At 39.8% G+C, this 72,089-nt stretch overlaps 1 protein-coding gene across 2 annotated transcripts; it reads right to left on the bottom strand.

Moving 5' to 3' along the window:
* Window positions 1-23,667: 23,667 nt before the first annotated feature.
* Window positions 23,668-56,825, bottom strand: tsc22d3 (TSC22 domain family, member 3). Of its 2 annotated transcripts, none has more exons than XM_054597185.1 (3): window positions 56,025-56,825; window positions 25,913-25,964; window positions 23,668-25,459 (listed from the first exon to the last, which is right to left on the bottom strand). In XM_054597185.1, exons 1-3 carry the CDS (start codon window positions 56,345-56,347, stop codon window positions 25,160-25,162), a joined length of 675 nt encoding a protein of 224 aa, XP_054453160.1. In that variant the 5' UTR covers window positions 56,348-56,825; the 3' UTR covers window positions 23,668-25,159. The 2 variants fall into 2 exon arrangements, with proteins under 2 accessions (XP_054453160.1, XP_054453161.1); XM_054597186.1 differs by lacking the exon at window positions 56,025-56,825 and adding an exon at window positions 26,574-27,283.
* Window positions 56,826-72,089: the final 15,264 nt, after the last annotated feature.

Below are 72,089 nucleotides of genomic sequence, written 5' to 3' on the forward strand. Positions count from 1 at the left end.
AACTTGTCACGCTGTGTTACTACTGCTGCAACGCTGCATCCGCAAGACTTCATCACATGCTGCTTAGCTCTGCTAGGACGTGTTTAGTTTTCCTCCTGGAGTCTGCTCTGACTGTGTTTACTGAAGAGTAGTTGGAGTTCCACCTTGCATCATGTACAGATTAAGGCCATATGGTCCCTAGTCACACCAATTACACTGGTACAAGCACAGCCTCACGGTGTACTACACTGTGTCCATGTTATCTGTTACAACGTGGAAGGTTTGTGGGCTGCAGTCTGCTCAGGTCGGCCACAATATAGGACAATGTGCTAGCTTACATAAACTGCTGTACAGTCAAAAAAAAGAACTCACGCTGTGTAGTAAACCACGACCGGAAAGAAATGTTTCATTTTGTCATGCATACTGCAGAATAACACATTTTCTATGATTTTCCTTCTGTAGTTATTTGCTAATTGTTATTGTTACACACCATTATATCTGCTGCATGCATGTTTGCATCTCAGAACTGTCTTTTTAACTTGAATATGTCTTGGCATGTTGGGTTTTGTCATACACCACATAACATTGTCTTAAATGTGTCAATCCTTACATCTGAATGGCAAAAGAATTACAGAAAGATGACGTTTTCTGTCAGTTTGATCTGCCTCAGCGGCTGCAGGCTATAAGGCTTGCCGCTACCCTTCTTGTGTGGTTGTCATTACATAATTACCCATCCATTCCTCCGAAACTAAAGGGAGTGAAACTGCGACCCTTTTTCATGAACCCTGTATTTTTCTCAAGCCAGCCACAGTAATCCTGTTGTGTGTTTAGTGCTAGACATCACCCGTGTGTGTTTACATTCCCATCTGTTTGCAGTCAGACACGCCACACACAGGCAAAGACCTGCTCAAGGCCATGCTCTTTGACAAGTGTGTCGGTTGCATAACTAATCGTATGCCAAACGGCAGTCATACATATTCATGCTCATCCTACTGGAGCAGGTGTATTTTGTTTGGTTGCGAAAATGCCTTTCCGCACTGTTTAATGTAGGTTGTCTGTTCACATTCTGCTAACAAAAGGTAATGTTTCTAGTCATAAAGGAGATACACAACTGGAGAAAGAACAGCACACTGCTGATCTGACTTATCCTTATCAGGAGCACACACATACACACGGACAGCATGAAGGTCAACTGATAAAAGGAGACATATGTCCTTAATTCATCTCAATATCTAGCTTACCCTTTGGTCTTGGAGGGTAGTGTTATATAAAATGTATTATTCTAATCCAGATGAATTTACGCATATAGTTTGACCACATACTTTGAAGTGTTGGCATTATTGTGAATGTTTGGGGGTCTGAGTATCTTTGGAGCCACAGTATTCTGTCAGCTGAGATATCTGAAGCTTCAAATTACTAATAACTTTAGCATGTGGGTCAATCCCATACATTGTTAAGGTGCTGACAGCAACTCTGTAAACCCACAAAAACACCTGCACCGAATGTGCCTCAGTATATAAAGTGAAATTCAGTCGTGAATATGATTACAGTAATTAATAATTTGCCTTATAACTGCCCTGCTTTGGTTGCTGATGAACCCACTTTGCATGCAGATAATATTACTAGAGCATGAATAAGTGAGTGAACTGGATAGCGATGCTTAGTAATTAAGTGGCGGTTTGTAAATTCAACCAGCGTATTAATGCGAGCAATTACACTGAATGCTCTCCGCATCACCAGCTGTGGCTTTGCTAGCTTGGAGCCAGCCTGTTATTGTGTGTGTGTTTGTGTGTGTGGGTGGGTGTGTGGGTGGGTGTGTGTGTGTGTGTGTGTGTTTGTGTGTTAGTGCAAACAAATACACATGCTTTGTCTTTATACAAGACGTTATACACGTTTGTCTTTATAGGTGTGTAGTTTTCTCCTTGTGTTTGCATACAAATGTCTCTCTGTGCGTGTCTGTATAATCTTTTAATTATTTAAGGCCATGCTATCGTTGAAATGTTAGAACTCATTGTATGTTTGTGAGTTACATCAGACACAAAATGTGCTCCATTAAATGCTGACTTCGGGCCAAAGCCTGACTAGTCCGGCAGTAAATGTATTCATGTTCATGTCTGTGTACAAATAATATTGGAAGAATCTTCAAGTCAATTCGATGTCATGCTTTAACGTCGTTCATGAAAGTGGTCTTTACTTGACAAATAGTTTCGTGTCAGACTATTTATGAAATGGCATTCAGTGCATTGTATAACGATATATGTGATGTTTTGAGCGGGTGTGCCTAGAAGCACCCACTAATCCAACACTAGATAGGACACAAGCTCCTGTTCTAAACTCAGAAATGAGCTCATTGCTCTTCCTGTTTGGTAATAGGCAGCCATGCGCCTATCTGTAGAGCAGATTGTCCCAGGAGAGCACTTGAAGAGGATCTGTGGTTTACTCCACTCTGTGCGTCTGCACTTACAAGGAGAAGGGGGGGAAGCCAAATAAAGCTCAGTTGTTGATGAAACACACCCAGTGAAAAGAGAAATTCTCCTGGGATGAACACATGTTTCAGTGTTCCTTTACTTCATCCGCACCTAGTTTCGGTGTGTGACAAGGGAACTCATTCCTGTGGTGGGCTATTTTAAGACTAATGACTCTTAACAGGCATCATCCTCATTTCCTTTCATTTCTCTCATCTCTCTGTTGCAAACTGTGTTTGTGTGTCTCAGCTTGCTTGTATCACCACGGTAACCGTGGTAGAGGGAAACCCATAATCAACGCACAGAATCTGACTCAGAAATCGTTCCACTGCTCTCGACAGCAAACCAGCAGTATCCCATAATAGAAGCTATTGAGCCTCGTGGTCTGAAGGGAATAGTGGGAAGGGAGCAAGTGGAGGTGTTGAGCTCTTGTATTTAACAGTACTGTAATTCAATCAAACACTTTTTTCCCAGGCCTTGAACAGAGGGAGAAATAAAAAGAGAGGGAAGTGGGTCAAGCCCTGGTCAGCTGTGAAAATCCAACTCAGCACAGATGTGTGTCACCAGGAGTCCTGGCACGGCTTCTTTCAGTAGAAAAGCTGGACAAAGTTGATAAACACCCAGTGCCTGGTGGCTATTGTCCAAAGTGTGTCGGTAAGGGCCTGTGCTGGTGAGTAATTCCACTTTGGCTCATTGAAACAAGCAGATGGATTATCTCAATTAATGCAAGGAACCTATGATGAATAAACTCTGGAGTGTTTTGCAATTAGTTATGCAAATGCAGTGGATTTAGTTCATCTGCTTTAACCCTGGAGTAAGACCAGGCTGATGTGTGCAGCTGTCTAAATAGCCAGTGAAGCCTTGAAGCAGTCATTGAGGGCGATTTCCCTCTGAGTGCCACTGCAGGGGAATCTACAAAGCTGCGTTTTGCACGGGAAAAAAGAGATGTAACACTACACGGTACATAAATGTAGCACCCTTTTTGCTTGTATAAGCTTAAATGGAATCTCTTACGTAGTAACCATAAAATCCCCAATTAACGATTCACAGACAAGGTGACTTCTTATGGCTGTAACGCTGCTGCTATTCCACCACCTGATGGGTATGTCTACTGAAATGGAACAAAAACATGCAAAGGGTACATTAGTAAGCTTTTCTTTTGTTTTACACAAACCTTTTTTTTGAAGACCTATTACTGTATGATTCAACAGTAAACAATAATTACAGTGCAGATTTGCCACTAATGGACGCTTCACTCTGTGCAAAAAGTGAGATATTACAACTTGAGAAATAGCTACTGAGCTAAACTGGATCGTGCAGCGTTTCATCGCCGTGGTGTACTTCATAAAAAGATGAAAGACCGGCAGATTGTTAAACATGACTGTGCAGTTTGCAATTTACTGTAAGGGCGTCACAGTACATGATTTCGAGGTTTTAAAGCCCTTAAATTTTAAACAATTAACCCATCACTCTTGTTTTGGGCCACCAACATGCAAAACACAAGTGAGGTTTAAAATTAACCTATAGTTTTTTCTAAATTACAGTCATTGCCTTTCTTAATAGAACATTTATCCCCACTAGATCAACAAACCAAAACCCCTGTAGGAAGCGTTGGGCGCTCCCCTCCACAGAGAATTATGGGATTTCCCTCAGCACCAGGACAGCAGATGTTATGAGTATACATGTGTCGACTAAACTCTTTGCTGTTGGGAAAAATTGCACACAGCACATTATATTTTGTTTTTAAAAGATTTTGTTTTGGAAAATATGAACCAAAAATAACAAGATCTCCTGCTGCTGCCTACGTATGAAAAGATCAGCAGAGCCACAGAGACAATGTGACTTTTGTCTTTCTTAACTGTGTAGTTGTTGATTCATTTTCCCCACTCCAACTCCTGAAACCCCCCGAAGGGAGGAGAAGAAAGAGCCAACAAGACCTCTACATGTTCCATTGTTTTTATTTGGGTTTTAGTCGTATTATTTTAAGAGTCAGGAGATCTGAAGTTTGCAACCCTACCGTAATGAGAACTTCAAGCTAAAGTGTTACCTGAGGTCATTTACGACACTAGATGCAGATGTTTAAGCCTTGAAATGTGTCTGTTAAGGCGGTCTAATTACATTGTGAGATGTCTAAATGTCTGCTGATATGTCTGTTTTTTTAGTTTGATACTTTATTTTGAGACAATTAAAGCAAAATACCATACATTTGTGATTACAAAAGCAATGTAATCTCCATGCTTATCCAGACTTATCTGGATCTGGCAATCAGCTTTGTGCCATTCAGGTTAAACTTAGCCACAGCTGGTGGTGATGCAAGATGTTCCTTCAATGGCTGGACACCAAAGGGTGAACACTTAAACCCCAACACCACCAGTCTCTGATAAACATCCCACTAGTATGGGAACCAATTTAATTGTTCATTTGACTAATCCTTATACAGCCTCAGGGGTAGAAATAGAAGCTATTACATAATCAAACAACGTAATACTCTGTTATTGAATAGAGCCTGCAACTTTTACAGAACATTTTCACTGGATACCACTGATCAGTTATAACATTTAAAATGATGTATGGCTGAATTTATCTAATGATCACCACCATAACATTATCTTCCACCAGTTCAACCTTTACTGTCAATGAATATCAATGTAAAAATGTATATTATGTGGCACAACAGTGCTTCAATTTAGCATCAACTGTTCCCTCAACAGGCCGTCCAGGCTGCTGAGTACGGTTTGTTTTTCTCTCAGTTACTTTGACCTATTAACAAGCCCAAAGCTTTCCTGCAACAAAATCATATTTGTTGATAATGTTTCTTTCATGAAACCTATTTTCTCTACTCTCGATATATAATTTTCTTGAGTTGATTTTGGTATGTATGCTGAGAGAAAGGTGCACATTCCTCTCGCTCAGTTGTTCAACATTGATATGAGCCTTGAACTTGTGACGTTCAAGAAAAGCTTGTTCACTTATGTGCTCACGCTGGTTTTCTGAAGGTGGGCTAACATTTCCTGACATGCCTGACCCTTTACGAAGAATGAGTGCGCTTCCCCTTTAAAACATCTTTGTGGGTAATTCTTTCTGCTGTAATGTTATTAAGTTCCAAAGAACGGAATGTTACTTGTTTCTCAACTTCCCTAAAAATGTTTATGTTTTGCTTATGCCTTTGGAGGGGACATATTTGATTAACATCTTTTGACTACCAATTGGCTCTAAATGAAAGGAGATTGATGCCACTTGGATTCAATTGTCACATCTTCTAGCAATCCTCCCTGATTGGCCACAGACAGCAGGTGACAGGGTATAAGAAGTCATGGAAGACATCCAACTGGTTGGCCTGTGGCTAAATCCCAATGTCTACACTCACACTCTCACAGACTTTGAAGTGCATTCCACAAAGTCCTTGAGGGTGTGAAGGCTCTCTCACAAACAGTGTGTGCCCTTTATGCACGCTTCCTGTAAGTTTGTATTACTGCAGACTTAGCCTGAGGGAACTACCCACGAATCATGGAGTTGTGACAATCTTACACCGGGTAACCAGGGGAAGCCTGGAGGCGTAAAATAAAATAAAATAGGACGGCACATGAGTGTTTAGCCTGACATATTAAATATACACAGTAACATTAAGGATCAATGATGGTACATAAAAACACATGAAATCTGAATAATTTACAAACATTTATTATTTATTAACCATTTCTTTTAATATTGCTTATTGAAAGTGAATATTGATTATTTGACAGTTAGCCGACCTCTTTTCTTGTAAGGCCGGAGCCTGGAACACATTCAGATCAGACAGTTAAACATGTAAAAAAAAAAAACACAAATGTACACAACATGGTGTCATCAAGGTAATGTGATATGTCACAAAGTATTTATACCAGTTCAAGTCCTTGATGCCTCTCAAACTGAACCATGTGATGTCAGTTGAGTCCCTGAGGGTTCAGGGTTTAAGGCTTTAGGGGATGACATTGGGATTGGGCCTGTGTTTTTCACTCTCTAGGAAGATGGAGGAAGGCCAGTCTTTTGTGTACCGGAAGGTTTTTTTCTCATTACCTGTCTGCACAGGATCCTAAGTGCTAAACCTAATGAAATGGTCTGTTTCTCCTTTTTGTGGCCGGTCTGACTACATTTAACTTTTCTGGGAAACCAATGCCTGCACTCTGGTCCATTCTTCCCACTCACACAACCAACCATCCTCAAGCACAACAGCGTCTAAAGCAAAAGCTTCACTTGTTCAATTTGTTGCTTTTTTGTTTGTTTATTTATTTTGGACAAAGCTACACTTCACGCATAACCAGCCAGTGACTCATCCTGACTGACGCAATGGGACCTTATCAGACAGCACTCAGTGGCTCACAATGATGCAGTCGTAGCAACTATGAACAAGAGCCTCCACTGTTGTATAATGAAGGCAATCATACACGGGTAAAGGCCATTTTCAACAAGGATGACATTCTCTGTCTGTGAACACTGTGTACACATTTGGTCTGTAGCGTGACAACTTTGCAGCAAATCCCATCAACATCTTCGACGTAGGTCATGGGGAGGGGGTTTTCATTAAGATTGTTTTTCACCACAGCAGAGTTGGATTCTGCATCTCAATTTAGATTTGGCAATTAGTTATATGGTGGATAGTAAAATAACTGTAAAGTTGATGAGAAATAACACTTTCACCACTGCTCAGACGCACACAAACACTTTACTGTGCATGTGTTGTATTCAGGATCCATTAAAAATGCTTTCTGCCAGTTCAGCAGCTGTTTGCGTTGACTAGCTTTATAGGTATATAAATGGGATGCATTTCGGTGTGTTTAGGACTTTGAAACTTTGAGGTCTTTTCAGTTAAATCCAAAAGGCATGGCGTAATCTTTTAATGTCTGTTGTGTTTCTCTTCCCAACCAGTAAAATAATTTAAATGGAGATATAAAACGCCCCATGCATTCTATACCAAATTAAAACAGAATGTCTCCCCCTTTCAATGACATTCGTTATGCATATAAACAGAGTGAATTAACTGAAGAAGTCTTCAGGACATGCTTTTAAATGTCAAATTTAGACGACAGGTGTTTGTTTTAAAACTGAGTATCCTTCTTCAAATAAAACCAACAGAGTATAGATGAGTGTTGATCAAATGAATCATCAGAATTCATGGGTGTATTTATGCTGCATGTGTTTGTGTGTACATGCTTGTGAAGGTTAGATCAAGTGCTGCGCAGGACTCTTTAGCACCCTGGGAAAGTGTCAGTTATTTACAAATGTACTTATTTGCAGTGTTAAGCACATTTGAGCAATTTATGCAGGGTCTTAGAAAGAGCTAAACTTTGCTGTGATCCGCTTTCAAGTTTTGGATCAGATTATGCACAGAAGCACAGAATAGTGTGAATGAACTCACCCAACAGCAGTGAAACTCAAATCCACATCAGCTTCTTAACATCCAATGAAATAGTCCAAATGTTTGCTTATGGTTTGAACTTTATAGATACATTATTGTCTAAAAGTGTGATCTGTGTGACTGATCAACACACAACAAAATTTGTATATAATTTGTAGCAGCAATATACAGTATGAGTATCCATAACCCATATGTATGTATTTTGTTGACATAAGGGTGGATATAAAAAGGTGTATATATGGAATACTCAGTGGCTTTGATGATACTGACATGATATGTTAAGCATTCTGTCATCAGTCATGAGTCAAGACTGAGTGAACTGTCCAGACATGCTTCTGTTTTTCACACAGTAAGTGTGGCGGGACAAAAGAGAAACTGACCTCTGCTCTGTTAAATGGAATGGATTATTCAAGTCTGGGGGCCATGACTGTCCAAGCACCAACTACTGACAGCGTTTGACCAGAGACACAGGGCCAATAACTAATGCAGGGACACTGGAGGAAGACAAATAAGAGAAACATATGAAACCATGACCTTAATCTGTTTATTATATTTGTGCTACACAAAAAAACCACTCACCCAGTCCACCTTGCATCGGCGCCACTCAAACACGTTTAACCCAATGATGGTCAGCAGGAATGTTCTCTCATCTGTGATCCACATGACCTAAAACTAACCAATTGAGCCAGAGATTAGTGTGAAGTTAACATGTGAAGTTAGTTCATCCAACACCACAGCATGTCACATGCCACAACTTTAAGTGGAAGGGTAAAGTTTATACTGGGATCCTGTTTGGATTCACTGTTTCTAGAATGAACACATTTACAGCTGCGATGTGCAGCTCACATGTATCAAATTCCCAAAGTCCAAACTCCAGCATGTCACTGCTTCCAGACAAGAAACAGGCCAGGAAATTACCCCCCAAAAATGACTTGTTGTTTTCACACTGACTAAGATTTATTTGTCTTACCTTAAGGCTAGCAAGTTCCCCCTGCTTCCAGTCTTTATGCTAAGCTAACTGTCCCCCGGCTCTCGCGTCAAATGAAGTGTACATGTAAGTGTGGTATCACTCTTCTAATTTATGTCTCAGAAAGTAATTCAATAAGCTTGTTTCCAGTTATGATACTTCAGAATTTCAAAACTATTCAGTGGAGGGAGAAAAAAAGTGAAATAAATTTGCCAAAAAATACTACGTAGTTTTCTGTTCATGTGACTCATATTTAGCTAATCATTTGTCATTGCAGCTGATGAAATTATCCTCATCGGTTGTCCAATCCAAATCCAAGATAACATTAAATAGCCTTAAAGAACTGAAGACCAGAGAGCGGATAATATCTCGCGAGCAGTCTCTTGGTTCACTGATACCAGACTTGAAGGCATCCTCGCTAACTATCCCAACAACAATGAATCCCTCTGTGTTTGAAGTACTTCAATACTCTCATCTTTATTGGATTCAGACAATTCTGATAATTCAGGTTGCTAAGACATGCTGCAGTATTTCCTTACTCTCACATTGGTTTTTGGGGGTTTTTTCCCCTCGAAGCTAATCCAACTTGGTGATTGAAACATTCCTCAGCAATTTATGGTCCTTGCATGAGCAAGCAAGACTGAAGTTATTGCTATTTTTTCATGAATAATTTCCCAGATCTTGCCAAAGTATCGCCCTCGTGCCTGCTTGGCCTTTTGGGATGCGACGGTGCAGCCTACATATGTGAACTGATATTCCAATTTTTCATTTATTTGATAAGTAATGTATCACCAAGGATCCCAGTATCTCCTGAGAGGATATGGTATCACACTCAGAGGCAGAGGCTCTGTCCACAGCAGTTACAAACAGCTAGCCTTTGCATTAAAAGGGAGTTAACCCACTCTTCAGTGTGCGACCGGTGCTTCGACAGCCAAGAAAAAATGAATCTGAAGTAGTCTGGTGATCCTTCCTGTCCAACTTATATAAGTCCCTGTGGTCACAAGAGAAAAAGAGAGAGAGAGAGAGAGAGAGAGAGAGAGAGAGAGAGAGAGAGCATTTTTTGTTGTCAGTAGGCCAGAATAGTTTTCCCTCAGGAAACTCCTTGAAAACCCAGACCTGAATAGTGCTTTGTGAGTCACACACCACAGCCGAGGCAGCACCAGGAAAAGCCAGGAGGATTTCAAATCTTTCCTGAGTTTATTTTCATCTCAGTGATACTGTGAGAACCTTTTGTTAATAGATAGCCCAGATATTAGGGAATAACAATGGCATCGAGCAATTGAAACAAAACAATCTGGTACTGAGGTCTCAGTCAGGGCTTTATTTATACATTATACAATATTTTATTGATGCTACAACACCTATAGTTTCCTCTCACTGTAACAGAACTGATTTAGGACACATGTTGGCTATTCGATTTTCACCAAGCACATGTACTGTATCTCTGAAGTCAAATTATCAATTACATTCAAATGAAAATGTATGTTTGCTCCTGTTTGAGCCTGCTATGAACAATCCATCCATGTAGGGCCACCAGGACAAAGAGGCGGAACTATTAACATTTCCTTGACCCTATTTGACTGGAGCAGAACAGAAAAAAAAATCCTTAGGGAATATAAACAGCCATTGTAGTTTTCCATATGTTGTTTTTACCACACAGGGTCTGTTGCATTCATGACTTTCCTTCATTCTATTTCTGTATGAAGTCCTTGAATCAGACTCTTAGAGACTAGAAACAGCTGCAGTATTGGCCTCAGTTATATATGAGTTATATATGATGCTTTATAATGTAGTGCACCTCCAGTAAATTATAAAGAAAGATCCTACACATTAACTCATCCAATGAGCATGACGTCTCTAGTCACTGAATTCATGTAAATATTTATTTCCTTACCATTTAGGCACGAGGTGCAGGCATTGATCCACTGTGTATGGATTTTTTTTTAGCCAAATTAAAACAAATGGCTATTGCAAATGTGATTTCTTTATTTGCTTTTTTGTCCTCTGATCTTTTGGTGTTAGGCTTAATATTATCACTGGCATTTAAAATCTTTTCCTGTAGAACGTGATAACAGACAAATGTTGACATACTATAGATTAATGACAAAATAATCTTTGTAATGTTAGGTTTGAGCCATTTGTATTTTCCAGTGACCTATATAATGGTATCATAAAAAGTAGGCAGCTCAGTCAGGTAATAAAAGCAAACAAAGCAAAGCAGGCCAGACTTAAACACACACTTAAGCACACACATATAGGGTATGTGTACACTAACCCTCTACTTGGGGAGTGTTGCGTGTGAAGCTTGTTGAGTCTGCTGAGCTAGACAGTCTCTGCTCTGAGCTCTGTCTGCCCTAGAGGTTATGCAACACAGACTTCGCTGGACTGATTTGAATATCCTTCCCCAGAAAAGGGGAAAGGTTTTCTTTTTTGGCAAATGAACACAACAGTGATCTGACTGTTCTGGAAGGAAGTGGCCTGAAAGAAAGAAAGAAAGAAAGAAAGAAAGAAAGAAAGAAAGAAAGAAAGAAAGAAAGAAAGAAAGAAAGAAAGAAAGAAAGAAAGAAAGAAAGAAAGAAAGAAAGAGCTAGATCAACACATCTGACCTCTACTGTGTTCTGGTTTCAGTACTGTAATAAAATATAGAAGGGTACTGCACTTCCAAAGCGTGACAAGTCAAAAAGGGAAAAGCCGTCTTACATAAGAATCTGAATTCCACTTAGGCCTGCTGTGCATGCATGGGAAAGATATTCTCTTTCTGTTTGACCCATTCATCCATTACCAAATATAGATTGACCAAAACTGAGCCCTAAGCCTCAGCAAAGTCCTCAACTATGAAAAACACATAATCTGATTCTGGCTGCAGCGTACAAACAACATGGACCACCAGAGATGAAAAGATCTAAACTAGCTATTTCATGGTGCATTTCCTATGACAAGGCTGCAGGCAAGATGAACATTTTGTTTTGTGATGTAGACATGATGTCTCTCAGAATCCGTGCAATGTACCCGGGAGGCATATAATATTCTTTACAAAGTGCTGCTTTCATCTTCGCTCTGATTCAATTTTTATTTGTTAAGATTTCTTCACAGAAAATGAATATGGTTTCTATCCAAAATTGAGTCTGAGCCATGTTTCACCAATCCCATACACTATTTGTTGTGCATTGAGAAAAGTGTTGCTTATCATTATTATCATTATCATTATTATTTTTATTATTGTTGTTGTTGTTGTTGTTGTTGTTATTATTATTACCATTATTATTATTATTATTATTATTATCATTATTATTAGGATATTGCTGTTAAAGCATATAATTAGTTATTACCATTGCAACAATTCTAAATCTTTTGTCTTTCTGCCACACATCTAATAAACTACTAGGACGTATACCGTTGCCTCTTATACAAACATGCACACAAACACATACCCACACACACCCTACATAACCCAATCAAATTGTAATCTATACTCCTGGACTCTTATCATTTCATTAACTATGTCATTATAAGTGCATTTTGTTATCATCTGTCTGTCTTTATGTCTTTCTTCCATGTTTATGTCACTATATCTATTTTTTTTTGTCAAATTGCTTCACCAATAGAAAAAGAAAAAAGAAAGTGCTTCTACTCTGGCACCTGCACACACACGTCCATACCGCGTCGTGCAACATTCTTTTCTTCTCCTTCGACTCAATTACCAAAACCACAGACAACTGTGTCAGCAGATCACCTCACTGTGCGCTTCCTGATATGTTTTATCATTGTGTGATATTGCCACAGAAACATGCATCAGTTCTGCCGACAGGCCTAGGATGAAAAACATATGTGACCTAGTAGATGGTCAACGTGTCAGTATCAATCCACTGCGCTACACTGCCTGGCCTTGGCCTTCATGGGTAGCACAATGAATCTGATAAAAAACTGTCTGTGCCTCTCTGGTCCAGAGTCGAGTCAGCATAAAAAAAAATCTACATGATGCCAAATACATCTTAATCTCTGAGGGCAGTGAACTACCTGGCATCACCCCTGTTCAGGTTGTCTGTGCAGCAAGGCTCAATTCTTAGAAATGATTGAAAATTGCATCATAGTGATTTATGAGTTATGGGGCCTTCCAATGAATTCTGCTCTATGTATTTGTCTGTGTGAATCTCTATTTTGAAAACTTGAGGAGTCTGTGTTTTCAAAACCTTTTCAACCTCAAAATTGAAGTCATGTAGTTGTCTTTGTTAAAGTTTCATTAGCTGCAAATCTGTGACAATAATACCGGCATTATTTTTGATGCATATGCATGTTGAATTTTTACTTTAGTTTTGTTTATTGGCTGTATTATAATGGTAGGTTAAACCAAATTGAAATAATTAGTTAAAGGGACTGCAAGTAAAAATAACTATTTATACTTTTTCTATAGGTGGTCTGCCATTAAGTTTCTCTTGAAATGACGTCTGGAGTTTTTCATTTTAACAACTGTTTTCTTTTTTTTCAGCTGTTCAACCTGCTGAAGTGGCACGTTGGCCGACCTAAAGAGGTTAGATAAGAGTTATAGGTTAAAGGTCTGAGTTATTATGCACAGACAACTCCTCGTCACACGGAGGTGTCTATGCATATCCAGCTTGTACATACTGTATATATACATCTATACCATACATCCAGCATGTACTGTACAGTACAGCACGTTCTGAAGATCTCACTAACACTCTGGTATATATACTATATCACATATCATATTCTCATATTCAGACAGCTGTCACTTTTATGCCCTTGGCAAGAATGGTCCAATACATTTAAGAGGCCCAAGGCTATCTCTGTGGATTTATTTAGGAGGTGACAAGACAAATTCACTCCATGTCAGTAAACACTGTGTTACGTGTGGAGTGAGTTATTAGTGACCCAGTACGAGAGAGCTGATTCGAGGAGCAGGTGTGCGTAAGCATGTGCCTGTGTGTGCCGTTTTTGTTTCCTTGAATGCCTTAACTCTGCGTGCAGTGTATTTGTTGATTACAAGCCTGAAAGTGACTGTTTGTCTGTCTGTGTTCATTTTGAGTATTGTTTGCTCTGAGCGGCTCTGTTCTTTACCCTGTGAACACACAACCTAAATGTAGAGAAGTATAAGTTACTTTTTGTTAATTATTTTGCATCTGCATCATTGCATCATAATTATTATTATTATCATAAATAAACAATGCATCATTTATAATAAATGAGGACTTCTTAAAGGACAATTCCAGCAGGATTTAAGTTTAGTGTATTTACAAACATTTCATGCTCTTTTGTGCTATTGTTTGGAATCTATGCTCTAAGGAAAGAGATTGTAAAACCTAAAAGTCTTAAGAGAAACACAAAACCCATTATTTCAGACTTAACCTCACACCACCACTTGAAAGCACAATGACAAAAGGTTGTAGTTTTGAAGTGCCTATAGGTGCAAATGGTTATTCTGCGTTCACTGTGCGCAACAGCTACTTTGGACGCACCTGAGGTATGGAGCACCTTTTGTGATTTAATTGTGAAGAATTTGCTGAGGAGAATAAGCTCACATATTTATGTAACCGTATAGCCTAAAGCATCCATACAGTTGGTTTGTTTCAGTTTGTACAGTTCATGTGTTATTAACAGACAGACATTTATTTATTTATTTATTTTTTTGTTGTTTTTGTTGGACACTTTTCTGTCCTTGCAGTGGATCCTGTCCTGCATCTCAGAATTTTTTGCTGTCTTCTATTTTGACCTTTACAGGTTTTTCTCACCATCGCACCTTCTGATATCATAGGTTAAGGATGTGTTTGGAGGTTAATCAAAATTCATGGTCGGAGTTGACGGTCAACTCTTGAAACTTTAGAAAATCTGTTGCATGTCTGTGACCTCTCTGCTAAATAACCATTGCATAAGCCTCAGCTTGAGTGCACTGGAGAATATGCACCATGTGTTCGTTTGTGTGTTTGGCTGTGTTTGCTTGGTCGCATTTGTGTATGATTGGTTCGCATGTGGTGAGACATATGTGTTTGAGTTAATGTAGAAAAGCACTTGTAGTTTTTATTGTGTGCATGTGTGTATGTGTGTATCCCCCTTTTTCCATACCACGGCAATCTTGCCGCCTCCGAGACAGCGTTGAGGCTCTCCTTGAGTTCAGGCCAAGTAATGTTTATACTTTTAACCTTCTCGTCTGCAACTGTGGCTCAACGGAGGCCGAGAATTAGATCACAATGTTCAGCACACTTTCAAATGCAGTTTGGGAGGCAAAGCGGTGACAACAACATTACTTAAATAGGCAATACTTCTAAATGAGGCAAAGTGAAAGGTGTCATTAGATGACAAGCAATGACATTATGATAAAACAGAAATAGTGTTGCTGATTCTGCACATTCCTCCAACAAAACATGCATTCTTCATGTGGTTTTCTTTCTACAAGGAACATTTTGTACTAAAAATAATGCATTGCACATGGAGTATTACCTCTCTAGTTTTAACTCATCTGTGACCCAGTGACAGGTTTTTATTTTGCAATTCAGGTTATGCAAGGTGTATTATAATATTTGGAGTATGTACAATATGAACTTCTTGGGTGCCGATTACATTTTTGCTCCCTAGGAACCCCTTGAACTCTTCACACTGGTGCTATTAGCGCCTCACACGCCTACAGTTGCAGGTACAGTTTGTTATCCGTCGGCCGTCTTTTATCGGGCTGTCAGTCACCTGAACCCGAGCAGCTGGGAATGTCGTGTGCTGATGGGCCTCCTCTGCAAATCGACACCTCGTAGGTTCAAAGCTAAGCGACACCACTTGATGACAAATGATTTACAGATCAAAGAGGCTGTGGACATGCACATGTTTATCAGTGATACATTACACTGGCAGCATCGTACTTATTTTAATTAAAGCTCTGAAGCACTGAAATCACTTTCAGAAATATAAGGCACATTTACATGGTCTTTTCCATTCTTCATGAGTATAAAAAAACCCTGTATTTTTGATATGGTCACATTCTCTAACATTCAAAATGCAGAGGTTGTCGCCTTATTAACTGATATGAATACTGTTATTGTCACTTTTTCTATAAGCACTGAGGAGGGTTTGTGTTTGGCTGTACATTATAAGTGTAACTGCCCTGAGGTATCATGTGGAACAAAGAGTAAAAGAGTCTAGTGTGTGTTCACATGTTCGTTTACACTTGGGGTGGAGGTTCTGAATGTGTTCATTTGTGTTGCTGGCAATAAACCGTGTTATGTAATAAACACAATGTGTGAACGGCTCTGCTCAAACACATTGACTCCAGTCAACTCATTGTATATTCATCAAATCTGCATCAGGTTTCATTATTCAAATGTGTTTTAGTATGAATGCAACTGAAAGAGTATAAATATAACTTAATGAAAAGTAATAAATTATAATGTTAAGTAATCTAGCAGGGACAGTCATCTCAAATTATTATAATCACATTTCATATGCAGATTAAATGAGTAACACATACACAAATCATTCAATCAACCCATGTAAAATCACTCATCCAAGTTAAATTCAGACTTGGTTGATTTTTGCATGAACTGCCTCATGGGATTAAATGCTACAAAATTGCTGTCAGCAGTGAAAAGTACATTTCGTATTCAGGGTGGCAAAAGTAGTTTAAAGGCACAACAACAAAGGGGAGATGTAGACGGCTGTCAAAGTGTTCTGCTTCGATGATCAAGGGTAATTGAGTGTGAGTGTGAATGTGAATGTGAATGCATACAGTAGGATAGAAAAGAAGAGGAACAACTTAAGTAAGACAAAGGTCAGGTATATTCTCTGATACACAGCTGCAATTGCTTTTTTATTAAATTTATTTTAGATTTCATGTGCATTTATACATAATTTACACATGTTGATTGTAATGTATTTTTCATAACACAACCTGGTTCCTGAAAGTCAAGAAATCCTTTAATTTAGATCGTTTGTTACAACGTTACATAAATGCATCTGCGGGAAATAACCGTTGGAATGTAACAGCAGCACGAAGCACGCTATAAACGAACAGCACTGGTCTGACTCGTAATTTATAAAAAAACATAATCATGGAGCTGCCAATATAGGAATGGAGAGATTTGGCCCACTAGTAAACAATCCTCTCTGATCCACAATAGCTGCACGCAGCTGGGGACAGGTTAAACGGCTGTAAAGCAACCCTCATAAAGTTCACAACCCTGGAAAACCACAGGAAGGCAATAAAGCATCAGAGAACACGCTGTTCTGTCTTCCAAAAGGAGGCGGCCTCCCAATTTAGAAACAGGACAAGACAGGTGTGAACTTTGAAAATGCCTCAGACTGTCAATAACACAGTGTGTAATTATATGATTTAATTATATGTGTTCATATTATGGGATTCAATCATACGTGCCCAATTTTTGGATTCGTTGCCAGCATTGTAGCAGGGTGAAAACAAGTCATTATTTACTTTCTTATGGAATATTATATATTGAGATAGTATATGAGATAACTTTGGGAATATACATTAAATTAAATGTATATAGAATTCAAATGTAATATTAATCAAAAAAAAACAACAGTACAAATATTATTTATAATATAGTGATATTGCACTGTATTGTACTGTAATAATAGTGACGACAACAGGAATAACAATTGTAAGGATAATTATAATCATTAAAATGATAACTATACATGAAATTGAATTCTGTTTAAAGGATGTGTGTGCTGTGGTGAGCCTGTGTGTGGTGACCCTGTGTGTTTGTTCACGACTGCGACGCCAGGGTCCAGATTAAACTAGATTATGTAAAGTCTTCTCTCTGCTGTTTGTGCAAAGTTTTGTCATCGACTGTTTGACATGCAAGTTGCCTCCTTTTGACTTTTGGGACGTCAACACGTCAGACAGGCCCCAGAGAGAAGACTTGAAAGTGGAAAAATAAATATTTTTGTTCCACGCTGTCTGTTGTGCTCATGTAACAAATGACAGGTCACACATTTTAATTTTGTCATTTTTGAGACGTATTTGCGCAAGATGAGTTGAGAAATTGGAAAGCACTGGGAAAAGGGAACTTCTGCCGAGTCAGCATGCTCTTCTTTCCACAACATTTCCCTTGTGAATTTCCAAGAAATCAATATGGGAACTGTAAGTGTTCACAAGACTGCCATCTGAGAGGACTCTTTCAAGCTCACTTAAACCATGAGAACAACGCTATCTACAGAACACGTGGCCCACTGATCGCATATCTTAAAGCTGTGTTCTTATCAAACATAGGAAAATGTGTTTTCCTCGCACCATGTTTAACTAAATTCCACAGATGTTTTTTATAACCAGCAGGGACCATGTGTGACTGTGACAATACTTTCTCTCTCAAATTGCACAATGTTTGATTGTGTTTTTTTTAAAACACAGATCCAGACATCAAGTAAACATTCACAAGACAGCATGGAAATCTTATAAATAACTAAATTCTGTTCAGCCACTCCATATTCAGAAGTGCATGACTGCAGGAGTCTTGTAGCAAACACAAAGTTTGCAAATGTTTGGCTACTGTAGTCAGTGAACTGCTGCCATTTAAAAAAAATGTCAAACATCGTCCTCTGTTAAACTGCACGCCTTTTTCATGGCAGACATGTCATAGCAGGAAAAGCACAGGAGTAATAATTACATTTCTAACGACTTAATTCAATTTCATTGAGCCAGTTACACCGTCCTTGTATTGTGTAAGTTGTTGTTGATTGTATTAGTTACACCTGTACTTTTCCTGCTATGACAAGTCTAAATGTCAGGGTTAACTGCTTTGTTTTTGCCATTTCAGCCATTTCATTTGTTGGACTGCAACTGTTTCAAACGACTTTTTGACTTGTCACAGTCGCAAAAGCTCAGGTATAAACATTAAAATATATGATTTCCATTTCACTTTTGAACACTAATCTGCCATTAGCTTAGTTTTGGTGACATGAAGTCATAGTTTGTTTTTAGCCTAACGTTAGCTTTTTACTTCTGCCGATTGCCTTTGTGCTTAAAATATTATAACTAAAGATTTTGCACGCAAACCAAAATGACAGAAAACATTTTTTAATACCATTTGTAACGAAGAAGCACGTTACTTTTAGAACATACATTTGTAACCCAAAACTTTGGATTGATTAAATGTATAGTAGAGATTCATCACCAAAGTATGTTTGAACTACAACAGTGTTAAGAGAGTAAATGTTTAAATAGAGTACATTTGAGCAGTTTTTTCCTGCCTCACATGTCACAACAAAGGAAGGTGTTCCCCCCCTTCTAAACAGAAATAGGACAGTCCCAGTATGATTGCTACTATAGTCATCTGTTTTTCTATTTTGATATGCGTGCCATGTCCTCTCGTGACTTGCTTCTGTGGCAACCCAGCCGTCTCCGCCTAACAGCACATAATGAAAAGAGACTAAACCTGGATTTGGGAACATTATGTAGATGTCAAGAAGGTACAATGGCTCAATTGGTAAATGAGGGAAGAAAACCCTCTAAAGCCTGCACATTAAATTGTAGCAAATGTCTCTATTGATGCTGTCATATTTTATAATCGAAAAGTCTGTCTACCACAAGGACCATGACCAATGAACACTTTGTATGATCTTTCCACAGACGGTATTCAAAATGTTATTAATTCACTTTTTCTTTTTCTTTATCGTGTGTTTATGAACAACCCAAACGAACAACCCAAACTTTATAACACAACTCTATTCCCAAGGTTGTCTGGAGTTTATTTCCTGCCTTGTTTACGTCTTAAACTTCCTGAAAACAGCTCTCTTCACATGGGCCAAAACTAGTGCAGAGGACAAGGGATGTTTACCACACACAGTCACAGTAATAGACCACAATGGAGGAGGGAGAGTTGCATAATTCCCCCAAAACAAAAACAAATAATTGTTATGGTAGGTAGAAGTATGACCATAAACATGCTGCAGTAAACTTTTCCAAAAACTCACAACTGTCTTTGTACATTAATAGAGGTTTACTGAAGGCAGAGCCACCACCCTCATCTTTAAATATTGCCAAGAATAAAAACGTTAATATATTTAATTTGTTAAAATGTTCACTTGCATTCTTATTGCTTGTGTCACATATAACAGATTTTAATAATCAATAATTTTACAGAATTACAATTGTGCAGCACTGAACTGCAGTGTGCAACACACAATGTGGCCGTTCTGAGTGTTTTTAACTTGATTTCTAGCTATTACAAGTCTTGAAAAATCTGAATACACATCAACTTCCCATAAAATCTTATGCTAGAGTATATTGGTTGTCAGACTTTTTCATTTAATTTCCCAAATTTTTTTTTAGAAGTAGATAATCCTGGATCTTTTAATGTAATGTTTATTTTACAGAAATTGTATTAGTGTTTTATTATATCAAACAATAATAAAGACAATCTTATGATTGGTGACCACTGTTATGAACGAGCGTAGCTTGTGAAATGTACATTTTCAGTATTAAACAGGTTATTCAACCATCTCCCCTTTGACCCTGCATGTGTCACATGTTAGTGTGGAGGTCAGCGGGGCTCTACATTATGTGCAGGCTCTTGCTGTGCAGTGGTGCCATGAACCGGGATATCACATGAATCCCAAACCAGTGGCTCCTGACCTTTTGTCTTCATGAATAAGATGTCCTGAGCTGGCTGCATTCCAAAGCGGCTTTGATCAGTGGGGATACAAACACAGCAGACGGCATCGAGAGGAAAAACAAGTTTGTCAGGGAATCTCTCACTCAATAGCCCCAATAGACCCAAACAACTACAATTCTAGCTGTTCTAATTTATTCTAGCTGTCTTTTATGCTGAGTTTTTCTAAGAAAACTTACCTAAAGGGATTCAATATGTTTTATCTTATGATTTTGGTAAAACTACACCTCCTGATACATTTTGAGTTTAAATGTTTCAGTCCAAGATTTTAAAATACAACTTTCTTTTCATCACAAGTGAACTGTTTCGAACAAAAAAATGATAGATTTATTAGCTATGATAAATCAAACCGAAAGCTCGTATTTAGGTCAGACTATTCAACATCCTCGGCTGTAATAAACATCTTCCTCTCCCATTCACCTTTTTAGGAGCATGACAAACTCCAGACACTTGAACCACAGACTCCCTTGTGTGTTTTTAAGGGTCACATGGGTTCGACATATTTTTTCTCCGAATAGCATTAGTAATGCTACCGATGTAACGTCCAGGAAGGATGTCTCAAAATATTCATCACCTGTGACCTTTTAAATCCCAAACAATTTTATGTTAACAGTTATTTTTTCCCATAATCTAGGCTGAGCAAGCACTTTTCTTTTCCTAATCATCAGCCAAAAACCCACACATGTCAACCCTCTGGCCTCATTTCTAATGTTGACAACTTTGATGATTACTTCTTGGCCCATCAGGTCATATGTGGATAAAAATAGATGTGTAATAGGACACACAGCTACATCAGATATACAAATGGTTAGCCAAGGTTTTAAGTCGTTGTCTGGATGGCTGAACTTTGTACATTTGAGTAAAGAGCTGTGTCCACTCGGCATCATACGGATGAAGCCGTTACCGGCACACAGTCATGACCAGGCAGAAATAAATAGATTAATAAATCTGGCTCTGACAGGTTGTAACCGACCCCTGCTTGAACTTTTGTGTTGTCTTTTGTTCTTTGACCCTCTCTCCTACAGAGGTCAATGTTAACAGCTACCTTAAAGAGGTCACTTTGCCCTGTCAGCAGATAAAATAAGATGTGTTAAGGAAGATATTAATGAAGTCATGTTTTTTTTAGTTGTGTAAAGTGTTGTGTCCCTGAAGCAAGTAACCAGGTTTTCTTATGAGAGAGCAATAACAGCGCATTTTCCATATTATATAAGCGTCTGTCATCAACAATTTGCAGCTCTTTTGAACTGCTTTGGAAATAGCATGATACTGCATTACAGTATGGCAGTATTGACTTTAATGTTGACATGATGAATATTCTGACAATCAGAGGACACACAAGTTGTTTATGTCTCCATCAAATCAGTCGGACCAAATGATTCCCCTGCATGCGATCCCTACCACATTGAGGCAGAGCCCGCTCATCCCAGCACAAGCCCTGAATTTCCATCCAAAACAGATGTTCTTTTTTTTTTTCATTGCAAAAGCCATCCAACACAAACTCTTCTTCTCTGGCTGCCTGGTTTCAAGCAATCTAAAGTTTAACTCCACGCCTAAGGCTCCCACACTTATGATATTTATAAGAAATAATGTGTAATCACTAATGCTTCGACTCAGATCTGCTTCGTTTTGCCTTATTAGAAAGTCCGGCGGAAGCGAGAAATAAGTGCTATCCTTTAGTCATTTACCAATTATTGTGAACACGTCCTACACATCAGCTAGTGAGCTTTTAACCAGGGGTGCGATTAATGTTTGATTGATGATTCAACTTGAACACACTGTTCCTAAACGGCTCCCAAAATAGAATGACAGAACTAGTGTTAAAGCAAAAATCTAATCAAAGTCCAAATTGTCCTCAGACTTTTTGTGAGCCTCTAGAGCCTGTGGCATGTGCACGCTAGCTGTGCAGCCAGAGGAATTTTTCCACTGTATTTCAGGCTGCCTTAGCCATTAGGCACAAGTATGATTAAACTTCAGTACGACTTCCTGCTTTAGCCGACTCTGCAGCCTTCCTTCATTGAAATGCACAAGGAGTTTGGGTATCTGGATAAGAAGGAGAAAGACTGACTCCAATCATCTTGTCTACGCTGTCCCCCTTCTCTTTGCTACATTAAACAAATGTCCTCCTCAGTCAATGCGCTTCAAATCCTGCCTGCCACTAGTTCAACGCACAAAGTATTTCAGAGCAGCCACATTGATCACATAGATTCAGTTGTTTTGGGAGTGACCATAGTTTCATGGGTAAAATTGAGCAATGGGGAAGACACTGTGTTTTCTCTGGTGCTATTTGATATATATGGCGGTGAATCTGGGGCCGAGCCGAGACTCTCTGTTCTCAGCGCTAGATGGATTTGAGCCTGGTGAAAACACCAGGGAAGCCGCAGCATATCTAGTTACACACTGACTGGCTGCCAATCTGTCTGAAGGGAAATGCGACTAGGACAAACTGTTTTTTTCACTGGGGCAGATTCAAATCCTCTGGCAAGCAGCTATTATTACTTCAGTGTCATTAGTGGTCACACTGTTTTTGACTTTGCGGAGAAAAAAATAAAGTTTGTGTTCGTTGTTCTTCAAAGTCTCAACGAGAAGGACATTGAGACGAAGTCTTTCCTCATTCTCAGGAGCAACAAGCTAAATGAAAAGTAGCCTTGTGGTTCACTGCAACATTGTGTTGAATTTTACAAATCACATGCCGCTCATCACACTGACGTCAAATTCACAATGCTGAGCAGAAATTGGCATGAATATCATGTATTAAATCTCGCAATGGAGGTCAGTTTTTTCCAAACAGACAATGTGTTGTTTACCCTGGAATTCAGATGAGAAGGATTTCACAGTTTCTCTTATTTTAGCACCAGAAAATGAAATCATCGTGGGTATTTTTGCAGCTACCTTATCCGTCTTCCTTGACTGGATTTCCAGAGAATACATTTCTCGATTGCGTAGAATATGCAACCTCTATAAATACTACCATGAGGGAAAAAATCTGTTCTAGTGATGTTAGTGTTATTCCATTACTGCTCCTGCAAAAATGTTACCTAGCATTAACTACACCTGCTTAAAAACTATAGGCTGTTGAGGTAAAGAAATTAAATATATACTGTATTTTCAACATTATATCATGCATTTAACTTTGAGTCTGGGGTGGAGTCACATATATTCATTTTTTAGATCACATCAATAAAAGCTATGTGGGCGCAGTTGATGAACAAAAGACAGAGTGTGAACGTACTGTATTATGTAAACATAAGGTTTATTGCAAATGTGCAGTTGTATCCAAACACCATAGTGAACAACTCTTTCGAGGATACGTTACAGCAACAATACCGTTATCTTTACAAAACACATAAAAAACTCTAGCACTAGCTACAAACAAGTCTTCTCCCTGTGAAGTTTCACACATGGTCCTGGTTTGCTCAGCTTCAGTTGTTGTGAGGAAGAAAAAAAAAAAAAAAAAAATGGAAAAAAAAAAAAAGGGGGGAAAAAAAAAAGTCTTTGGTAGCTAAACAACAACAACAACAACAGAGCTCGGCGTGGAAATGTGTTCCTCTCTTACTAAAGGACAGGCACTGTTGTCATGCCATTGTTTTCCAGTCGGCATCTGAGCAAGTAACAGACCAGATACTGGACGACGCTGCTAAAATCAGGAGTGCATCTGCAGCAACAAATGGTGGCTTTGGGTTGTGTTCGCCATCTCCACTACGTTCATCTCAGGACGTTTCAGATTTTATGTACATTGTAGTTAACCCTTTACTGTGAGGAGCAAAAGAGGGCACATATGCCTGTCCTCCAAGATTACAATAATAGTCTTTAAGGACCAATGTACAAATGCTTTTTTTTTTTTTTTTTTTTTTTTTTTTTTTAAACAAACAACTGATTTTTGTTCAGAATCACAAACAAAAACAGAAGATATAGCAGGATTAATTTCCCCCATAAGCAGCAAGCCCCAACTGTTGGCAATGCAAGATTACATTTCATGAATCATTACAGTATACTGCACAGTCTACTGCAGCAGTCCATCAGCTCTAATCGGCTATACTGCGTTAACCTCCACCTCTGTTGCCTTATAGCTTATCCTGATGATTATTATCGTTTTGCTTAGATGTACATAAACACATGAGCAATACATTGTAGGAACAGGAAAAGTCCTCGTTATGTGGATGAACTGTGTGGCTGGGGGGGGAGGTCCTGGAAACCAAATCCACATGTAGGGCTCTTCTCGTTGAGACATGGAGGACCGCTTTAGACGGGTCTCCTCTGGGTGAGCGGGGGAAAGCAAAGCTCCACGACACTTTCCAAGTCAGCACCTGCAGGGCCAGCCCGATCAACACCTCCTCACCCCCCACTCTCTAGAGCAAAGGGTGTTTGTTGGACGGGGTTCAGCTCGGCGGGTATGCCGTCTGGAAGCAAGCCCTCGTCGGTGCCTAGTCAGCCCTCTCTCTATTTCTCAGCGCTTTTGTCTACACAGAGAGACTACGAGAAAGAGTCGGACGGTATCGGAGGCCGGGGCCTGACACCGCACCGGTCAGAGCGTCTTAAGTTCTGTTTTGTGCTTGTCAGTGTCAACAGGTCTTTTGTGTCCCATCGGTCATGTACAGCCCCGATGCTTCACCTTCACTGGTGCGAAGGGGTTCTCGGCGGCGGCGATTTTTGAAACGCTTACGTTCAAATGGAGGTCCATTACTGTAAAGAGACAGTGGCTCTGCCCGCCCCAAGGCAGAGCCACTTATACAGCAGAGCCAGCGCTGAGGCTGCAGGGCTGATGCTGCTGCTGCTGCTGCTGCTGCTGCTGCTGGTGTTGGTGTTGGTCTGGGGTCATCTGAGCGCTCAGATTGTCCAGGGGTAGCAGCGCGTCCGTCGGGATGCGGGACTGGAACTTCTCCAGCTGCTCCGGACTGGCCAGGTTCTTTAGCAGGTGGTTCTCCCGTTCCAGCTGGTTGTTCTTCTCCGCCAGCTCCTTGATCTGCTCTTTGAGGATCTCCACCTCCTCACGCACCGCGTACATCAGGTGGTTCTTGACAAGATCCTGTCATAATAAAGAAACAGAAAGGGATCAGTTTAGATATGAAAGCAGAGATATGCTTTCTGCTTGGCTGCACAGCTGATGGGGTTTGCTGTCAGAGGATATCTTGTACACCATTTTGTCTATGTGCTGGCATGGATCTATTGTGAGATGCAGTAAAGTGTGCATGTTACAACTCTGTCTCGAGGGTGTTTTCAATAATTCTGTGCTGCAAAAATGTTGTCAGTCTCATTTTTTTTTTTTTTTTTTGGGGACTTCCTGCACTTGTTGTCACATTAATAAAGCATACAGTAGACAGTGATGCCTTCACGTAACATGGACTTCCTTGGGCATTCCTAAAGAGCTGATTTTGTGCTAAATGTATTGGGGAAACAGCATTTTAAGGAGGTCGAAGGTTGACATGCATGTTCTGTACAGTGAAACCTATTCTCATGGTGTTTCGGTATCTTGGCTTACCATCGCCTGTTCAATCTTGTTGTCGATGGCCACAACGCTAGCACCAGAGGCACTGCAGAGGAGAAGGGGGAGAAAAAAGAGGCCATAAATTAACAGTTCAAAAAAAACACATCTGACGTTACCTTAAATGTCAACTCAACCCCAAAGTTGAACTATTAAGAAAACAAAACATGCTGCTGCTTCCTGAATTCGTTGGTGTTAGGCAGTACAACACAAAGCTTTGCAAAACAGAAAGGAAAACTTTTTTACCCCGTTGTAACCTAATGTAAAACTATGTATAAACTGCAGGTTAATTGCTTTGTGGGTAAAAAAAAACAAACAAAAAAAAATCAGGCTTTTATTAACGTGATAGTGTAACGAGCACAGAGTGTATGAGGGAAAGGACAAAGTCCAAACAAACAGCAGCAGACACAGAGATAGCTGAGCAGACAGCACTCGGAGGTATTTTGTAATAACACATGATATCAGATATCATTGCACATGAAACGCATTTGTTTTGAACGACTTTTTATTTTTTTTAAAACACAGTTTCGTTAGCTGGAGGCCTGCAGAGAGACTGCGAAACGATCATGCTCCGAATCATAACTTATCAAGCGCATTATTATTATCATGGGAAAATAATACTTTAATTCAAAATGTGGCGGCTGTGTCGAATATTTACCTGTTGTCAAGTTTGACCGATACCACGTCTCCTCCCAGTAACGAGGAGAAGAACGAGATGGAGAAGTTATGTAACTGGTAGACAGCCACCTCCATGGGCGTTTTGCCGAACATCTCCGCGCTCATGTTGAGTACCAGACTCGTTTGGATCACGCTTCTCGCCACGTTTGCGACTTGGTTGGTCACCTAAGTGTAAATGTGTTGCGTTGTTTTTTGTCGTAGCGATGCACTCACTCTCTGAGCGCAGTGCTGTGTCGTTGTGTGTGCGTGTGTGTGTGTGTGTGTGTGTGTGTGTGTGTGTGTTTGTATGAGCTTCGCCGGTAAAAACAAGCGACTGTCTGATGCTATTTCTGCCACCGGCTGCTATTTGTATGGCTCGCCTCCTGACGTCATATGACGCGCGCATAAATTAGTCAAATGAGTTAGCGGGTCGGAGTTTGTGTTGCCTTCCCTGACATAGCAAAAAAATGGATTTAGGCCCTGCTCACTGACGTGAAAAAACTTGAAGGGGGAGATAACAAATAATTATTATATTTATAATGGAGTATTAACGAGGCTGGCTCTAGTAGTATCTTTCTGCTTTGTGAGACTTTGACGTTTAAAAAAAGTCCCCAACTGTTCAAACATATATAAAATAACTATAGTTCTAAGGTGGGCTGACGTGTTCAATGCTTATCTGACAGTACGACAGAGTTTTATTGTATTTTGTTTATATATTTCTGGTTGAAAAACTCTGTGTAATCGTTCCATTAAAACAATGCAATTGCAAAAATAACCCTCTCAACCAGTTCATTTATAAAACAAAACAAATGCAATAAAAACAATGAATTTTACGTTGCATCAAAGCTTACTGTTAGTAAACAAAAGGAATAGTCGAAAATAACGACTTTTAGATGAGCATTTGAATGCAGCATGACATATGTCCTGCTTGTGAACTTTTCTTCTGCCGCAATGGCTTTTACAATTACTCCCCAGACCGAGAGCCGTCCTCACTGCAACAACTCCTCTCTTAACCATCAACAACAAGTGTAATCACAGAAGGTCTGCATACATTAGTCACGCGTGCTGCTAATCAATAAAATCTCCATTTGGCCACAGAATGGACGCATGTCGTGAGGATCCGTAGCCTCTGATGTTAACGTGAATCGATTCAATTAAATCAAGCAACTTATTTCAAAAGCGTTTTTAGAGTATGTTATCTTAAGAAAAAAAAGTAGCAGTTTAGTTGTGCTTGATCTGCAAAGTGTGACATTTTACCATTTAAAATAAGTCTGCAAACTGTCCTTTATTACCACACGGCAATTACATCAATAACATATTGTTCCCATCACTTTATTGTTGTTTGTTACAGAATACTACATGCTATAACGGAATGTCCTGCAGCTCACGCACACATACACAGGTACTCTGCAAAGGTACTTTTCCACCCTCTCCCCGGTAAATTTCCCCTCAGTCTGTATCTGAACTCTAACGGCCTCTAGTGGTAGAAACGTGTAATACACCATCCCGTAAGGGACAATGTCAATAACAAAGGCTCTGTTTTTGGACACAAGAGTTTACCAAGGAATTTTCCATACACCCTTTCCTGCCCCCGCAAATCAACAACTCAAGGTTGTTTTTCCTGCTTAGAAAACACATGAGAAAGTCTTAAAGGACAATCTTCGTCAATTCATTCATTCATTCATTCATTCTTTTATGTATTTAATGTTTGCAAACACTTGTTAGTTTGTATCGCACTAGTTCAACCTAACGTGTGGACTAAACAAGAAAGCAGTCAAGGATATTTTAGAAAAAAATACAGATTGTAATGCATGTGTATGTGTACCACAACTTGTATTGAGTATGAATATCCACTCCACTCATTGTTAGGGCATACAGGAATGAGTCTAAAGCACTGTTCTCTGGTGCACGACCTCTTGCTCTTCACATGCACTTTTGAACTGGCATCCTACAACATGTGGCGCAACCGTACTGAGCATCCTGCACAGTGTAATAAACAATTTGTGTTAGAAGCCGACCGCAGAGAAAAACAGACCGGCTATCTGTTATCTATCTTTTCACAACATTTTCCACTGAGTGCTGGCAGCTCTATTGAGCAATAGACGTTGTTTTCAGCGAGGCATCCATGCAGGTTTTAATAGCTTTAATATACTTGCTCAGCGCCTCTCAGCTGTCACATTATGTTCCCTTTTGCTGTTACAATTATATGATCCAATAGTGATAATAAGTCAATTACATTTTTATTAGGGAGCCTCTGTTGCATAATATTTTTTCTTCCAAAGCAGCAACAAAATGTAGAAAATTACCACCTAGTCAAAATAAATTCTACGCTGAGTGGGTCATACGTCTTATACTAGTAGCCATTCAATTTAGTTCATGCATATGAAATGCCATATATATATAAACACACACTAACGGGACTATCACTTCCCCTATACTTCCTTCAGGAGGCCACACTGCTTAGAAAAAGAATGAAAATGACCCAGAGCCTACTCTGTGATCATTGCATAGCAAACTATAGTCTGCCACGTCTTTTGGAGAAAAAGGAGTTGTGTTATGTAACAAAATAATTCGAGTGGAAAGTCTGGCTGTTGGTAGGCCTAACAAGGCTAAGCAGAAAGCACATTGACTGGGTATTAGGGCCCATAGTGCCTGTCGTCTCAGATTTTGTGCCGTGAGAGTACAGCTGCCAGGTTTAATATCAGACCCTGTTCTGGCACTGAAGGGCCGCTGAATTACCTTGCCCCGCTGTGATAGTCCCGTTTAGACTAGAGGGAGTCAAGCTGGTTGCCTGTGGTTCGACTGAGATGCACAGATAGAGACTACAGACAGTGGGGAGCCTTCTTGCACGGCTCAAGTCAAATATACCTAAGGAGCCACATGCAGTAAGACGGCGACGGTGTAAGCTAGGATGCTCATAGCCTTCCTGCTTTGCCTGCTTTATTCCCAACCTAATATCTGCTACAACACAAATCTTAACATGTTTAAACAACATAAGTAGTTCTAGTTTAAATAGTTTCTACATCTTTCTAAACAGTTTAAGTGCAAGTATTGACCATTGCTGCCATTTCAAGAAATAAAGCACTTGTATTTCTTGTAACTCTTACTGCCCTGACCATGTTTGGCGAGCGCCAAATCCAGTGACTCACTCTACAGCCAGGCGATGGGCCATGGCTTCCATCAGATGTCCTATTTGCAAGAGCCAAGCACATTATTTAATACTGTGATTCATCTGCACCAATGGCTGAAGAAGATTCAAGCTGATACATGTCTCCAAACGTCTGACATTTAAAGGGTTTGGTCGAACCAAATTCGAGATGTCATTCTAACAATGATGTCTCTATTTTTCCCTTTTCACACTTTATCTTTATGGATGTTTGGTCTTGATTTCAACAATATTTTAATAAAAATGGGTTATGGAGGCATAATATCTCATTAAACACAGTTGATACAGAAAAGATTAATTTCATATTTCTGTTCTCTATTTTGCAAGATTGGATATGATGAAAATCGGTTAAAATGCTGCCATACATGGTAATGGTAATCCAAGCCATTTCATGCCAAACACTGCATCCGCGACTCTACATCATTTTGACAGTGTCACACTCTCCTTCTGAACGGTCTTTAATGTGCCTTTAAAGTGTCTTTCACTGACACACATCACTGTCCTGCCAAATATCTTCTCACACGCAAGACAAACTCTCTGCCTCTCCTCGGCTGTCCCCCACTTACCGCCGATCTGGCCTCTTGAACAGACTCGGTGAGTAAGGGGGCGAGTAACTCATAGCTCTCTCAGGATAGCCGAAGTGCTGGTAGTGGCAGCAGAATCGGTGGGTCGGTTCGGCGAGGCGGCGGGCGCACAGCGTCCTGGGAGATGGCGGCATAACCACAACAGGCGCGACTGAAGTGGGACGAGTCTGAGTGTGTCCCATCTTGGAGTCCAAACGAAGGGGATGCTCAAGACGCAGGAGTCGTCTGGCTGTTTGCTCGCCGTTCTGTTGCTGTTTTGTTCACAGCAACTGTGTTCTCAAAGCACAAAGAGACAATTGAGCGTTGGCGGTAACTCTGGACATACAGCCATAACTGTGAGTGCCACGCTCTGACTGGCACTGGTATGATGTGTTTCCAATCCAGTTGAACACAATGCCCCCAATGTCACAATGAAAATGACAGATAACAGTTTCCTGAAAGGGAATTGTTTCCTCTCAACTCTGCTGGAGTGTCTGATTCGGGCAGACAAAGCAAAAGACCTTTCTCTGAGTGTACCTGAAAGGAACAATGCGCCATACCTCATTTAATCAGAGGTAATATGTGTAATAAAACACATGGTTGAGCCACTGTTCCATTATGTGAAACAAACTCGTTCTCCATATACTGACCTTATCCGACCGGCAACAAATTTTCCAGAAAATGAAAGGCAATCAAATAAAAGAAAAAGCCAGTGTTGTTTTGCTTATATGGTCATTTATATGGAATTGATTTAGAGCTCTCAACCACAGACTAATTGTGAGACCACTTCTTAGAGTTTTTATGTAAAACAAACTCAGGCTGGAATTAGTTGAGTGGCATCTTTTGCAACATCTCCGATAGCGTGTGTATCCCCTAAACGCTTTAAAACTGTGATTAAGTGGGTTTGTCAGTTTCAGTAAGCCTCTTTTGTCATGATGGGTGTAATTAATCGAGTGATGTTTAGAGAGCCACTGCTGCTGGTTAAGGTGTAACAGCAAAAGTGATCTGCTCTCGCCATGATTAATTACACGGTGCTTTCAAGTTTGACAGTTCAGCATTCATTTCTCACATCCCTAGTCTGCATTTAATCCATCTTTTTGGCAAGGGGAATGTTTTGACATTTGATATTCTGTACAGATTGTGACGCACAGACGAGTGTGCTGTTACATGATAGAAAGTCGTGTAAAACCAGTTTCTGCGTGTTTTCTTTTCAAAGACGTATCCTTTGTGTTGTAGCATTTGCATATTGGGATTTATCACAAGATAGAAATGAACGTATCTTTTGGGGCATTAAGGTAAAAATTCAGAAGACAAAAGTACAATGAACTAAATGTCAAGCAATAACTTTAGGGAGCTATGTAGATGTGAGTCTACCTTTAAATGTATAAGGATATTGATTGAAGAAAATTAGATCCATAGCAATGTATAATTTAATAGGATAGATCATTTGGCCGGATATCATCAATGCAGTAAGTCAACAAAATGTCTCATAGCGGTGGAATTCCAGGTTCTCTCAGTTCAGTTTCTAACAATCACTGCTCACAATCATTATTCCAGGTTACTTGCTTGGAAGAGCAGTTCACAGAAATGTATTTCCCGGAATCTAGAAAAGAAAGGGAGCACATGTACGAAGGCTGTGACTTGGACTTTTACTGTCATATAATTTCTTGATGGCAGTGATGTCAAATATCCTGTCAAACCAGGTTTTAAGCCTGATAGTTTAAGGCCTTAAAAGTTAAAACACAATGTCATGTACTCAACATAACTTTACTTCACAGGCGCCAAAAGACCAATTTTGAATAAGCTGTACTCAGCCACAGAAGGGTTTTAATTAATGATTTAAAACATAGAAGCATTCGTTCTCCTTTATATCCACAAAGGCAGCTGTTACAAAATAAGAGGACACCACAAACAGGTGTGTGTGGGTATGTGTGTGTGTGTGTGTGTGTTGTACTTTTCAGCATGTGTGAGGAACTGTAACTCGTTAGTCCCTTATTAAAGCATCTCATTTCCTATTAGTAAATTCTGCCTGGGTGACATGCTAAACATTGTTCGTTACCACAAAGAGGTCAAGACAGGAACTGCTCCTCAATTGCCTTGACTCAATTCCCCCAGTCACAAAGGGCCACTTAAATGCTTAATTTCTACTTAATTTCACCTTATACAAAGTGATAATATGTTCATACACAGTAGCCCTCCCTGAAACTAATTGAAGTTTACAGCTGGACATGCAGTCCTGTAGCTAATGTGTGCAGTATATTGCAGTTAATAAGCTTGGGGACTTGGCAGCATCTGGCACCAGGCTGTGATTCAGCAGAAGCCAGACGGCTTCAGGCCATAATGTAAAGATTTACCTTGTGCTATAACGGGGAGAACATCCTGGCTAGATTTACTGTGAAAATACTGAAATAGAGCCAAGACCCAGAGGAGTGCCCAGAGTGGAAAAAATGGCAGTATGGTGAACCCCTGTCAGGCCACATTCATCCCCCTACCCAGCATCCCTCTAAAAGGAAATAACAGTACGGCCCAGGCTCCACAGCGCATAAGATTACCATCTGTTCAGTTCAATCTTGTGTACGTGAGATTGTCAGCTATGGAAGATAAGGGATTGGACTCTGAGGATGCAGTTAAGTGATCTCACTAATGTATCTGTTGATGCTCTACATAAGGTCAAAGGTTGTGGACGCAATAGGTCATGTTGTGTTAAATAGCAGTGGACTTTATTAGCAACGTCAAAGCCCTTGGCGGTACGGGTTGCCTAGTTTACCACAAACTTTTTTAAAGAAATTGTTTTTTCAGTTTGATGTAATTAGATGAACGTGATTACAATCTATTTGGGTTTCAAGTCTAATCTGTTTTTATATTTCTGGAGTAAAATAACAGGGTGTAACTTTTGCTTATGAAACATGCTGTGTTTACTTGCATACAAAGCATGAAAAGTGAAAAGTGATACCAATATATCCAAAGCAGTGGCTATGGCTGCCACTTTGCATGGCACCTGTGATAAATACACTGTCGGCTGGATCATGTCCCGGAACAAAAGGTTACAGAGTTCAGTGCCATCTGTCTATATTCATCTGCCTATGCTGCTTTAGAGTACCGTATACCTCAGCTGTCGTATTTGGTGTGGTTGTGTGTATCTATTTCTAACCTGAGTCGCTCACAGACTGGCATGGCCAGTGAATTTTTGAATAATCATTTATTGGAACTATTGCCACTTGAGATGTAGCATCTCATTTTTGAGGGGGTCCATCTTTAATTGGCTGCATATGTGCTAAGTGAATAGAACTGCTAAACGAGAGCAGAGCATCTTTATAGCCCAACCACTTAATTGCTTTATAGCACAAAAAAGTGAACGTTCTGCATTAGTTTTTCAAGAGGTCAAATGACATAGACGTAAAAAAAAAAAAAAAAGACTTTAAGAGCATATTTTAAAAGAAAAACAACCGAGTGAGGGGATGATAAGAAGCAACAAGATCATCATGACAAAAACGTTATTTTACTAATTAATTTTTCCTAGAAACAATAATTGAAATCACTTTGTCTTTGGTTTAAGTTAAACAGATAAAAGAAACAGGAAGAAACTCTCTTTACACATTTAACATCATACCTTATTCACTTTTCTTTCCTAACCTTTATTCGTCTCTAAAGTATGCCTCACTCTAATGTTACCATTCCTCCCTCTCAATCTCATCTTCTCTCCGTCTTCCCACCTTCCTCATCTTTTTGCAGCTGTGTGACCCGAGTCAACTGGGAACTGGGACAACACTGGAGGGATCTGGGCCCTGGATGGGCCGCCCCTGGTGTGTGTTTGTGTGCTTGCTTGTGTTTTTGTTTGCCTGTGTGTATGTCGATGCGTGCGGTTCGCCACACGCCTGCATATGAGCATGCTCTTGCACGTCGGGTCTTGTCAGCACGATCTGGATTTAACTGGATGATAGGCGCCCTGCTAAGTATCGCTGTCGGTGTCATCCAAACACAGAAAAGTTCCCACAGACTCCAGCAGGCTCCTCCGCTGAGCATTAAAGCTTATCCCTTGTCACCTGCGAGATGACGATGGAGCAACGGCTAATTTCCCACGGATGAATTTGAGACGAGTCATTGCCGGTCATTGCTGAAGGAAAGTGCATCAAACTTTCACGGCTTCATGAATGACCATTAAATATTCCTTTATGTGACAAGACAAACCGGCATACATTTATTTCCACTGAATTCTACCAGAAGAAGTATGAATCATACATGCATTAACTTTGTTTTAAAACACTAAGAACTTACTTATATGTATTAGATTTTGTTTGTGTTACACATTTTCATTTTGTGTGACCTGTCATCCCTCTCTCTCTGCCCTGTGGTGCCTGACATCTCCAAAGCTTCATAATACAATCTGATTCTTATGATGAATCGTGCTGGTGAAATGTCGTCAACTACAAAAAAAGTTATCTATTTGATGTTGTTCTAAAAGGAAACTTCAAACATATCCTTTTTCTCCCTTGTAAAGCCACTCACAAAATCCCAGTAAAAATACGTCTCTTTAAGACCTCCAAGTCAGAGACTGCAGTGACCAGGGACGCGTTTCTAGCACGTTACTAATATTATTAGCCTGAGGAAGTTTCATCAGCCTGCCTTCCACTGATCTCTACAAGTCAAACAAATGATATTATTCTCCTTCAACAAGACCACAGGAATGACTCAGATCATAATTCAATCAGCGTTTCCATTTCCACACAGCATGCTCTGACTCAAGCAAGAGAGCTGTAAATCTCAAAAGCAATGATAGAATAACAACCAATCTAATATTTACGGCAACGTTATTTACAAAACCACACTGTAGAATACAGATACTGGGGAGAACATATGACGTCCTCGAAATGAAGCGTTTCTTTCATTTATCCAGAATAAATAGTAGACTGTACACGACCTATAGGCGCACATACAGGACACTTAACACTTTGTTCAAAGCATGAATGGGAAGATAAATAGAAACCGAACTTTAACGCCCACTCCAACCTCTTTTGTTTTAACATGGGGTAACACTATTGAAAACTTGGATTGATTGCTACAGATGTCGCAACTGCGCAGTCGGACATAAATCTTTGCTGCGTTCATATGTAAATATGCACATAAATTAAGTCAAGCTATACAGTTGTGTGAAAACCATTCACTGGACACATTTCACTTTCTTTCAGGGGGGAACCTGAAATAACTCAAAGAGCAGCTGCAAAGTGGTGCAACAGGGAGCTCATGTATATTCAGCACCTTGTATAATTCTCCCTTCAGAATAGCATCACAAATTAAAACCACTCCACCAACTCTGGAGTCTGAAAAAAGCACAGTGGCAATAGGTCTGTGCGGTCCCACACTCAAACGGAGGGAAGGGCTGAGAGAACACGGTGTACAGTACGCAGTGTTTCCTCAGCCTGTCTGTGGTGAGGATCCCCTACCATCAGAGCACAGACAGAGACAGAAGGGGACAGGGCAGGATGTGCGTGCCCCGTTCTACTGAGTCTTAAAAAGAAAATATGTTGGAGTTTAATAGAAGAAAGCTTTCGAAAAACGTTAATGAGAAAGTGCAATTAAGGCAGCCACATCTCCTCCGGGAAGAAAAACTGAAATGTATATCCAGATGTCGGCCAAGAAGATTGTAAAAACAAGTACGTTCAGGCTATAAACACACACATTACATCATCTTTCTCACTGCTCTATTTAGTGTTAATTGCAATTAACTTTAACAGGAAAAAGTAATAGAAGTAATTGAAGCCTTGAGGATGTTTTATTTGTTTTGTTAAAACCCTAATCTGTGCAAGAATTTAAAGTATTCAATGGTTGAATCATGTAACAGCATGGTCACATTACACTATATTACATCAGCAGGAGTTTATGTCAACTGATTATGTTTAACAATAAATTATATAATTATTTATGTTCAAATAGGTATGTATACGCTTCCTTACTAATTTATGAAGAATGAATCCCTGTGGAAAAAAGTAGATCCTTATCTTTTTATCACCGCAGCTGCCAAGATGAACTTTTTTCTTTTATAATATCCAGTAAAATAATTCTGTCTTGTTTTTCTGACATGCTTAATCAGTGTTGAATTTTTTCAGCAATGTTTTACACTGCATGGCTCTGTATTCCTCACATGGTGCATTTACTGTTTCTCTTTATGGTTTATTCACACATCTGCCCTGGATCCACAGCATGAACTTAATGCATGCATGACAAAAACATCTGTAATTGATTATATACAGCAGAGTTATACAACAAACTATAGGGCTTAGTTTATGTAAGACGGATTCAGCTGTGGAGAAACCTGCATGGTTACTGATTAACTAAGAATCATTCACGTGTCTCCTCTCTGATGCGCTATTGAACTGTGCATCATATCAATGGCACTGTGTCCTTGCTATGATTATACTTTGACTAACAGTTTCATCGTATTTCAGTTATGCTGAATTTCCTGATTATATGCATATATTTTAATTATTTGGTTATTGTGACTGTAACATCTATGTCTATTACCGCGAGCCATTTGAAAAGCAGGTAGCTACCAAGAGCTAACATGTCTCAGTCTGAACTTGATTCCAGCTCTTCCTACTTTATCAAGGGGATTAAAAAATCTCCACACCTCAAATTTTTAATGTTTGCATTTGCGTGTGAATGACACCAGTTCAGCAGGAGTTATAGTGTAACCCAAGAGCACTGTTTCAGGATGTGATTCAGTCAGGGGAAGGATCAGCATCAAAAGCTGCTGCGTGATCCAAATAAACCGGGGAACATAATGATATCAAGCACTGTTCAGGGCTGAGCTGAGAGGTTGTTTGGGAGTTTACAGGAACCCCTGCCTATCCTGCCTTCAAAAGGCCAAACAGCCCGCCCCTCACATGAAGACGCAAGTCTTATAAGCTGCAGTGATTGGCCATTTGAGTTGTTTAGTTGTTTTTTTCTTGATCACACACATTTGTACACGTGCAGCACGATCGAAGAAAAGGGAACAAATAGGAACTAGACGTCAGGATATCTGGTGATACCTCATATAAACAATACAATGATGTGACTAAAAAAAACATGCATTAAGCATCCACAGTATCACAATACATTGTATTTATTCAACATTTGGAGACGCCACTTTCATCAGTCTGTTTTTCAGGCTTCTTGGGAGTTCGTCTGACAAAACAAAGAGCTTGTCTTTTCCTAATGGGATTCTCCTTGAAAACACTTCTCATCAACAGCTTACTGAGCGAGCTGCTTTTGTAATGAATGCAAATGTTTGAACTAAGCAAGTACGTTATGCTGTAGCTGCTGAGTAATCACATTAATGGTGTCGCTACTTTGCAATTTGCAAAAACAAAGCGGTTTTGAATAATTGCAAAATTGTCATGAGGTTGTGACTCATAGGGAGTCTCATAGGGAAGATTTTATTTGCTGCTAATAAAATACAAACAAAAGTAACTGAATAATATGCCAGTGAGAATACGTTAAAAGCCAGCATTAATTCCACCTCAGTTTGATTGCCACAAATAAAACATTCTCTTTAAAGTCGAGGATTTTGCAGCATATGATTGGCTCACACAAACTTAAGGTTCAAGCTCTCCTCCGAGAAACAAACAGGAAATCCTTCCACTTGAAGGGACCCTTGAACTTGGAGTCGGTCAGAGTACACAAGACAAATTGTCTTTTTGAGCTGTCATTTTCCTGGTCTCGAAGCAGCACAGAAGAGTGAGTAAACACGACCTGCCATCCCAGTCATTGTTTAAAGGCTTGGGTAAACAATATATGCTGGATTGGTTTCCCTCCTGCGTGTAGCCGAGAGGTCCAAAGTTCACGCTTTAAAACCACATAACACTCTCGTATCTGTTTTGCACGCACGCACCAGACAGGTACACAGTCACACTCCTATGCAAGTTAAGGTGTGCATTCAAGCATGGACGCCAACAACCCAGAGATTTATTTCCATGTATGCATGCAAAAAAAGACCAATGTCACGTAGTCACACAGAAATGGACATGCATTTGATATGCACAAACATCGTAGGTCAATGACATATGAAGACAAAGCACATGCACACACATACAGTATGCATACAAGCACACACATTCTGTTTTGGTTTCTGTCTGGACGTGTAGATTTCCAGCGTTTGGCAGGCGGCTGCTCACATTCTGAAGACATTGAAATAGAGAGATTCTTCACCTGCTTGACACCTTTCTTAGAAATGAGCTCTTTTTTTGTTGGATTAAATAAACCTAAGAAAGAAATGCTCTGGGAGATGTAAGGATTAACACTGCTGGGAGGTGAGATCGATGAAAAAAAACGCAATTCTGTAAATGTCATTCTCTGGCGTCAATCAAAACAGCCCATTCGACCAGCATGATAAAAGAACAAAGAGAAAATGATGCGTGAGAATTTTTCGAAATGAAAGCTGAGACTGACGTAAAATCGCTAATCAGATCTGGCTTATTGACATAGACATTTACGCAAGAGCTCACTATTGTTTTGGAGATGGACAGGTTTGCCCACATAAGCAGTGTCAGGGAGCCAGTAAGATGTCACCTCACCTATACCCAAGTCACAGAGTTCAGGCTTTGAGGGACAAGGTTCCCATCAGTTTGGTATTGACTCGGCTTTGTGACGGCACACCAAGGTGAAGGGGTACAAAGTACAAAGCATTTAAAATATGTTCCCTGGAAAGCAATTAAAACAATCCAGAGAAATGTATATATATATAGGAAAAGACTGGGAGGGGTCAGGGAGGTCAAGCACTCCGGCACTGCATCCCAGAGCAGCATACTGATCCATGGTTGTCTTTGGCTCCGACCCTGTAATAACACCACAGCACGCTGCAGCGCATTATGAAATATGAGAAATATACAAGGCTCAACTATGCAGGTACGTGCCAGGGTGTTTGTCATAGAAAGTTGGAACTCTGTCCTAATATATCATCTGCCTCCAATCAAAAATCTATCCATCATTCAGTGAACCCGGTAGCAATATATTCCAAGTATTTGCCTGACTAATCTTAAATTGCATAATTTCATATGGCACAGATCTTGGAACTTTCCGTCTAATGGTTTATGTGTAAGATTTATTGTTATCTCTCTAGATTCTCATGAAGATAACAGATTTTCATTTAAAGCCTCTGGCCCTCTTTGTTATTACAGTAAATGAACCTGTGAATTCTAAATGAAACAAATGTCAGTTACGCTATTCAAGCTGTTATGAGGAACTGTGTCAGGATTTGCAGAACTGAAACAAAATCGGGTATTTCACAGGCTCCCACACCCACTGGATAACTCCTGACCCACGCACACACACACACACAAACACCGAGTTCATGCACCAAGTCAAAAAACAGCAAGTCATTATCTGTGTTTTCCAGCCTATGTGACTGATTGCCTTCTTCACACCAGTTTAATGATTGTGGTGTGCTTTCTTGGTCAGACTGTAATTATGGCCCAACCGCAGAGGAAGTAGGACGCTGTGGCGCCTGCAAGGTAGCTGGCAGCCTTCACAACATACAATTCACTATAGTACTAGAAACAGTATGTGCTCATTGATTTTTAAACATTGTTCATTGGAGTGGCACGTTTGTATCCTGCTAATGACCGAATTTGGCCGTGTAACTTTTGTATCTTGCCTGCCACCTTGTGCACAGACGTTTGTCCTGCCTTTGTTTTCCGTTCTCTCTCTGTTCTTCTTTGTCTGCTCTGCACGCCTCCTCCTCCTCCTCCTCCTCTAACAGTTATTGTTATTCCTGTCCTTTCACACAGTCTCTGAGCAGTAAATCCTCTCTCACCGGCATGCTCCAGGTCTGCCTAACCCTGACTCGAGGTAATTATCCTGTCTCAGACCTGTCTCTTCATAGTTGTTGTCTGCTACCTATTTCTGGCACAGGTGTTGCTGCTGTGCCATGTATGTCCATCTGACAGACGGGGGCGAGTGAGTGCGAGGCTGTGCTGCATATGCACGCAAGGTTGGAGGGGTCACAGTGACGCATCGGCCTTACGCACAATGAATTTGGATGTGTTTACTCTGCAAGTGTCTGAGCTGTATTCCTGCAGAGACACACAGGGAAGCTGCCTGATCGTGCCCTTCCATCCTATTATCAAAAAATATAATAAAAAAATGTAATAAAAAAATATCTTCTATCTGTTTTAGTGATGAAAGCAAAGTACCTAATATACAGTCACACACGCCATGCAGCAACTTGTTTTTCTTATTTAGTCTGCTTAAACAGCAAAATATATCATTTTGTGTAACATAGCCCATGTATAAGCACATATTACAGATAGACACATGTATGTGTGTGAATGAGCATATATCATGTTATATATCACATAAATTAGCTGTGTTCAGGCAGATTTAACACCTCTCCACACGCCCATGACTGCAAGATATGCATATTTCCTTTAACACGGATACAGCAAACCACATTGTGAAGCAATATTTCCTCTATTTGACTAAAAGGACACTGTAATTATGTGACTACAGAATATTAGCAGTAAAGTCCCTTGTTATTTTGATTCCTATTGTCTCTCAGCTCTTCCATCAATGCTGTCTGTCTGTCAAATTAGTGCAATAACAAGAATCCACGGTATCGCCTTTCCTCAGTTCACCAGACACTGTGTTTGTCTGCGCTGTGCAGCCTGAGGACAGCCCTTTGAGACTGAGCAGGGAGCCACCAAACACCAAAACAGGAAGATGCAAAAATGAGGAAGAGAAATGGAGAGGAGGAGGAGAAAGAGGGAGGGAGGAGAGGGCTTTTACAGCTGTTGTTGGGCAGTGTTTCCTCTGATAGGAGGCTTTGGCTGTACTCCCAGTTCTTTAGGTAAACTGTCAAAGAACATAGTTACCTTGAGATACGGGGGGGGGGGGGCATGCTGGTGTGTTTGCAAAAGAGAAAGAGCAATAGAGTTTTAATATAGCAAAGAGCTTAAATCTAAATGCTAAAAGGACTCACTATCGGCTTTGGGTTTATTCAATCAGCAAAGCATTTTGACCGGTTCCATCCAGTGTGCTAGGAAAATGCAGCCACACATGACGTGGTGGAAACCTCAACGAAACACTGTCATGTTGAAATACCAATTTTGATTCTTTTGTTTAATTGATAGCAACAATACAAAGGATACCAAGGACACTCTCATTAAGCATTGTGCTCTAATTCTAGGATAGATGATTAATAGTGAGGTATGCCAGAAATATAACCCCCACCTGTGTTTATACGATGACACATCTTAAAGCTGACACTGTTGTGCAGGAACAACAGTGCAGACATCTGCCAAACTTGTTAGCCTCTTATCATGGGTCAACATTATAAGCTGAGTCTAAGTCTTTAATCTGTCTCACTGCACCTCTCTTTGTGTTTGTGACAGCAGGTGCCATTGACTGTTTTGACTGCAGGGCTGTGTGATATGCATGAATTCATTTTTAACAAAGAAGAGTTACTAAGTGAACATTTAACCAATATACTCTGGCCCTTGGCTAAAGTACTAATGTGTTTGGCTCAACAGTCACACTTTAAAAGAAAACAAATGTAACCATTGCAGATATCTGTCATAGCATTTTGGAGTTGCTCACTTCTGTGTTTTCACGTCACAGATTAAAAAAAAATGTGGATTCCCAAAAGATACTGCTTTAGATTCTCGCTGTGTGTCGCCCATCCAAGTTGAACCATTGCACTTATGTCCATCTGTTTGAATAAAATGGCAGTTTAGATGCCAACATGAGGGCAAAACGAGAGTCTCACCTCAAAAGACGGGCCCCAGGAGAGGCGCTTAGCGATGCCGTTTTCTATGCAGTGGCCTAGATATTATTGCACTCACGGGGACAAGTGCTGCATTGTCTGAATCTGATATCTCCTTCTAAGTGTTTGAATATCAAGAGGAGGAAGTATCCGACTCGTCTTTCAGTTTTTATTCTTTCACATCAACCCCTTTCCGGCTGTCAAAGAATAACAGCAAGGGACTTTATTTTTTTATCAGGGTGTTTCTCTGAATTTCCCACTGATATAAGCTACAATAGCATCCTTTCCCTCTAGAGGGCTAAGAAGTGGGCCCATGAACAAATAGAGCACTAGAAATACACCAAACCACTCTCTTAGACCTCTAAATGGATCAGATAACGACACATTCATTCCGATTTACAGCGATAATTCTGCTGATAAAATCATGGAAAAAGCATTGAAGCCAGTGTTTTGCCAACACACCCACACTGTTGTGTCTGTCTGTCTCTTATGTAACTTTGGGTGAGGAAAATGAATCTCAGCTCTCAGCCATTACAGTAGACCCACAGACTAATCATGGTTGGAGGGTCAGAACATTCGCCTATTGATCATTCCAACCCAAAGAGGATCTTCATCACCCATATGTTACTTGGATTTACCCCCAGGCACATATATGTGCGAGACTGCAGGAGAATTCCGAGCCATTCATCATGTTGCATATACTTTCATAACATTGAAAACTAGGCTGTAAATACCAGCCCTAAGTTTTCTCTAAATTAGGTTTACTTGGACTGATATGTCCTTCTTGACTTTCTTGCTTGCAGTTGGGCAATTTATATGAAATGCGTACAACCTCAACCTCAATGCCGACATAGTAAATAAGCCAAATAAGTTGTTTGAACGTAACATTCTGGCACAGAAAATCTTACAACAACATTCAAAAGAAGGGGCAAAGTTGTTGCAGGATTATTCTGTATGTGCACTGTTTTCCTCCCTCGCACAGTGACCCAGCATTTCAGAGAAGCCTAAAGCAAAGCAGCATTTAAATTATGCTAAACAAGCCTGAGGATGATGCATCAGTGAAAACACTGGGGTCATGCAGAGCACGCGTGTGGAGTTGACAGATGGAAATGTGTAGGAGAAGGAGAGAGGAGAGTCATGCTCCTCACAGATGATTTCCTGTCAAATTCCTGCAGATGTGAACTCATGGAAAATATTAAAACAGGAACTGCTTCTTAATTAGCGCTACAAATAAAAAAAGGTGGTTCCTTTTGTGGGGAAATGGCCCCAAAATGTAACTCATTTGTTGCTTATTTTCTTCTTTGGAATTAAATCTGCACTTCTAGAAACTCAATTTTTCTTGACTTTTTTTAGGCAGACCGGAGCTCCCAGCTGTAACTTTTTAGTTAAAGAAGGGGATCATTAGTCTTCCTGCTCAGCTCGAGCTCTTCTTAAGAAAAAGACTCCCCTACTTATGTAAGAAAACCTCTTGACCCCAGCTAACTTCCACTCCGTCGGCTCACAAGTACTAAAAAAGGTTGTGACCTTCAGTGTTACATAAATCCCCCTCTTTTCTTTCTCTCTAGCGATGCAGGGGCAACTTCCCCTTATATGACACCTTTGTGTGCATTGATAGCCCCCTGAAAGACTTGTGTCAGGGACATGGATGGAAGCCTGGATGGAATCTTTGTGTGTGCGTGTGTGTGTACGAGTCTATGCACAAGAGAGGGCCAGAGTCAGTTGGGAGGCATACACAAAGAAAGGGAGGGGAAGAGAGTTTCAGCATTCGTCAACATTCCTCGCAGAGTCCCACACTTTCTTGGCATTGGCCTTGCTTGTTCCTAAGCCCAGCATCTATTACTCTTATGCAGAAACATCTACACGCTGTCAGAGGGGTTGTTGTTTAGCCGAAACCCAGACTGCGTAAACACTGCAGCATGCAAACATAATGATGATCTGTGACTCATTGCTCTCCATGACACCATACTGGAAGGAATGCAGAAAGAGGTCGTTTAATGTCACTGGTGCTAATTGCTCCTCATGATGACACAGTGAAATGGCATGGGATCAGAAACGACCGGCCCGGACCGCTCTATGGTACAACTCCTTCTTTTTAGCACAGCAAAACAAAAACAGAAGTGAGATCCTGGACAGGATGCATCTTGTTATTTTCGCTCATTTGAGTCTGCTGGTACCTCTCTCTTACTCTCTGCTGGGGAACAGCCAGAAAAAATCACTGAAACTTGGCACATGCATTTATTTTTCTCTTTTCTCTCTTGCAGGCTTTTGTCTGCCAGAAAGGCATCCGCAGAGAGAGAGAAAGAGCTTGGCAGAACAGTTCCACCTTTTCAGCCTGCCACTGGGACCAGACTGGTCCTTAAACCAGCAAGCCTCTCCTTTCTTCTGTTGTAGTTATAGGAAGGAGAACTCACTTGAATTTAAGAGTCATGGTTGTGTGCAATAACCTGCAAATAGAAACAGCTTTATTTGTTCATGGTCTGTGACTCACAATGATAACTCGATTGACATCCCGGAGGAAAATTGGTACATTTGGAGGTTTCTGCTGCATTACATTTTAAATTTTTCCTCTTTTCATTTTTTTCTCTGAGCTCCTCTCTAGTTGCGCAGGAACAGCTGAAGCCAATGAAAGTTTGGAAATTTGGACGCACCAGTAACAAACCATATTCATTACACTAAAGTCAGAGCTTGATTATGGTTCATGTGGCTTTGCCTGTCATTTGGCTTTTTTTTTTAGAGCATGTATACTGTTAACTGTAACTAAGAGTGGCAGTTACATTACATTCAATTTCTATCAAGCGCTGCCTCTACCCACAGAAGAAAAAAGAAATGTTTTCTTGATGAAGCAAGGCTGTTTATTGCATACCTAGATTCATCTGTTGAAATGAACTCGTTGCACCAAGGCGTGAGCAGGTTGCCTAAGATGTTCTGCTCCCAACTAGAAAGCTGCGCAAAGTCTCTCGCCTGTTTATTTTTTCTTATCCTCTCAATGTAATGCAAAAGCCCAATTTAATGATTCATCATGGATGACAGTACAGCACTGGAGTGTCTAGGCATGGCAGGGGGGGTTGAGGTGACACGTGTTGTAACACCTCTAAAGTCCTGTAGATTAAATAAGGGATATGATTGTGTAATTGGAAGCAGATGTCAAAAACTCCATTATAAATATAATTACACATGTACTTTTAAACACCTGCATTACATAATTGTTTAGCGGGTCAAAACAACATAATGCCGCTTAACTAAGTTTGACATTTGCTGCCTGTGTTTATGATCCTTAGGACCAAACACATTACCATATGCCCATTGCATGATGAGAGAGTCATGTCTGGGAAACTAAAATTACTCTTCTTCTCTGTTAAATTACACATCCACCCTAAGAGTTCAGAATTGTTGACTGAGCACAGAAGCACAGCACGTTGCGTAACTGCAGATGTTCGGTAAATTCAACATTTGAACATGTTGTTGGTCCTAGTGCTGTAACCTTTCCTGTCTTCTGGAAAGCATGGCCTCATGACCTGCAGAAGATCTGAGAAGTAATTGTTTTCTTTCCCAGACACTACGAGCACTTCTCAGTAACGGGCTGTGGCAACACCGTTGCAAAAGTATGTCTAATACTATCTCCGTGCCGTGAAGGGAAAAAACACATCAGTGTTTGTTTGTTTGTGTGTATGTGTGTGTGTGTGTCTGTGTGCACTCATGGATATTTGATAAGGCTGCTCTGAGCTGAGAAAAGATTGTTTTTGATGTGCTTTCTAATTTTCCTGCACTTCTTTTGTCCCCATGAAACTATGTGTGTGCACCCAGGGTACATCATGTACCCAACCTGCATCTGAATAGTGCCCAGGGAGAATAAGATATGGCTAATGATAGACCTGGCTCAGTCCCACTCCACAAAAGCACTGTCTGGCTGCATTGTGTAGCAGACTATTGTGGTAAGAAAAAACTGACTCAGTCCCTTGGGATTATGAAACAGTTGTCCAGGGAGAAACAGATGGAATGAGCATGAGAATGAATCTGAAATTAAGTCTGCCAGTACTTCTAAGCAATGCTGGATAAAAAAAAAAAGCCAAATGTATTGTTGAGGTTTGGTACAAACAGTTTCACTTTGGATACATGTTTAAAGTCAGTCATGCTTTTTCATATTCAGGTGGATGATTTGCTTCTTCACCGCAAATCTGGATATGAAAAGCTTTTGTTTCCACTGCTGATCTACTGTTCCTCATGTCAGCCAAACTTTAACTTGGCCCTTAGTTTCAGGGTGGGTTACCACATTCTTCTCATGCAGGGTGAGAAAAAGTCAGAGTGGGAAACCCAAACCTTCCCATTGAAAATAAAGCACAGAATGAAAATGTTAGTGCCCTCCAACAATCAGCTTGTACCGCTCAGCCTGGGATGGTATAGAGTGTGCAAGTCTTAACACTTTTATTTCAGCTTCCCTGCATCTACACCATGTACTATACTGGAGACAATAAACATATTTCCCATTGCCTGGCTGAAAGTGCAGGTTGTTGAGTGCGAGCTGCAGTCTAATGAAAAGAGCAAACATCAGTGCACTAACCCCTAATATCAAGTGTTATGCAAGCTGTACTGCTGTCTAATGCCTTGTGTAATTACAACATATTGACTATTTGACACTATAACTCAACCTCAAATACAGGGCTGTGTGTGTGGGGGAGTGTGTGTGTGATGCAAAGTGTTGACAGGCTGCCTTATTATCTAAATAGGCGCCATAGCAATGGTCCAAAAAGATAAGGCCGCTAGCACAAGCCATAGTCACTCCTCCACCCCCCACAACCCACACGCCCTCAGACTTATATAAGTCCAATAGACAAGAACAACAGAGATGGAGGAAGAAGGAAGAACAAGAAAGAGAGAGAGAGGGAGGAAAAGATAAGGACAGAAGGAAGAAATGTGGAAATAAAAGAGGGAAGGACTTAGAGAGTTGCACAAACATGAAGCATGCAAGGAGAAGAAAGGGTTTAATGGATGGGTGGTACTACTTCCCTCTTTTGAAGTATTTATGGAATATCTTTGTTAATAATGCTTCCTTCTTTTCATTGTTCTGAAATGTAGCCCAATTTGCACTTTTCCAAATGTGTCTGCACTCAGCTGTGCTGTTATTTAGTCTTCATACTTATTTTTCATGGACTTGTTTCAGGAATTCTTCATTATTTTTTAAAAGTCATGCTTATGTGGCAAGGCTGAGCCTCGGGGGCTTCGGTACAAAGACATTTTAACAGAAACCACAACATTATTCTGGACAAATGTTGCTACACACAAAGAGCCCAGTATTTCCTTGACACTGGGTTGTTGGATATTTATACCTACAGCAGAGAACAATCATAAAATAGGCATTAAGCAATCAGAACATTCTTTTTAACTTCCAATTAATTAGTTTTGTTTCAAGCTTTTTTTTTCAAGTGAATTAGAATTTCAATTTCTGTATATTGTGAAGATGCATGCAGTAAGCAGTAAGACGATTTTGGCTGATCAAAGCACCTTAATGAAAAATGTTGGATCTCTTTTCACGTGTTTGACATTTGTCAAAATTACTTTTTGATTCACTTTATCCATAATCAAGTTGCGACAAATTAGTCTGGAGGTGAATCCTTTCTTTAAGAGTTTCCAAGCACATGTTGAGGATTTGACTCAGATGGTAAATGTTCTGTGTTACTTATGGATATATAATCCACCTCTGGTACATACAGTACTGCATCTCAACTCTGTCGCTCAGGACAAAAGAGCTTAGCTGGACTCTGCTGTGGTGACGTGTCAACAATGGCATAATGCTGTGGGTCTCTTTTGTGTATTGTATACTGTAGAGTAATTGTGTTTATGTGTGTGAGTTTGTGTGTGTTTGCTTAGCCATAGAGTGTTTCCATGTCTTCCAGACAGAAATATAAGCCCTGACCCTTGCAGCTATCAATAAGGACAGGATTGTTTGATAGAAAGATTAGAGGGCTTATTAATAAAAAAGATATTTGCTATCAAAGTCACCATGGTGTCTTTCTAACTACGGAAAGAATAAGGGTGGCAATAATTGCTATTGTCAACAATTTCCATTAAAACACCAAAACCAACAATCCATTGGTCTTTGTGCTGTCAGCCTCATGGCAATTTGTTCATACTGAAAACATTCTAATTTAAAAACAGCTCATGAATAAACAGTTTCACAGCATTAGGGTGATGTATGTGATCATTTTCAAATAAATCACACATTTGATTGTAATGAAGGAAAATGTCACCCGTTGCAACGGTTGTGTGTTTAAGACAATGGAGCCCTATGGCACAGAGGATTAGCTATATCAGGTTTTAGCAACACAATTAATACTTGTAAGTCGGATCAGTTCATTGTTGCTGGTTTTTCTCACAGGATTAGTTGACAATAAGAAAAATATTGAATATTGCCAGACCTTGTGTTATATATTAGTATCATGCTAGTATTAAATTATCTGTCAACAACACTGTCTGTAACTTGTTAGATATCTGATGGGTCTGTTGTATTGTGTAAAACAACAAAGTAACATAACTCTATTTAAGGGGTGGGGAATGTCAGATTTTCTGATTCTTATAAACATCATAAAAAAAAGGTTATTTACACAGAGAGAAACTTTTGCAGCAATCAATGTAAAGTGATACTGTGACTGCAATCTGATTAGCAAATGATGTTAATTCTGTGGCTAAGGGAAACCAAACACGGAACCATAGCTGTGTTGGTTAAGACATGCAGGGCCGTACAGAGGAGGTTGCATCAACCTATGGTACAGGGTGTGTTGGTGGATTTCCCAGTTGACACACACAGATCTGTCTGCTGAGGTGGTGGCTCTGTGTTTGGACAGCACTGTCTCCAAGAAATTACGTTCCCATACAAGGAAACCGCATTGTGAATTACATTTTTGAGGGAAATGTATGTTAATAAAGTACTTTTGTTTCCTTAACATAACAAAGTTGTAGTTTTGTTGCTTAAACCTAGCCAAGGGTTAGCTGTTGCGTTTTTTTATTTTATTTTGTATTCATTTCAAACCAAACCATGACGTTTTTAACTTAACCTAACTAAGTAGTTGTGTGGCATTTCTTGTGTTGTATTTTTTGCTTTTTATTGTGTAACCAGGTGTTGGAAACGGCAACTGTTCGGTCCAGAAACAAATACGTTTCCCTGGCAACGTAATGGAGAGTGCAGTTTATTTGTATAGGAATGTAATTTTGTAGGAGACAGAGATGGTTTGGGAGGTTAGTATACGCATGATAAACTGTGGGTATTCACCAACAACTTGCTCAGCACTTTATAGAGACAGAAGACAGTGTTTAATCCAGTAGTGGAGCTCTTCAGAGTACTCACATACACCCACACATATACGTACACATACATTTGCACACAAACCATTCAACAGTGGTTCCAGGCATCTGCTGGCACGGTACCAAGAACAGCCTATTCACACTATTCTTAACACAACAAGGCTGTAACTCAAGAGGTCCATTAAAAAGTCATTATTGTACATCCCTCTTTAAATTGCTCCCTCAGTGATAAAATCGAGCAGAGGGCTGCGTGGCGGTGCAAACACACCAAATACTTACATGTTTGAGAATTTAGCAATTTCTAATATTGTTAATCAATCTCTTGCTCTGTCTCTTTGCAATACAGAAGTGGTCAAAGCCTGTGTTGTTGAGGAAACCCATAAAAAACAACTGTAAAACAAACACTTCTTATGGCTTTTTGCTTCCTGCTGCCCCTAAAGAATAACTTCCTTTAGCTATAGAAACAGGTTGTGCCTTTTACCCCAGACGTCTGCAGTCTACATATATATTAGAGTTCCACCTAGTTTCAACAGCACACTATTTTTAGCAAGTCCTGTCTATGTTTTGTCTTTGCAACGGCCTCCCGTCGGGCTATTTGTCTTCCACTGACTCTCTCTCTTGCTATCTGTCCCTGTAGCTCTCCCACTCCCTGCCCTGACAGTGCTTAGACCTCGCCTTTGTGGCCTTTGTCTGTTGTGGATTGACTCCTAAGACTTGCCTGGCCATGAAACTGTTCTTCCACCCCCATCATCCTTCCCTCTGCCTTTTCAAAACTAATCCCCGTCTTTTGTTTACGTCCGTGTCTCCTGCCACCTGCAGCCCATGAAGTTATGTAACGCTCAGTAAACTTCTGTAGGACACGTCATTTTTCCACTTAGTTACACTGACTCATTTTGTTCTAAAGAAGAGGATGGATCAAAAACAATTTAATTGGATACAGGTTTTGTCATCAGCAAGGATGCCTTTGTATGTATAAGCCTTTAATGTGGACAAAAACTGCCTCCCTCACAATGTTTTGTGTTGTATCCATGCAGGACCTTAGATCACTATGCTCTCTCCCAGGCATTGCGTTGTAGCAGTAGAATGGTGTGAAGTTAGATTTCCAACACTGGTACAGATTCACTCTGAACCCTACGACTGTTACAGCTTGAAGTATCTTACATAGGATAATTCACAGGCAATGGTGCCTTAATTGTGCTGTATGTTTGTGATGAGTGTGGCCGATTCTCTGGAGATACTTTTTCATTGTATAGCATGTTTCTGCCAATTTTACATCAGTCAGAGAATACAGAGGAAGCAGTGTTTTGTTTACCTTATCCTTACATCTTCCCGACCCTGAATGATTTGTGTGTTTCCATACGGCCACAATGTTATCTACAGAACAAGCTTGAGTACACTTTGTTTACACCCACTTTTCAATAGTAACGCAGAAAGTCTGTAAAGCATTTGGACACAGCAAAGACATCCAGAGGCGAGCATGAAACTTGGTGAACTATGATCGCTGCAACTTCTCCAAAAGCGTGTATCACTTTTTAATGAGTCTTTTATGCAAATGTTTACCCTCAAAAACTGTGCAGGCAGAACTGCCCTTCAGTCAGCTCTACCTTGACTGATAGGAGATACCTTTGCAGGTGTGACCTGCATGTAAATTAATTCAACAGGTCACTCTAGGTATAACCATATTATTATATTCTATTGTAGAGAATTGATCGACCGTAATGTACTAAAGCTAAAATATGAAACCGACTTATAATGCAGTGATGCAGACTGAGCTGGAAGTTATTTTCCTGGATACAAAGCACACAGAAGTTGTGTAGAATTGTTAAATATACATTTGTATAGATTCCTGAATTGCTTACACATGGAAACTATATTTTCCATAACCTCCACAGTGGATCAATAAATGTAGGTCCTGGACTTCGCAAAGCTATTTTGTGTTTTATATTTTGATCACAGAGTGAAGCTTTAAAGTGCAGTGGGGTCTCTGACACAGCTGGATCCTGTCTCCACTCCATTGAGGGAGGGCTGGGTCATGTTCACTAGTCAACTGGAGTTCATCTCAGGCCAAAGTAAGGAACTTTCACCACTGTAATAAGCCTAGGCATGTAAGGCAACAACGTGTTAGAAGAATAAATACTTATCTCACAGCAGACTTAGTCATAGGTTGTAACTATCCTATCATAATCCTTTCATACAAAGCACAAAATAAGTGACATGAAGTTAACCTTTCTCCAATCCTTAAATTAATTTCATCTTTACACATGCCCTGCAACTTCTTGCCTACACTTGTTATTATCTCTTCTTGCCTACACTTGTTATTATGTCCATCTCTGTTTCTGTCTGTCTGTCCACAGCTAATCTCACTCACTACTAGACCCACCAGCCTAATGTTTTTGGTGTGTTCATTTATGAGTGTATGCTCAATGACCTCTCTTCACACTTTTTGAAAACATATTGTACTATCAACATATTTTAGTTATCAACTGCTTCAACTGCTAACTGTAACTGCTTCAGTTTGCACTTTTGTTTCCATACAGATTAAGTATTGTCCCTCTATTGATTTGCACGCCTAGAAGGGTCAATTGCATACATGTATGTGAGTATAACTAACATACATACACTTCGCAAATGACAAACTGGACCACGCACTTACTCGGATCTTGTGTACATGAATGCATTGACGTTAAAAGGTCATGGTTACCCCCTTGAGACGCAGTTGACATGCAAACCTTCACGGAGCTGGTGCAAACATCTGTATAGATTGCACAAGACGTGCGATTGAAAAACATATCTGACACTTTTGCGTTCTAGATGGGGGATTAGATAATTACAGTTTCCATTCATTGGATCAAACATAGTACAGACAGTATGGACGCACCTAGTGGAGATCTGGACTCTATCGAATGCATTTTTCCAGTCTTGTCCATAAAACTGGAGGGAGCTCTGCATGCTGAAGGGTGCAAACTCTTCTTCAGCGTCACGGGGTCCCATTGGTCGCTGCTGCAGAGAAAACCTCTTTTATGAGGTCTTTGACACTTTGTGACATTGTTTGTGCTGCCGCTAAGTTCTTTTCCCTTTGTATATTGAGTGCTTACTGACCGACTGGTCAAAGACCCAAGGTCCTGTGTGATCGCTGCAGGCTCTTCACCCCTCTGCACCCATGTGACGGTGTTTAGTGGCTGCTAAGTACTGACTGACTGCCTGGGGTGAAGGTGTGAAAGAGTGCCTCTCTCTTTGCAAGTGTAGCTCTCGAAGCCTCAAAGTAAATCAGCACATTTTCTCTCTTTTTATCCCAGATCTCGTTCCCGTCCCCCTCAGGGCTCCCTGGCTCTGCCTCAAACGCCAAACAGGACTCTTCTCTCAGCACATTTTGTGACCCTCGAATCATTTAAGTAACAAGTCTGCTGGCCACTGCCACTGCCTCTTACTGATATTCAACAAGCCCAAAAGATGTCCTGGCATGCTTCCTCGGGCTATGCTGAACCTCTCATTCTGTTAACAAGTGGCAAATGAGAATGATGGCTGCCCAGCAAATTGACCACCCAGGGTGAGGTCACAGTATAAACCTCAGCCAGGCTTTCATCAGAAGCCCGGCCCTCCAGAAGCATGCACTAGAAAAATCTATGAACTTGTGCAAACCTCAGCTTAGCAAGGCAGCTTTCTTGTTTCAACTGACAAGGATTATACTGTGAGCACATGTGTGAATGAATGAGTGCGTTTGTGTTCCTGCATTAAAAAAAAAGCTTAAAGGTTACACATTTGAAATCAATGTTTAAATCCTCCGAGGAAACCTATCCGCGCAAAGCCACATGATCCGTATCTGTGATTCCTTCTTGAGAAGGGCAGGTTCAGGAACAAAGTATTCTGGCTAAAGACTCTGTTTGTCAGGCAAACAGTTGAGCTGGCACAGACAGAGGAATGGCGTGAGTGAACACATCAGTAGTGTAAAAAATACTGGCACTTACATCCTGATTTTTCTCCCCTCCTAGGAAATGCCAGTCCTGTGTATGATTCTACATCTGAACTGCAGATACATTTTTCATATAAATAGATAAGGAGATCAAGATTTAAATACTGAATGATTTTCTAATGACACATAATTGATGCTTTATTGATTAGTGTAATCAATTTGTACATCCATGACTGTGTAACTCGTGATTAGTGAAGAAATGCATGAAGCGAAAAATATATTGCTGTGTTATTATGACAAAGTATGAACAGCTGTGCAGAAAAGAACACTGTTAGACTTTCAAATAAGCCCTGCCAGCAGGTATTATTCATGATACTTTATATCCAAGTATAAAGTCAAGTCTAAGGACAAGTTTAAAGTATGGAGCTGCAGTCTGAAACCAAAGTGTTTTTCACCCCTTTGTTCTCCATCTTCAGTATTACAATGACACAACCTCAATATCATAATTAAATCAAGAACAGTCTGTTCTTTCATTGAATAATGCAGCTCCATAGCAAGAAAATGATTCACTAAAACGGTGTCAAATTAAAGAGAATTTAGCCAGCTGTTATGTAAGATGGAAAAATAAAGTGAGTGTGTGGAAGTTCTCCATATGGCCTTCATGTGATGTTTTATTCAGAAACATAAAGGCTATATTCAACCATGCTGTAAACTGTAATGTGTCTGGTATTAGAAAAAAAAGTTATTTTTTTTCCAGCTGCCTAATACTACACTGATAAGTATTTCAAGCTGATAGCTGCAGAATCAAAAACAGTCTGTCAAATATACAGTTAAATTAAGCCAGGTTAAAATTTAACTTATTTGGACTTTCTACAGTAGCTTGGCACCTGGATAACTTTGATAAAGAACTGATAATGCCTTCTGGCCAGAGAACATTGCTGATATGATAACATATGCAAATAACTCAATATGTGATAACAAATACCATTACCATGTCCATTCCAAGCACATTTTATCAGGATAAACACCATCACAGATTTTATTTCTGACCAAATATGGGATTTTACCTGAGATGGGTTACTAGATGGCTGTTATGGTTATAAGAAGGATTCATATAGCAGGCCACTTGTGTTGTATAAAAGTTGTATATATGCTGCCTTCCTAAAAAAAATGTTTTTTAATTAATGTAATTAAATAAACTTTTTATCACTTGAAAGTTGTTTTTTTATATATATATTTGGTTCTAAAATCCCAAACAACCATGAAATGTTTCTAATAAACTGTTTGTGGAACAAATACTTTTCTAATCTTTTCATAATGAGGAAACAGCATCATGAAGAGATAATAGGGTATAAAAGTCAGTCTGTAGGTAACTTCTGGTATTAAGATTCCTTCTGTACACCACCATAAACCAAAAGGAAAACTTCTCTTTTATTGCTAGATTATCATACTATATATGTTTGTCTGAGATATGTGACATGATCCTTTTACACGTATCTCTGTTTTATTGACACAAATGACGACGACTTCGGAGTATATGATGTTCAAAGGTGGCTCTTACTATGACAACAAGTTTGTGTTGTGTTCAATGCTTTTCCCCATATCTCTGCATTTTATTGCTCCAATAACCAGACAGACTGTACGTGAACACAGCTTCTCAAGAACACACTGTACAGTAACTTCTGGCTCGGGTTCAGGAGTTCAGCGACGGTGCAGCCGACTGGGAAGACGGTAACTGTTAATTTGAAGCTGAGATCATTGAATGGAAGCTGCCAAACAAACTATCCTACTGGCAGCAACTTTGTAGTAGGACATTCTCTTCCTCACAAACGCTGTTTTATAAACACTGTTTGGCAGCAACGGAGAAAGTGTCAAGCTAATTTTTCATTGACCTCCTGCATTAGATCATTTTAATGGAATCAATATGACAACAAACTGTTGCTATTGAATAACTTTGTATTTTTGTGTTTTGCATTCTTTTTAGATTTTATTTTGTTTACCTCTGTTCTCTCTTCTGTTGTGTGAAGTAAGACTCTCTTTACTCTGATGAATCTAGGAACAACATGTCTTCTTCAGAGTTGAGATTTTTCTTACAAATATTATTGGTTGTCCTTGAACTGAATATCCTCACTAAGGGAAAACACATTATAGTGCCAATATTAATATCACTGTCAGTGTCATGTTGTGTAACATATCAAATATGCTGCATGAAAAGACGGGGATTGTGTAGATGTAAAAAGACACTGTGTGCTGCATAAATATCTGGACATTGTTGTATCGAATATTCAATTTTCTTTAGATGTGAAGTAGGGAAAAGTAAGAAAAACACAGTGCTTTTGACATAGACAGCCAAGTTCCACCTGACCTACACTTTCTTGTGAAGTATTAATAATGTGCTGTCAGAGAGTCTTATCTGAAACTCATTTTGGAACATAATCAAAATGAACGGCCTCTTCCTATCCTATACTTAATCCATGACTGTAAACACTTATGTCAGCCTTTTTTGGAATAAGTGCTGATCAGAGAAACGTGATAAGCCACCGTTAGCCGTCTGGTTCATTTCAGCAAAATGTGATTCTTAAGCAGCACTTGCATTGTGATTTGATACATGCAAATGCAGAAGTGAAAACAACTTTGTACTGAATGTCGCAAAGAGAGGTAAAGAATTTGTCTCTCAGGAGAAGTTCAAATTTGATGTCATAATGACATAAGCCTCTATATTCAGTCGTAATCGTATCAGATAAGCATCTACCTGTCAGTTAAGCAAATAACAGACATACCTGTGAAAGAAGAGCAGTATAGATAGCATGGTCTGGTCAATGTTGCTGTTGCAGATCCCCTCGTTCAGCAGGAAGCAGGGGTCCCTCACCACGGATTCCAGGGAGTCCTGCCTCATGATGTTGTTCAGCTTGTCCGTGTTCAGGTTCTGGTACATCAGCTGGCTGCGGAGCTGGCGGAAGTGGTTGACACTGGGGCTGGTGGGGCTCCCTGGCAGGCCCTGAGTTGGACTAGTGGCCATGGAGTCATCACAGCCATTGGCCAGGTCCAGGCAGCAACTGCAACAGTCCAGGCCGATGGGCGAGCGGCAGTCATCGTCTGACATCTCTTAGGGGGCAGGTGGATGGAAAGGAAAGACGGCCAGGTGATGAAGGGGCAGGTGCAGGAATCTCAGTGAAGGATTACAGAGGCTGAAGTGTATAGTAAGTAAAAGACAAAACACTAACAGGGTGTTTTCCTCAGCTCAGAGAGACAGACAGGCAGTCTGGGCAGGTCTAGAGTCTCCACTCCGTAACCAGGAAGGATAAATGGCAGTCTGAGTTTCTCCCCCCTGAGAAGTGCAGTCACGCTGGGCCACTCTGTCTGCTTCTATCCCTGAGTTTCTCCTCCTGTGGCTCTGCTGCGTTTAGCCTTTTGTTCGGGGGCCGACGCTGCTGCAATGTGTTGCTACTGTGGCAGGAGAAAGAGTGAACGCCCCATACTCTCACACACACACACACATACATACACACACACTCAAGCCGATTCAGCAGGAGTGAGCTTGAAAGCAAAACCCAGAAGCTGCCTGCTGCTTATCACTTTTTTTCCCCTGCACTTTCTTTTTTTTTTTCTTTGGGTGGTGTGCCTAGAGACGGAGGGACTGAGCAAAAAGGGAGGGAGGTCGTCAGAGAGGGTGGGGACTCCCCTTTTGATTGGTAAAAAGCATAGCTGGTTTCACACTCTGCGCCCTCCTCTTTTCTGTTTCAGCTTAGCCTTGCACGCATTTAGGGGAAGGCAGATGGACGGAGAGGGAGTTTAGGAGCATGCTTGAAACATGTGCAGCTCGGCCAACTCCACCCTGCCATGCTGACAGCACAAGGAGTGGCTGAGTGAGGGAGGCTGAAGGAACACACACAAACACACGATTAAATGACAGTCTTGCTAATTTGTGAAAATTAGGGAGTTGTCATCATGGCGTTTTACATGCTTTTCCCCCCAAAAAAGGGGAAATGTTTTTTCTTCAGCTTGTTTGCTTTTATCCATTTTGCCTGCTTCTATTGAATATGTTTTCTATATTCAATAGTAGCATTAGAATCAGAATTATGATCATCGTGATTCAGCATATGCTATTTAATTATGCAATTAAATATAAATTTAAAGACTCCTGTGCTAGAATTGACTGTGAAGAGGTATGAAGAGTTACAGCAAAATAAAAAATTCAAGATTTCACTTTAATAACTTGGTGCATAAGTTGCACTGCCACCTTGCAGCAAGAGGGTTGTGGGGTCTTGCATGTTATCCCTGTCTGTGGGTTTCCTTTGGGTGCTCTGGTATGTCAAATTGGAAACTTTAAATTTAAGGATTGTAGTTGTAGTTAATGTGAATGTGAATGGTTGTCTGTGGTAGCCCTTTGACAGACTAATGACCTGGGTATACAGGTCTCCAGCACCCTGCAACCCTGCACAGGTGTTAATTATAGATTAATTTATCAATGAATGCAATCAATATAGATTGCAATGCTTGTTGTTTAATGCTTTAGGCATTACTAAAATGTGTTTTTTGTGTACTAATTCAAGTTATTGACAACATATACAACAAATATGTAGTGTGTAATGCACATTAGTGTCATTAGTATCACTGTGCATGTTTTGGTCTGTGTGTCTGAGTGTGCTCTGTGCTAACTTGCATAGTAAACATAAACATCACCTTATCAGGCCGGCCTCATGTTTGTTCACGATTTTGTCATTTTCCATATCTGTTCCCACACTGTTTCATGGTTGGGTAAGAGCGTGCTGTGTTCTTGTCCTCCAGACGAGTGTTTCACAAGCCCTGATAAATACCAGGACAATGTCATTACAACCCTTCAGACGGCTCCGGCAGGAACACACTGCTGAGCCCCTGACCTCGGCCGTTGACCAACAAGTGTACTGCATGTTGCCTACAGATGGCAGGTCATGCAAGAACAAAACAACAAGATCATTACAAACAGCATTTTGCACTCTGAGGCATGCTGCTGCAGTAAAAAAATGTCACACCACGCATTGGTGGGTAGCAGTGGGATCAATTAAGCAGTGAAAATGACTGACTATTGCTTTATTGAGTGTGTAATGATGTCCTCGGGCAGCGGGACTGCTGCATTTGGAAGGACGGGGCCTTGGACTGATTTGGGTAGAGGCTGCCCTCTAGTGGGAATCTGTTAGAATAGTCACTGATGTAAGTGGAACCCCATTATTTGAGCATTATTATTCTAAAGGTCAAACACTTTCTACTGAAGTTAAAAATAAGGTGAAAGGTGGTTGACTGAGCTCATAGGGGAGGTACATAATTACTGCATTAACTATTTAAAAAGCTGTACATGATTACTAAGTGTAGTCATTTGTGATTTAACTAAGAAGTGATAGATTGTATTTAACCTGAGAAACCTGTTATTTTTGTAAATCACTCTGCTTCTTTTAAATGAAAAAGTACAACATAGTAATTACTCCAATACAGGTGCATCTAGTGTCCACAATGTAAAGTTAAAGAGAGTAAAACACATAACCAGTGGTTACTTAAAATGTATCATTAGCAACACAGCAGCTTCAAACAGCTAACTGCTAGCTTGGATACCTTTTTAAAAGTACCTATAATGATCAAACTGGGGCATTTAGGGGGTAAATAAAAGATTCTCGACAAAAAAAAATGGATGCAACCACGACGGTTAAACTGCTGGAATGGTGCCAGTAGTGGTTGCTTCTAGCAACAGAACACTCAACTGAAACCAACGGCCTGTGGCAGGACAGTTACAGTAGTTTCTGATAGTTGGGAGTCAGCAACACAAGGGAGCCAGCTTATCAAACAGGTCGTAAATACGTAAATCCTCAATTTAAACATGTTATCAACACCATTTAATTGATACTGAAACCAAAGTCAGTGCTCCGTCAAGAACAAAGTGTAAAACTGTGGGAGGCCTATACCTTAAAGTTTAATTTGAATCATTGGTTGAACAGGTGTTCACAAAAGACAATACACCAAATAATTGAATTGGCAGATTTCATAGTGGAAATGCTGTTGTATTTCTATTTTGTTTTTCAATTAAATCTGTGAGTAGAGTTTTATTATCACACATATGATGGCCAAAGCTACCTTGGTTGTGAAAAAAACAACTACATATTCAAGGAGTTAATCTGCATTTAATAAATTGGGCTCACCCAATCAGTGACATCACTAATTTTGAACTTGCTGGCAGCTACAAATGGTGTGTAATGCATATTGAGCTTGTTTTAAGAGTTGTTTTTCTTGTCTCCAGAAATGCAGACGCCACTGAGCTAAATGATATGGACTAGTCAATATAAATGAAAAATTTTAGGAGAATTTCCATGAACAGACGGACTCCCACAGCTGTCTAAACTAGGTCAGTGAAACCAGGATAGTGAAAGCTCTTTGCTTCAGTATCAGTGGCACATTCCTAAAATCTGTCCAAATAACACTGATAAATTTAGTCAGGCCACAAGACACATGACCACATTTTGCTGTCATGTGCAGTTTGCAGACAAACAAGTGATAGGGGCCTTGTGTTGCTGATGCTGTAGTAATACTTATCTATTAATACAACTATATAGTTATTATGCTTATTATGATTATTATGATTATTGTTATGAATGGCTGCATTATAGTATCATCTAAAGTTATTATTATTATAATTGCAATTCATTTTTTATAACAACGTGAGCACTTAAATGTACAGGCTCTAAAGTATTTTTTTACTGAAGCTTAACTAAAGCACAATGAAGGCTAACATAGAAATAAAGACTGTGACCTATAAGCAGAGTTTGTTGTCAGCGCTTTAGAGTGCACAGGAAATTACCTATTGGGGTATATTTACTGTAAGTCTTAGTATTTGTTAAGTTAAAGTAATTTTACAGTGCCAAGCTAAACTTCAGGATATTGTTTCCTCTGCTTAAGGTTCTTACAGGAACCTCAAGCTTAGTTTGAAAAGGACAACTTGAGTGTGTTTGGGTTGGCACTGATGTTGTACAGGTGACCTCACTCCTTCAGTCTGCAGCAATGGGATAAAAGTTTTTTTCATTTAATTTCTCAGTGCCCAGAAACTTTTGAGAAATGTAATTATTGGTGGCTTGTTTATTGGAATGAGTTTTTATAGGCTGACAGTTATAAAGTCATCATCAGGGTGAAGCAAAGCCAATTTGATGTCTATCCCTATAACTTTTAGCTCAATATGATGAATTCCTCTTCAGTATATTCTTTGCTTTATTTGTTTTTGTTTATGTTCGCACACATGCTGTAAGAACCCTTTACATAACATGAAAGGCCAAAGGTGAAATCAACAGCAGGTTATCAGGTCCAGCAGCAGATGAGCACTGCTCTATGCAGTACAGAGATTGTAATTCTCATACATTGCTGTTAGGCATACCTTCAACAAGGCTGTGTGAACCAGTCACATCTGTCTGTCACTGAAAGAAAGTTTGATGTGAGCTGTGTGTTGTGTGAACAGGTGGGAATATCTTGATGCAGGTGATAACTGGGTTATTTGCCTTAGATTCTCCCACAAATGATCTCCTGGACCGGGTCAGTCTCTCTCCTCAGCCACAGCTAGGCAGCACTGCAATATAGAGATAAAAGGGTTTTTTCATAAGATTTGTTTCTCCTGTTGGAAATGTTCAAGATTTTTTCTAACAAATTCAAAAAAGATATCTTTTTTTAGCTGGAATTCAGATCTTTTAGTTGTCTGTGCACAATACAGGCATCTATATTCCAAAACAAATGCACTATGAAGGAAGACCTTTCTGTAACTGCTATATATATATATATTTGTTAAAGTTGACTCTGTTGGAAATCAGAGAGGTGGCCCAGTCAATAGTTGCGGACGAAGTTGACTCTTTGTCCAGGTGTACAGAACAGACTATCCTCAAATATGTATGAACTGAACCATGATTTGTTTCTATTAATGTAATCTTATCAAAGGCAATACAAATAAACTGATTGGATTTCATTTATCAAGAGAGTAATTATGATTGTACACCAATCTACCAGCCAAAGTTTCTCACATCTCTCTTAAACTGCCCCTCTTTGGCATGTCATTGCAACAACATGTATGCTCTCTGTCCATGTAGGTTCTGTAGCTCAGACTGTTTGGATCGCATAGATATGTGCAAAGGTTTGTTTTGTTGACCCTGGTACATAAACATAAATGTCTGTGATGTCATACTAATGATAATTATGATAATTATGATAATATTAATTATGATAATAATAATAATAATAATAATAACCATTATTATACTAATCATAATATATTATATAATATTAATATAATGATAACAATAATATTGATAATAATGTTGATAGTAATATTGATGATAATAATAATAATAATAAAAAAATATATAATAATAATACATGCTATAATAATAATAGTAATAATAATTATAATAGTTATAGTAATCATAATCATAATCACAATAATAATAATAATCATAGTAGTAGTAGTAGTAAAGGCACATGGTCACACAGAGCCCATAGAGACAAAGAGAGCTCAATAGTTGGAGAGAATCAGAAGGTGTGCGGATGAGAATTCTACAGATTTAGGGCATCGATAGTGAAGGCCTTGTGCCCATAGCACTTAGTCCTGTGTCTTCAAACAGAAGTCTTTGGTCAGGAGAATTTATTTGAGTTTTGAGATGATAAATCAGTACATGCGAACATATACAGGAGAACATATAGTGACAATGATCCATGTTCAGCGGATTATTGCTTTGTTTGAGTAACACCAATGGACTGCCACTAGAGGACAGTGTAAGCCATCAGAAGATCCTTACACGTCAATATCACACACACACAAAGCTAGAGCTTCATGAGAGGCCAGAGTCTTCCTACTAATTTGCATCTGTATCTGTGAACACAGCGTTGGGCTGAGTGGGGCCCCTTTGTATTGTTTGTAACACAAACATTGCTGTTGTGTTTATGTGTGTTGGTGTAGGGTTGTTCGGGGTGCTGTAGCTTGATTACAGCTATTATTTATTCAAGTTTGAAAGTATCTTGTTTTTCTACTACACTAAAATAATTGTGTTCATCTGAATGCTCAACCAACCTTTGATTTTTTGTTTATAACCATTTTTGGATATTTGGTGCGCTGAAATGCAAATCAGAGCAGTGCAGGTTCAGAGCTTGTAGAAAATTACAATGCACTGAAAATGAGAAAAGAAAAAGAAGAAATGGAAAAATGAAAAAATAAAGTTCCACTTGAATTTCAAGTGTTAGAACAGGCTGAACAGATGAAAGCCATTATGTATGCATACCCAACATTGATTTGAAAGGCGCTGTGATCCAAACAAGCACAAAATGTTCTCAATATGAAGTAATTATTTTATTCAAATTCAAATGAAACGCTCTGAAAACTTGCAGCTGAACAGTCTGTGGCATAAACATCTACAACAAAACGATTGCTGGGTGTTTCAATTAAAAACAATATACTTATTATTTTACAATGATAAGGCTAATGTTACAAAAAACACATTATTTTTTCTTCAAGTACATTTTGCGGTTCTACAGATCAGTATAGAGCCGCTCCCTTACACCATGGCTATCATAGTGCATCCTTTCTTCATCGCTGCTGTCTTCCATGTGCATTTGATCCTCTGCCTCAGGCTGTGATTGGCCAAGACATCCGGGCCAGACCGGCTCAAATCCTCCAATTGGCTGGTGAGATATGGCACATAATTCTAAGCTTCTCTCAGCCTTCTGAGGATTACGTTTGCTGTCCGGTCATCTTTAAGAAGTGTGCCCCGCTGCTTAGGCTTGGATTGTGGAAAAGTAAAGCACAACTCTTTACAGGCAATCTCTCATCACAGGAGCATACAGCGCCGAACCCAAGTGTTGAGCATTAGCTGGCTGTGAAGGAGATTCAGGCCATGAGTTAAACCAGGGAAGTAATTACCGTCAGGAAACGGAGGTCTGAACTCTCTTTTCCTCCGACTGTCAGGCTCGGTCTCAAGCTCTCCAGTGTAGCGTTTCTCTCACTATGCAACTTTAATTCCATGCATTTACTCTTTTCCTTTTTTTTTCTTTAACATATCTTCTGCTAGGTCTCAGTCTGTCTTCCTGTCTAAGGAAACCTGTACTGACTCTGTGTCAGCAGCTACCACTGTTGCCCTCAGCTTTGTTTTAGTTTGCTTTCAATCAGAACCCAAGCTTTGCTTTGCTTTAGGGCGGCTGTGGAGCAGGAAGTGGAGCAGGTTGGCGGTTCTTTTCCCTAAGATGAGCATTAGTTTACATCCTGATGAGCAGTTTGGCAGCCTCTGCTGTCAGTGTGTAAATGTGTGTGTGAATGGTTAAATGCTGGCAGGTGGTGTAAGGCACTTAAAGTGGTCGGAAGACTAGAAAAGCGCTTTATAAATGTAAGTCCATTTAACGTTTACTCATGATATACAGCTCCAAACATTTAGGACCGTATTCTGTCACTTATAGAAATCCAGATTCTCCTCCTGAGAAAACATCATTGAGCTGCATCTGCTGCAGCAAACAAAAAAGACCTTAAGTGATTAAAGTCATACATATAACTGCACATCCTTTGATGATGCTTTTAACACATTTAGATTTAGAAAAAGCCTTTCTGTTCCTCTCAGTCACCGATGCTGGAGGAACCTTTGAGCTCAGGTTAAATATAGCCCTTTGAAACTGATTGATTGCCTTGAATGAAGCATGATCTCCTTAAATTCATAATCTAACTGTGGAGCGTATTCTATATTCAGACCCCAGCATCAGTATGCTAATACGGGATTTTTGAGAAGCCGACACAACCTGATCGCAATTCTGGCAAAAAACAAAACCGAAACAGGAAAATATTTAAGTGTCCCCATTTATGTTTCACTTGTCCCTGCAGCCAGTGTTTGAAGTGCTGCTACAGTGATTTCTATGCTTGAGCTCTCATCTACGTTTGTCACCAGTTTATTTGAAGTTCAAACAGATTTGAGCTGATGTATTTAGATATTGCTTCCAACAATATTCCAGTAAAAGCGATTTTTTTATTACGGTCTTCCTATCTTCTGGGAAACATTAACAAATAGGAATTTAGGTTGCAGCGTATGTAATGGTTAGTGGAAATGTGCTTGATACAATGAGAAGATGTTTTTCTGGCAGTCTCAGCTCTTGACCGATATTTTTATTTGGAAACTGTGAAAGGGCCCCAAGTATTCTGAACATCGCAATAAAAGTTGGAAAAAAGAAATAAATGAAAACTAATCTTGTTGCTGATACTGAATTTATAATTTGGTGCCAGTGGAGCTTCTTAAAGTTATACCTGCACACTCCAAGCACTGCTCTTACCTTTCCCTTAAATAACATCCCTTAAAACTGCCTGTAATTCCAATTATCAAAGTTGTAATAATATGCATGAGTGTAGGGCTTTAGGCGTTTCTGAAAATGAAACTGGAGGTGTTGATTAATGTGAAAACGACTTAACCATATTTGCATGGACATGTGCACATAATCACTCAGCTGTGCCTCTGCTGCCAGTGTGATCGTGTTCAGGAACATAGCATGAAATGGAGCAAAAGATGTTTTTTAGCGATCAATAGAGCAATATGGATTATCTTTAATGGAAGAAAAATAAATGAAACAGTCGCAGCTAAAAGCATGCATTTAATGATCTGCTACATTGAAAATGTGTCTTACTTCGTTATTTTCCAAACCATGGTACTGTATACTGTATTTAAGCGTTGGCTGCTTACCAATGCATCCACACACACACACACACACATTCAAAGCATCCTCTAAAACACAGTTATGGACATAAATTATGTAAATAGTTGTATTGTGTTTTTATAATTGGATCATGTGACAATTGCATAAATGAGACATGCTGTTTTGTGTGTTCACAAAAACAAAAAAAACTCCCACTCACAGACAATATCAATAATGAGCTGTGGAATTCAAACTTGTTCGCCAGAGTTGAGGACAAATCCAGTACCACCCGTTAATGTATGGCAGCCTTTAAACAGGAAGCGTCAGGAGCACTCTCCCTGATTGAACACCATTAGTGAGTGAGAGGAGGCTCCTGTTGCTCACTGTCCTCCATGTGGATTAGCATTCAGCATTGATTTGCCTTGTCTAGCTTTAAAAGTCCATCTCCTATGGTTGATTACAGCCTATAGCCCTCAGTAGAGCATTACAACAATCTTTATTTACTACTTTCCAATTTCTTTAGTTTTTCTCAGTAAGTGATGAGGGAGATGTGGGTAAATAAAGGATCTGAAAACAATCTGAACAGGCTGAAATCTGCCGTGTTGTGACAGTTTAGTGACTGCTTGACGCTGCTGATGAATGCTCTCTGTTTGCTCCCGAGGCTAGTTGTAGCAATTAGCATTAGCGTGTCCTCATTGGCAGGTTTAAGGCGACGAACCAGAAATACCATGTCCGCATGACAGCCGAAACCAAGCTCACTCTCACTTTTTAGGTCATTAAGATGGCGAGACATCTACATTTAAGAGTAATTAAGTCAGGAAGTATTTGGTGCCATGACTAAGCCCCTCACAGTGGAAGTGCTAATCCAGGGTTAGCAGCTATGTGTCTACTTGGCTACATTCTCTGACATGGTATTACATGAGCAATTAAGACCAGGCTGTTTCCATACTTACAAAAAGATTTTTCCTCTGGAGTAAAATTAAACCCTTCACACTATGCAGCAGAGTTGTGTGACAGGATAAAAATGTAAAAAAAAAAAAAAAAAAAGTGCTGCATGCACAGGGTCTTGTCACTCACTTTTAATTAAATCCCATCAGTCGTTCCATGGAGATGTCCTTAACTTTCTTGGACAAAACCATCAGACTGAGCACACAGGCACCTGAAGTCCGTCCACTTGCACAGTCACACTACATTTCCAAAGGGAGTCTACACAGTGAAATTATTTCATTATGTTATTTATATATTTGTATTTATTTTTCTCATATGCTTTGTTGTCTCTAATGAATTCTCAGGTCATCGAAAAAGAAGCAGCCTGCCTGCAGCTGTTTTGAGACACCGCATTTTTAACGGTATCGAGAGAACAAGATTAATTGAAATCGGCTCACTCTGTGTGTGCGTGTGTGTGTGTTGCAGCCAGTTCATCTGGAGGTATACTGTAGGTCTCCCTTGAGTCTGATCGCCAAAATGATTGGCTTTTCTAATCAAATCCTGCCTCGGATAATTTGCTTCAATTTAATATTGAGTAAGTGAATTTGGAGAAGAAATATTGTGATAGGAAAGATCAGTCTTAACATGCTCTCTGGGGTAATACAGTTTCCAGAGTGGCAATTTGTTTTAGTGTCCCAAGTCCATCAAACAGACGTTCATGCATCATATCAGAGTATGATATGCATCCTGAAAGGTGTCAGACACAAATGACACGCTTCTCTGGAATGAGGGATGAGTTATGTAGTATTTCTTTTTCAGAATTCTTTCATTTCTTGTGAGTTAATAAAGGGATAACTGATAGTTTTATCTCTACAATGACTATCAAAAACAACACTGTCTTTCTAGTTTTTTTTATCCACTAAATAATATAGATCCTTTTGTGATCCCCATATGTGAGTGAAAATGTTCCAGGTCCTTGGAGGAACCAAACACCTATCTGAAAGACAGAGCACAAAATGCCGAGACTTGAAAACGTGCTCACCTCTCACCTCTCTCCCTGTGTGGCTCAACTTCTATCATGTTAACTTTAGTAACAAAGCACGGGTGTGAATATCCCCATGTTCTACTTTGAGTCGGGCCGTAACAGGTGACCGATGCTGCTGGGATAGAGTGACTAAGAGATCAAAAGTCAGGACAACTGTCTCTAGGTGCTGGGTTAGTTGACCTGCAAAACAAATAAAATGCTGCTTCTTAGAAAGTAGGACAATATTAGACAGTGAAGGTGGTGAATGGTTAGTGCATAAGACTGTGTGGTGTGTTTATGTGTATTAGATTGCATGGTTAGGTTCTATGAATATGGTCTTGTTTGTGTACATATGGAGTGAGTGAAGTGCTGCTGGGTCACCCAGTGTGACAGAGAAACTATTTGAGGCCTTTGCCTTTGATGTCTGCCCAACCACACAGCATGATCTTCTTCTGTTCGCTGCTGGGTCGCTGTTGGTGTGGTGACAAACAACGTTCGTGTGCAGCCCTCTCAGTTCCCATCGCATTCGAACTGAGGCTTGCTACGAATTTCTGCTTTTTGTTTCATTGTGTCTGCCAGTATCGAATCAATGCTCATTGAAATCCTACAAAAGCTAAAGATCTTTCTAAATTCTTCTTCTCTTAAGCCCAGCAATCTTTAAAAAACAATATTAAAGGTATTCTTGGATGAAATGCTGCGGAGGAATGTCATTAAAACATTTTCATCATATCTGTGTGCATGATTCTGGATTATGTCATTTGCACATGTGTGTTTCAGTACATTTATATTTATCCCTCTTATCATAAAGATACACTTCTTTCACCTCTCCCTTTCCTCTCTCTTTCTGAGCCATTTTCTATAGTCGTGTCCCAGAGCACCTTGTTCTGTGGCCAGCTGAATGCAGACGGTCCTTCCTGTAGGACTGACAGATCAGGAGATTGTTCGGGAAACCATGACAACGAGTGGTCATGACCCTCGGTTTGGGCAGTGAGAGCTGGTCTCCTCTCCTCATTTAGAGCCCACGGGTCGGCAAATTGGGAATGGTGTGGACAAAGAAGGGGGGACAGTCCAGAGCAGAAGAGGCAAGACGTTAGGGAGTTTGAGTTAATGTGCTGTCATCTTGTACCTGCCTCTCTGGAGCTTCACAACCAAACCACTTAAAAACAGGGATCTTTTCCAGCTCTGAGCTCGTCATCCTGCTTCAGCAGTAACTGTTTAGTGAACATACACGCTACCTCTTTTCACAAGGCCCTTATCGCTAGCAGCATCTGGATGTATTGATATTCTATAGGCTCCATGTTTCCCTGGAAATAAGTGTGCAGCTATTGAGTAGATTCTGCCATTTCCTCTCCCCTCACTCTATCGGCTTGATGTCATGATGCACAAAAGCATGCAGCTGTATCGTAGCGTTTAGCTTTTTCTCAGACAAATACCAGGTTCTTGGAGAGGAGACTGGGTTTGTTTGAGAACAGAGGGCAAAATCAAAGGGACACATACAGCAAATGTCAAAGTTAATCATGTATCATGCAGCACAATGCTGCTACGCACGCTTTTCTTTTCAGATTAGGTTGTAGGTAGAGGCCATCTGAAATGCAAATAAATTGATAGAACTTCAATGGAACTTGATACAAATGTTCTTTGCTTTTTGCCGCTCATTTTTCCATCAGAACTAATGCATTAAATCTCTCAGTCTGAGTTTCCTTTTTTTGTAATTTAGAGACATTATTTTACTTAAAAAATGTTTACTTTTCTGTAGGTCAAATATTCTTTTTCTGCTGCAAAATAGCAAAAGCATTTATTCAGTGGTTTAAATTATTCATGTTGATTAAATTTCTTGCAGAAGAGAAAGTCCTTGAGGTTTATTTCACAATAAAATGTGTTTAATATTAGTTGGCCTTCATGTTGAAATTCAGCATTAAAGGTTGAATTCCATACACCTGTTAACATTCTGAAAGGGTAGAATTAACAGTGTTTGGAGTCACTGGAGCGTCTTACAGTCTCATTGTCAGTTATAAAGGAAACTGTAACAGTCTGCTGATTTACCGCATGCCCTATAAACACGATGGCAGATGTCTTATTAGCAGTTTATATGGTTCATGAATACAACAGTTGTTTACAGAATGGAGACTCTAACCTAAAATGACCTTTTCTAAATCAGGAATATCACCTTCTTCCCATCATCTGGTCTTAACTGTGTTCCATTCATCCCCTCTATCTCTCTGTCTCTCTAACTTTGTGCTCCACTGCAAAGTCTTCTGACTGTCACAACTTCCTGGCCTTTTTTTTTTACCCCTATCTGATTCCATCACACTGAGAGCCAAAGCATTTAAACCCATTAAATCCTTCCCAATTCAATTTCAGGATGGCAGCACTGCCTTGTGTCGCTGCTGCCACCCAGGACTCTTGTTGTAGACGGGGCCCCCAGATAATCACAGACCCCTCAAGGATTCCTAATCTGGCGAAGCTTCCTGGGCGGGCAGGAGCAGATGCTCGGATATTCTGTGCAACTCTGCTGTGACATGAAACCACCCCTCAGGCCTCTGCAGCTGGGAGAAGTTGTATCCTGCCATCAGGCGGACATTTAATTAGCCTAAGAATTAAATGGACCATGTTATCCTATAACTGCTGCTACACACAGCTGTCTTTTATTCTTCAGATATAAACAAAACACTCTCTGCTAACTTTTGGAGCTTGATACAGAGACATCTGACTCCCTGCAATACTTTAATAAACCATACTGTAAGCTACAAAAGGGTGAATGTGTGTCAGTGACGGATAGGATGCAACATAACATAAAGGAGATTTGAAAGTATCCCTTGCAGAGAGTAAACAATCATAATTAAATACTTACATCAACTCTCACCAAAAATGTTAACAAAATGAGCAAACATCATGTTCACAGTGTTAGAGCTCGATGCCACCTGCTGAGATCTACCTTAATCTATCTCACTTCATATCTCTCTAAATTGTCAGAAACATCCAATTTCCTGTCCGTGTCTTATCGGCTATGTATCAGTATAGTGGAATAGTATTGGATGTCTTTGAATTGCAAGATACCTTTCTCCCAGTTGAAGAATCACCGGGCTAATCCAATCGCAATCTGTTACCTAACAATCCACTTTTCTCCCTGATTTTGTGATTAAGAGGCAGTGACCCCAAATCTGACCCAATCTGCAACAATTATAAGAATAATTAAAAACACAAATTCTGTACCTTGCTGGCACAGTTCCGATGAGGTATTCACTTAAAAGAAAGAAACCACTCTGATAAACTTCAAAGTAAAGCAAGGTCAGTTGGATTTTCAGAATAAATGTACATAGCATTAGATTGATAGATTAAGCCCTCTTTCAAATCAAAGGTTAAAGTTAAAACTAAACACACCTTGCATAAAATATGATCATTTGACATTTTCTCTCACGCTCTTTTAATGATAAAATTCTCTGAGGCAACTTCAATCACAATCCTTTTATTCCATGGCCATGGCTTTTTCAGCACTTTTCATAAGCATGGCTAACGTGTATTGTATGAACCTTTTTATCAAACTAATAAAGTAGACAAAATAAGTGAATACACATTCAAAGCTGGAAGGTTTGCAAATCATGAGCAGAGTGTACAAGTTTAGACATTTGTTTCTCTCTAACCTTTGTAAAAAACATTGTGAATTGAAAAAAACTTGGTGTCAAGGTGTGAACTGTGAGTTATTCACAGATTTCATTAGCAAGTTTTGGATGTGACCTGAGGTGTTGTTCAACTTTTCCTGCTGCTTTGGTTGACCTGCAAACTTTCACTGATAAAACAGTCCCTGCAGTGCAGTAGAAGTAGATGTCCTCCTACTCAGGAATTTATGAGCAGGTGTTATTGCAGTGTTTTATTTGTGGCTGGCTCAGTGACTGGGAGAACTGACTGGACAGTGAGCTGAAAAACAGCAACCGGCAGCTACTTACATCAACACTGAACCTCAAAAACCCCAGACAGACCACAAACACAGTAAAATCTTCAGAATTGCTTAATAAAGTAATGTTTTTAAAACCTTAAATGATGACACATGCTCAGTTTGAGAGAAATAACTGAGCCACTTGAGTACGCCCAATAGCCTTTGGTCAAAAAGCTTACAATAGACTGAATATACGTCAACACAACGCCACTTCAAGTAGGTTTGATTTTTTTTAAAGATTTTTTTACTAACTCATACTCTAGCAACTTCAAAATGGGTCATTCTCAGTATGGGACACTTAATTCAACTTAATTAAGTATCCCATGTCCCATCTGCACCCAGCTTCATCAATTATTACTTTTCCCCAGCCTCAGTTGTCCCTCTCCGATTAACTATTCATAAGCTCTGTAATGATTAACAATATGTTTGGGCTAATCTCAATGCAGACTAATGGAGCTTTGTAATAGATAAGGCAATTTGCCACTTATCTGCACACAATACTAAATACTCTTCATCGACCTCCAAGGGTTCAGTGTTAGTGAGGGTTCATGTTTTACTGGAGGACTGACTTTCCATTGTTTGTGTAAAACTACAAAGTTAACAAGGCCCAGATTTACAAACACATCATTATATCTGCTTACTGACAACTTCTCTTAATTTTGAAATGTATCTTCTCTCCTCCATTGTATTAAATCCTGCATCACATCCATGTTTTCTTGCTGTCTGTCTTCTTTGCTCGTTGCAACGTTCCTTTGCACATTACCACCACCAACTGTAGATCAGCGAAACATCCGATAATGGCAGCAGGACATTTTCGTGTTTTGGAACATGCCTGTGCATGATAGAAACACATCATGCAATCATCCACAAATGGCTGACCCACTCGTGAATGCATTGCTCCATAGCGCTACTAGTGGTCAAAGAATTAGAGATTCTTCTGTATTTAACATTTTTTGTGTGGGCCAGAGGAAATTCATCATTCTGCTATTCACCCCTGCAAAATCAGGAAGGACAAGGACATCTCATTATTTTTGAGCTGTTTGAAAGGATGAATACACTTCTTTGACAGTCTTTCATCTGTAGAAAAATGTGTCATTGAAAGACGCTGGGTTGCTAGTTCACCGTGAAAAAGAGAAGAGTGATATTGTAAGTCAGAGTGACACCAGAAATATTAATCATTTATTCTTGAGAGCTCACTTCTACAGTATGCTGCTTTGTATGTATAAATGCACCGATTGCTTAGCAATTTAAGACGGTGAGAAGGAGTCATCATCAGGTCAGGGGCGGCTTTAGTCATCGTGT

Source organism: Anoplopoma fimbria, chromosome 4, assembly GCF_027596085.1.
Source record: "Anoplopoma fimbria isolate UVic2021 breed Golden Eagle Sablefish chromosome 4, Afim_UVic_2022, whole genome shotgun sequence".
Lineage (NCBI taxonomy): Eukaryota > Metazoa > Chordata > Actinopteri > Perciformes > Anoplopomatidae > Anoplopoma > Anoplopoma fimbria.

What these genes read in the sequence shown, in the direction of transcription:
- tsc22d3 (XM_054597185.1), bottom strand. Translation starts at nt 56,347, where the DNA reads ATGTCAGACGATGACTGCCGCTCGCCCATCGGCCTGGACTGTTGCAGT. An exon ending in ATACTGCTCTTCTTTCACAG is followed by an intron (nt 25,965 to 56,024) that starts GTATGTCTGTTA and finishes TCTCCTCTGCAG; the next exon opens with TGCCTCTGGTGCTAGCGTTG. An exon ending in ACAAGATTGAACAGGCGATG is followed by an intron (nt 25,460 to 25,912) that starts GTAAGCCAAGAT and finishes TTATTATGACAG; the next exon opens with GATCTTGTCAAGAACCACCT.